This window comes from Pelodiscus sinensis, chromosome 2, assembly GCF_049634645.1.
Source record: "Pelodiscus sinensis isolate JC-2024 chromosome 2, ASM4963464v1, whole genome shotgun sequence".
NCBI classification, from domain to species: Eukaryota; Metazoa; Chordata; order Testudines; family Trionychidae; genus Pelodiscus; species Pelodiscus sinensis.
The window spans coordinates 146515290-146576237 of record NC_134712.1 but is presented as its reverse complement, the minus strand read 5'-3'; the positions used below and the strand labels follow the sequence as shown (position 1 = coordinate 146576237).

General features: G+C 44.8%; 1 protein-coding gene across 1 annotated transcript; it reads left to right on the top strand.

The window, feature by feature from the left end:
* Positions 1-200: 200 nt before the first annotated feature.
* On the top strand, positions 201-56619 carry LOC102462555 (zona pellucida-binding protein 1-like). Its single transcript, XM_075921585.1, has 10 exons — positions 201-331; positions 11851-12030; positions 16552-16677; positions 24272-24415; positions 30482-30700; positions 33671-33747; positions 35805-35970; positions 47602-47763; positions 50555-50627; positions 55468-56619. The coding sequence occupies exons 1-10, from the start codon at positions 250-252 to the stop codon at positions 55880-55882; spliced, it is 1644 nt and encodes a 547-aa protein (XP_075777700.1). The 5' UTR covers positions 201-249; the 3' UTR covers positions 55883-56619.
* The last annotated feature ends 4329 nt before the right edge of the window (positions 56620-60948 follow it).

The window sequence follows — 60948 nt, the reverse complement described above, 5'->3', positions numbered from 1 at the left end:
GCCACCATAAACGGGGATTCGCAGCGGTGCAACTTCCCCCGCTGGAACAAGGGCAGCTTGCGCCCGACCAGGCAACATGTTACCCCTGGCGCTGCGCGGAGGGGGCTGGCACACGCGTAGCCACAGCGCTCGCAGCAGCCCCTGCGCAGGCTCGCTCGCTCTTCTGCCCCCTCGGCGCGCGCGCTCCGAAAGCTCCTCGCGTTCTGTTACCGGGGGGACTTCGGCGCGAGGCGGGGAGCGCGCGGCGCCATGGAGCTAACGGCCCCTCCGCGGCCAGGCTGGGTCTTCCTCTCGCTGGCGGCCGCGGCGCTGCTGCTCCCGGGGGCGGCGGGTGAGTAGCGGCCCGGGGAGGGGGGGGCAGCACCGCCCGCCCCTAGCGACCAGGGAGCGAGGAGGCGCCTCTCCTGAGTGACAGGCGTGCGCGTCCCCGTGGCTTCCGGGCGCGCTTCACTGGCTCGGGCCGGCGCCGCGGCCCCGCTGATGGCCCAACCGGGCGCGCGCGTCGCTCCGCCGCTAGGGGCCGCCCCGCCGCGCGCTGCGCTCCCAGCGGTCCCGGGCGGGGGAGCGGGAGGACCGGCTGAAGGGGAACCGGTCCCTGGGCAGCGGGGCCCGCCCGGCGGCGCCAGCGCCCCTCCCCCGCAGCGCCGAGACGCCGCCTCCTGCGAGTTGCTCGAGGCCGCTTCGCTGTCGGGTGTTTCCCTCACTCGCCCCTCAACGCTCGGCCCAACGGGCCGCTGCCAGACAGGCTCGTCATCCCCGCCGCCTGCGCCGCGCCGTGGCTCCACGGGCGCGGCTTCCCTCCTCTGCCCCGCTCTTACTGCGGGGGCTGGAGTGCAGGAGCTCCCGCTGGCCTGTAGGCGTAATAACAGCCACATGACACGGCTTCCACTTTCAGCACCCCCGCAGCAGTCCCGAAACTTTGTCCTTTTTCTCATTGCTCCTCTCTTCAGCTCTGATCCATTTGTGGTTAGTCCCCTCCTCCCCTCTCCATGGACCAACGGTGAACTTTTCTTTTGCCAGAGTCATTGCTCATGTTCAAAAAAACACATCTGCACTGCTACAGTTCTCAGTTTTATCTAAGTGTTTTTTCCAAGCCTCAAACCATAGGTGACTCTTGGTAGCATTGGGTAGGGAGGGATGTTAGCGACTAATTGACTAGTCAACTGACAGATAAACAGGAGCTTAACGATTAGCACTATCGATTAGTCACATTCCCCCAGCCGCTGCATTGTACAGCTGAGAGAAGCTGGCAGGTGAAGGTGCTGCGCTGGGTCAGCAGTCCCTTCACATGTTTCTTTTTGTTCATCACACACATACACGCGCACGTGCGCAGTATGGCTACACTTGATCATAAGCATAATCTTGCCCACACACCATTCCGCTCACCAGCTGATTCGAACCAGGAAGTGTGGACCAGGCCGCATTAGTTCGAGTCAAACCCCTTGGTTCGAACTAACATTACTCCTCATTTTTTGAAGAGTAACATTAGCTCGAACCAAGGGGTTTGATTTGGACTAACGCGTCCTGGTGCGCACTTCTTGGTTCGAATCAGCTGGCGAGCACAATGGTGCGCGAGGGAGATTATGCTTATGAAGCACGGGATATTTAAATCCCCGCTTCTTTAGCAATTTCGGTCGGCTACATTTGCATCCCTAGTTCGAACTAGGGAGCAAGTGTAGACGTACCCACACACACAGATACTAGCTGCCACTTAGCATTGCACAGTCTAGGGAAGCCACACACAAAGGCACCAAGTCAGTCCCTGCTTCGTGCATTTCTTTTCTTTCAGCCTGGGGGGTGGGTGTGTGTGTGTGTGTGTGTGTGTGTGTGTGTGTGTGTGCGCGCGCGTGCGTGCGCGCTGATGAATGAAAAGAAATGTGTGGAGCTGGGACCAACTCAGCACCTTACGCAGCAGCTTCCCTAGGCTGTGCAATACAGAGCCGCAGTTGAGGAGATTGTGCTGTGAACCGGCACTAGCCAGACTGAGCACTGTCGACTAACTCTGTTGACTAATTGATTAGGAAAATAATGGCATTTTAACATCCCTTCTCGGGGTGCTCCAGGTCCATGTATCCCTACCTAAATTTTAATTGCTAAATGGAGTGACCTCATATGCCCCCTCTCTGCACTTCCTCACCTGGCAGGCTCCAGTATCCCCACCTCAGTTCCTTGAGTTCTTATATGAAACACTCTGCATGTAACTACCCCCCTCCCTGGTAAATTTTTAGCCCACCTGGTCTCAAGAAAAGCTTAAATAAATGTTCCAAATGTACAATAAAGGTTCAAAAACAGATGGCAAATAGGAATAACCCAAAAATATGTATTTTGAATATCTCATTATTTTAAACCATTCATGATTATTAAACAATTGGGATTGGGAAGCAGGTCACTTTGGGAAGCATTTAGATTGGAACCATACCTTCCTTTTTTGTTTTTTGTCCAATGTTTGTGGGATTCTGTCTTTTGACTCAAAACTCTCTTTTGGCAGAAAGCTATTAATTTTCAACCCATTTTATTTTTCATACAATTAAATGTATATATTGTGCTATATAATCTTACAATTTAATAGAAAAATTATATACTTTTGGTACCATATAGGTAACCCATTTGATCGAAACGTTATGGAGTTATGCTTTCTGTTGTAGCATACTCACAGAACTTCATAGTCCTATCTTTGAAAATATCCCTCTTTCTATCAATTAAACAAAATGGATAATCCCTCACAAATTAGGAGTATGGTTAAATTAAATTCAGAAGTGCTTCAGTTATATTCAGTGGGATATAATGTGGGCTTTATATATGATACTCTGGTTTTCATGTCTTTTCAGCCTTGTTTAGTGATCAAAATGTGGGAATCATTTGTCCTTGCTCACAAGTAAACAGACACATGACTGCATGATATATCATTTATATTCTCCATTATCATTAGTGGTTGGTTCAATTGTTTTTCTCTATCCTTGATATTCAGACCTTGAGGTTATCAAACTGGTTAAAGCATAATTTGAATACCCTAGAATTATTCTGTTTTCATTTTAAAATCCCAGAGAAGATTAGCGCTAAAGACTTTGTGAGTGTGTATCCTCAAGCAGGCAGCCAAGGGATGTAATGTAAACCTTGAAACACAGTTGGGATTTGAGAAATTAGCTGCGGGACTAAGGGTGAGTACAAACTGTCCCATAGGGGTTCCCTACTGTCCACCACTGGTGAAAGGTCCCATGATTTCATATCTTGGTGAGATACAAGAGTGGGGAAGTGAAGCATGTGAAGCACAATCATGTTCAGATGGTTCTTTGATGCAATTTGAAAGGATACCGTCTGCAATGTGCTCACCTGGCTTGCGTTATGTGCTCACCTGGCTGGGAAGGATCATGGGGTTAGGGGGCCAATGGAGAGATCCAGTGGGCCAGGGGTGAGAAGTGGGCAGGATGCACAATCTGGTAGAAGTATATCCAAATAACAGTCAGTAAAGCATCCCTCACTTCCTGAAGTACAAGCAGGGAAGTATGAAGGACAGCGATCTCCATGCACTGAGTAACGGGATCCACCCAGTCTCCCCAGTCATAATCCAAGAGGTCTCTGATCCTGTTGACTTCTGCTAGGACCAGCCTCTGATCCTAGAAGAATAAATGTGTTTGCTTAGGAAGAGCTGTGTGGTAACTTAACTGTGTGTAATTACTGTGTATAGCAGGGGTGGCCTCTAACTGATAAGAAGAAAAAGAGACACTGCCACTTGCACATGGAGTTGTAGATTGTGTAGCAGGAGCTCTGCAAGGAGGTCTGCCCCTCTTGGAGCCCATCAAAGACCTGGTCACCCAAAGCAGCTTCCAGGTATGGAGAAGGACCTGGTAGAAGACCGACAGCTTGGAGAGGTCTAGTAGAAGACCTCTTTGATGGAGATAAAGGAACTGCTGGTCATGTTGGAGCCCTTGGAAGCAACAGAGGAAAGTGTGCGCTAACGTGCTCACGCTGGAGTACCTGCATCATAGAGAAGCTCCTGCAGGATCTGGAGGCAGAAGACATGGACCTGTATGTGCAGGCACATCAGGCCCTGCCCTACCTCTTCCAGGGGAAGATGCAGAACTGCAGAGACCCAGTGTGTCAGTCGGATCCAGGGAGAGTACGATAGTGTAGAACTCGCCTGCTCACACAACTTCACCGGATCTGTGATGGAGTGCCATCCTCTTCCAGAAGGCAGATGTGCTTTTTAGCCTCCCTCTTCTTCTACAGGGCCCTGGGGCAACACCCCCTTCTCTCTGGCAGTGGACCTGATTAGAGAACATTACAAAAAGACTACTACCCATTACAGTATATACCAAGAGAAAGTTCTAAAGAAAATCTGATTTTTGACACCTAACCGCCCCCCTCAAAATTGCAAAATATAAACACTGAATACATGAAATGAATAAGCCCCTAAAACCAGAAATCCTGCTTATAACCAAGTACTGCTTTTAACTTTGGTAGAGTTACTGTTACATATATATTGCTGCAAGTGAGATCAGAATCAGTTTTCAAGAGGCATCAGAATTCACCTACAGTGTCTCACCGTAAATGTTCCCATGATTATTATTTTTATTAAAGTAGCAGCTAGGAATCCTAGTTATGAGCCAAGACCCTACAGAAATAGGTCTTGTACCACCACAATTCAGTTACATCTCCATTTAAGGGGCCGAATTGGCTGTGATATTCAGAGAAAGAGGAGATGATACAGCTGTTGAATCAGCATGAAACTTTGAACATTTACAAATCTAGAGAAAGGCAGCTTTTCAGATCTGGATGTTACTGATTTTTGTCTGATAAAAATAAGAAATATGGGGCCTGATTCTCCATACTGTTATGCTGTTTTTACTCTAATTTAAGTTATACTAACTAACTAACCAACCAAAAACAAAACAGAGTAATGGTATTAGAGAGTCAGGGCTTTTGCATTGGTTTGAGCTCTGTCTCTTTTTGGTTGCATTCCTACTTACTGTATTGGAGGTTAGACAAGAATGACTTATTTTGGGTGTACCATGAGGAAAGGGTTGAAATACCTATCATGACTGCATTCACCATTAAATTGACTCTAGTGTCGTTGTTGCTATAAATAAGAGATATTAAATGTTATAACTTCTTATAGTTAAGAGCGGTGACTCAGCAAAGACCTTTGATCCTTCTGTCTTATTCTGATCTGTCTTTAATACATAACTTCCCAGGATTCCTTTATTATTTTGTCTTTTTATAGAATTTTCTTATTAAGCCCTCTTCCTTTTATTTGGAATGTTTGCACCATTTTAGACAGAAAATTTTACATACAACATAAAACCCCATTGTGCTGATGATTAAATTACTATGTTTGTTGAAGCTTGTACAACACTTTGAAGATTAAAACTATGTATCTTAATATATAAATAGTTATGTCTAGCAGTACATGGATTACTCTTCATATAAATTCTCACTGAAATATACAACATTTTTGTAACTAGAATTGCCAGTATGTTTGAAAGTATAAGTTTTCTCTGTTTGTCGTTTAACTTAATTTAACATCTAAAATATTAAGATATAATTTTAACTGTGAATGCACAATGTCCTCTGTCATAAAGAACTGGACTATCAGATTACATAGGAAATTACTCTGTCAGGAATCAATTCTTGTAACCAGAAAGCTATTTTAAAACTACATTTAATTTAGGTCACATATTTAACTTGTTCAGTATTGTGTATAGTTAGTGTGTTTAATTGTATTAGGCTATTGCATTATTAAGTCATCAGTCTCTTATTCCATGCAGAAGGACCCAACATAACTTCAAAGATTCCTCATGCACAAACTAGATGGTGGAGTATTTGATTAGCATGCTGGTTTTGCTAGAATTGAGCTTTTAAGTGTTGAAATATTGACTTGATGAAATCAAGAGGAGCTAAAATGTTGCGTTTTTGTTCTCTTAAGTAACCACCGCATTATGCTGTGGTTGATTTATACAGCATTACTGGCTAATTTTTAGTCAGCCTAGGTGATCTGCTCCTTTTTTCCAGATTTGAAGTGTACTTATATGGAACTAGCACATTTACCCAGTGTTGCTTGGGTCATTAAGGGGTTGGGGCAGAGGGCTGTGGGTAATGGAGGTTAGAGGAGGGGCTCAGGACAGGGGAGAGAGTGTGTGTGGGGGCAGGTGAGTGCAGCGAGCAGGGGGGCTGAGCCCCCCTTCCTAAGATTTGTATCAGGCATGCTTGCTCTTCCTCTTCCTGTCCCTGTCAGGGAGTGAAAGCAAACTGCACAGCTCTTCTGTCCCCTGGATTCCCCAGCCAGAGTGATGAGTGCAGCAGACTGTGCACTTTCCCCTTGCTCCCTGATGAAGGAGAACAGCCAACAATGTCTCCATACAAATCTGTGGGGAGGGAAGCTTCAGCCTTCCCCTCACCCTCTCTTCAGCCCCTTTCACCTGCCACGTGAATCTGTCTCTTTTCTGTATCATTTTATGAGAAGCAATCCCATTCCAGGCACATCCCATTTTCCTGGCACAACCACACCTTGCTTTAAGTTATAAGAGGAAGCAGTATACCAAATTTAGTGATTATAGAGTTTACCATTTAGGAAGAGTTCTTGAAGAGACATACTCTATCAAATATATAGTAGATTGTATTTGCCAAATCATCCCTCTGAAAAGTGACAAATTTACTTTATAACTATATTTTAGACTTATATTAATTCTATACTTAGCATTCTGCACATTTTTTATACTAATATGGATCATGATGACTTTAACTTTCCTACCAGATATTGGCCCAGATATATTGTTTGCAACCTCAGTGCCAGGTGGTCCTGACAGATAAAAGACTATATGGTTTTCAGTGCTATATTCTTTAGTACAGTGGTTTTCAACCTTTTTTTCTCATGATCCAATTGAAGAAAATTGTTGATGCCAGTGACTCAACATAATTTGACTAGAGTGTGGACTCCAAGGCGGGGCAGTGGATGAGAGCTTTGGGAAGCAGGAGGGGGCTCCAGCTTTGAGGGGGATCAGAAGGGGCTTACCTTGAGCAGCCCCTGGTCAGTGATGCAGTGGGGGGTGCTAAGGCAGGCTTCCCACCTCTTCTGGCACCACAGACCATGCTGAGCCCCAGAAGCAGCCAGCAGCAGGTTCCCAGCCAATGGGAGTGCAGAGTTAGTTCTTAGGCCTGTACACTGTCCCCCGCTTCCCACCTAGGAACCAGGTATGCTGCTGGCTGCTTCTGGGAGGCAGCACAATCTGCAGTGTCAGGACAGACAGGTAGCCTGCCTTAGTACCCCACTAGTCACCTGAGCTCCCTCTAGCAAGGAGACCTGGTGCCTGATATTCTACAACCCCGTAGCAGGTCATGACCTGTAGTTTGAAAACCACTACTAGTATGTTGTTCCCACAGTTCAATTATCTGCCTTTTTTTATGCCTGCAACATAATTAGGTCTTGGTAGCTGAAATATTACACATTATCCATCTAATTCTATTTTTCTCTGAAATTTGAATATCTTAAATATGTTTATAGTATTACAGCAAGCTACAGTTAGACAATGAAGATATTCAGAGGGGTAGCCAAGTTAATCTATAACAGGAAAAACATAAAAAACAACAAATAGTGTAGTAGCACCTTAAAGACTAACAAAACATGTAGATGGTATCGTGAGCTTTCGTGGGCACAACCCACTTCTTCAGATGACAGGGGTATTAGATGTCCAGAACCAAGAATAAGTCAATCAAATGAAGATATTGATACTGAAATACATTGGCTAAATAAATAAAAAGAATGAAAAATGGAGGAAAAATGATGAGCAGCTGCTACAGAGCACTTGGTGCAGAAGAGTGCCCAGTTGACAAATTCCTTTACTTCAATGATTTGGTCTCCTTTCAGATCTGATCAGATGAAATAAGAAAACCCAACGGTGTGGAAGAAGGCTGGGCAATTTTCGATACTATTAGACAAATATGAACATAATAATTGTGAAACATTACACAACAAATAAGATGTAGCACTGTGACTTTGAGGATACTCAGATTTGAGGTTAAAAACAAACTTGTATTGTACTTAGAAAAAAAGAAAGATAATTAAATGTGAATATAGAAGCTATAAGAAAGGGACAGAATAAGAGCAGAATAAGTTACTGTTAGCACACCGAGATACAGCAGTTTGAGTATATCTACACTACAGCGTTATTTCGAAATATCTAATTTTGAAATAACGCGTCTACACACAAAAATGCATTTCGAAATAGCATTTTGCTATTTCGAAATAGTGCATCCACACTGAGTGGACGCTGAATCGCATTTAAGGCCGGCCGGAACCAGTTCCGGCAGGGCATCAGGTCAGAAGTTACTTTGTGTGGCTGCTGCCTGAGGCTATCTGAGGCCTGTGCTTAAAGGGACTCCCCCTGGACAGCGGGTTCTCAGCTTTCCCTGCTTGCTTGCCTACCTCGATGAGGGACTGCAAAGCATTTTGTCTCTGTATGCTCTGGTTGCTCTCACTCAGGACACCACAGCACTCTGCAACATGGAGCCAGAGCTGCTCCTGGGCACTCTGGTGCTTCTCGTGGATGCATTGCTGCGAGCCTGGCTGCACCTTCTGCAGGCTGCCATCCGGGAGGTCCATTGGGGTGCTGTCAGTATCCAGGAGTCCCTGTGGGAGAGCTTCCACCCTGAGGAGCACTAAGAGCCTCCCTGGTCTGCCAAATTGAGGGCTTGTGCCTCATTCCTCCCTCACGTCCTTCCACTTACCCCTCCCTAACTTCCCTTCCTGATGTAAAATAAAATACATGTATTTTCATGAACACAAACTCTCTTTATTTAACCAAACTCGGGTGGAGGGAATGAAACTCTGGTGAGACTGGGGAAAGGAGGCGGGAGAGAGGAGAGAGAGAGTGGGAGAGGGGAGAGGAAAATCAGGGACGAGGGAGCTGGAAGGGGGAAGCAAGGGAAAGAAGCGGGAGGAGAAGCTCAGGGCTCAGGGTTGGGGGTCTCGCTGGACTAACTTGATTTTCATGCAAACCTGCTCCTGGGTTTGCATGTGGGCTTTGGTGGTCAGGCTGGCAGCTATCTTGCCATAGATGGCTGTGTTCCTCCGTCTAGTGCGGAGATCATGGACGTTGGGGGCATCCCCCCCCAAACCTGAATAAGGTCCATGATCTCCACCCTGGACCAGGAAGGCGCCCGCCTTCTCCAGGCCCTGGCAGGCTCCTGGAAGCTGGCAGACTACTCCTGGAGAGCGGTGGAGGGCTGGCTGCCAGTGGCTTGCTGGCTCGTGTTTTGGGGCCACTGGGTCAGGAGCAGTGACTGCTGGCTCTGGGCTGGCAGGCTTGGTGTTGGCATAGACACTGTGGCCAGAGTCTACCCCTTAAGAGTTCTGGGGAAGCGGGGAGGGAGAGGAGTGTTCTTGGTTGAGGCTGGAGTGGCCACCAGGGCATCCTGAGAAGACTGGAGGCCCCCTATTTCGATATAAGTGTCTATACAGCACTTATTTTGAAATAGCTATTTCAAATTTGGCATTATTCCTTGTGGAATGATGTTTACCAAATTCAAAATAAGCGCTCTGCTATTTTGAATTAATTTCGAAATAACAGAATAGCTGTGTAGACGCTAGGATAGTTATTTCAAAATAAGGGCTCTTATTTCAAAATAACTTTGCTGTGTAGACAGACCCTTTAAGAATAGCTTTTAAGAATGTATCAGCTGTTCTAAGAACATCCTCTGGCATTATAAGTGTCTGAGTGTGTTAAGAAATCTTATACTCAATATTAATTGAAATCAAGGAGGATATAATCTGTGTTGTAGGGATTTAAAATGTCTGAAAGATTGTAAATGAAGGGTAATGATAAAAACTGAATTGAAAAAAAATCGCTAAAGCTTGATTAAGAACTCAAGTTCACTACTAGGCTTTGTCTACTCTACAGGTTTTTGCGGCAGAGAGTATGCTAATGATGGACTCATTAGCATGAGTCACAATGTCATTAGCATAATTTCTGCCTATGCTTTTTGCTCAAGAGGTTTTTGCGCAAAAAGAAGCAGTGTAGCCGCTTCCATTTTGCGCAAAAACGCCCTTTTGCACAAAATCCTTATGCCTCTGTGCTGGACCAGCATTTCAAAGGGACAGTACAACGCAGAGCTGGGGATCAGCTTGGCACTCCAGATGATCCCTGGCTCCTCAAGCGCTGCCTCTTTGAGGCGCCACGGTGGTACTTCAAAGGGGCAATGCTGCACGGAGCCCGGGGTCAGCTGGAGACTCCAGCTGCCCCCGGGCTCCCATGGTGCTGCCCCTTAGAAGCACCGGGGTAGCTTTTCCAAGGGGCAGCTGCGCTGAGCATGGGGTCAGCTGAGGACTCCAGCTGATCTCAGGCTTCCACAGTGCTGCCCCTTTGAAACATCGCCGCAGCATTTCAAAGAGGCACTGCATGCGATTAATCGCGATTAATTTTTTAAATCGTGCGATTAATCGTGACTATTTTTTAAATCACTTGACAGCCCTAGTTTTTACTGAACCCATATAATGGCTCTGCTCTGGTTAGTAAGAATTAACACCAGCAGGGCCAATCCAACCCTATAGGTGAAGTAGGTGGGCTCCTAGGGTGGCAGACTTTAAGGGGAGCCAAAATCCCCCATTGTAAGCAGTGGGTGAAAAGCCTGCAGTGTATGCTTCCTTGTGCTGCTGTTTCTCCTTCCAGGAGTGGGGGAAGAGGAGAACAGCAGTGCACAGATCATCTTCTTTCACACACCAGGCAGAGTCGGCCATGCAGGGGCTTTAGCACTGGGTCTCTCACTACTTCTCCTAAATTACTGAATTGGGGAAGGGGTACTAAAGTCATAGTTCTCCTAGGGCATCAAAAACCCTTGGATGACCCTGAATAGCAGCTAAATAAAACTATACTGTTCATAGGGAGAGTTTAACTATAGTGTCGCTATAAGGTATAAAACTTAAGGTCATATATTGCATCTCTAGTAAACAATTCAGTTCATATAGCAGCCACTCCATAGTTCAACCTGTGTTCAGATTTGCATTTAATGTAGGATAGCAATCCCAGCATTTCACACACATAAATGATTGGATTTAGTTTTCATATTTTATATTCTAACTCTGTTTGCATTTTCTGTAATATTGCATTTTCTACAATTATTTTTCTAAACAATATAACTTTAGCAGAAAAAACATTTTTAAATGCTCCCTTTTGGAAATTTGGCCCCGAGAGTCCCTTTTTCCCAGTCTCCAGATTTCATTCACATACCCATTCTAAAAGACAGGCAACTTTCCATACACAGTGAAAGCTTTGTTATTTATTGGTCACTCTTGGAGAATGGGTTTTGCTGGTTAATTGAATGTGCCAGATAACAAAGCTTATTGCTCTGTCCTGACCCCTACTGGCAGATCGAGCTTCCAGCAGCTTGAGGCAGACTGAGGGGGAAGGAGGCACCTGCTGATGAAGTCAGCTAGCAGTGCCTGCTGTCAGAAGCCCCACAACAGCTGGCTAGACAGGTGGGAGTCAGGCACACATGTCTGAAGACACAGCAGTATTGTGGCTAGCGTCAATGCCAGTTAACAAAGTGTTATCCAGCATTCTCTTAACAGAAGAAAAGCTTTCATTGTATTTGCAAATAGCCTAATAACATTTACTCCCTAAATTGTCCACTTCCTATTTTATCTCTATAAAGAGTAAGTGACATATCCATTTTCTAATGCTTACCTCTTGGCTTCAAGCTCTAAGATAGACTGAATTTTTGTTTCAGAGTATTATAAACCAATTTGAAATGTAAAAATATGAAACTTAAATGTTATGTAACAAATAGTAGAGTATCCATTTAATTGTTTACATTTCATTTACAGTTTGTAATACTGTTTTTCCCTTTTTATTGATGTAGCTGAAAATCCTTGCTGTCTGGATAAGAGTCGCCTTATCAAGAAAGGAGCTGCACGTTTGAAGCGAGAAAATATAGATAGAATTCATAACTCAGTGGCCTTTTCTGAAACTGATGGAGTCACATCTATTCCAGATGCTCCACAAATTTCTCATCAAATACTTGGAATAGAAGGATCAACTGGTAAACCCATAATACTGTGAGAAACTTGATTATCCGTTTACTCATTGATTGGTAACTGGTTAAAAGATAGGAAACAAAGCGTGGGAATAAATGGTCAGTTTTCATAATAGACAGAGTTGAATGTTGCACTTCCTCAGACCTGCTGAGGAACAAACCTGGACAAAGAGTGGGCTGGACCAGTATTGCTGTTGGGGTTGTTTATTAGTACAGATTCTTAAGAGTAAGATGATACCCACACATACATATCATTCATGCTGGCAGTTTGGAGGCAGGCTGCAAGTGCGGTGTAGATTACTTTTGATTTTGCTGGTGGCTGGAGTGCTGGGCCAGGTGTCAGCTTCTTGGACACTCAGCCATGAGGTTCCTTAGGAGATCCCTTTGGATCTGCAGGAGGCTTTACTTTCTCTGGGCTGGTCCCAGGTTTCTGCTGTGATGTTACATCTTGTCAGAGTGAGAGAGAGATTTTCTGGCCACTTCTCAGTTAATTTGTCTGCTTGCAGGGTCTTTGTTTGCATCAAAAGGTTACAGATCCTAAACCAGTGGTCCCCAACCTTTCGTAGGTGCCGGGCGCCCAGGGGCGCGGCCGCTCAAATGCTGGGTATCTGTGGGCTGGGCCGCTCACGCACCACTCTTCCTGGGTTGGGGCCACGCATGTGCCGTGTGCCCAGGGGTGGGGGCCGCCTATGTGCCCTGAGCCCAGGGCCGGCACCACGCATGTGCCGTGTGCGGGACCAGCCCAGATGTTTCGGTGAGCGCACATAAATGCCCCGGTGGGCGCCATGGCACCCGCGGCACAGCGTTGGGGACCACTGTCCTAAACTACCTTTCCATTAGGTGTTTCTCATTCACACTTCACACACATTCCATAGATCTCATGCATATTCATAAGCAGGGCTCACCGAACCATGGTGAGCCCCACCCACCAGCTGCTCTGTCCGGCGATCTGTGCATGCGCAGATCGTTCCACGCATGTGCAGATTGCCCGAACCCGGCTCTTCCGGGTTGCAATCTACTTGCCACAGGTGAGTAGATTGCATTATTTGTTGGGCCCTGTTCATAAGCAATATGGTATCTAGGCAAAGTTGGGCCTCATGACCTTGAGTAACAAGAAGAAGAAGAGCTTAACACAAATTGTAACTAAGGGTATGTCTATACAGCAAAGTTATTTTGAAATAACAGCTGTTATTTTGAAATAACTTTACTAGCGTATACACAGCCAATCTGCTCTTTTGAAATTAAATTGAAATAGCGGAGCGCTTATTTCAAATTTGGTAAACCTCATTCCACGAGGAATAATGCCAAATTTGAAATAGCTATTTCGAAATAAGTTCTGTGTAGACACTTATATCGAAATAGGGGGCCTCCAGCCTTCTCAGGTGCCCTGGTGGCCACTCCAGCCTCAACCAAGAACACTTCTCTCCCTCCTTCTCTCCCAAGAGCCCTTAAAGGGGTTGATTCTGGCCACAGTGCCTGTGCTAGCTCCAAGCCTGCCAGCCCAGAGCCAGCAGTCACTGCTCCTGACCCAGTGGCCCCAAAACACAAGCCAGCAAGCCACTGGCAGCCAGCCCTCCACCGCTCCCCAGGAGCCTGCCAGGGCGTGGAAAAGGCGAGCGCCTTCCTAGTCCAGGGTGGAGATCATGGACCTTATTCAGGTTGGGGGAGATGCCCCCAACGTCCATGATCTCCGTACTAGATGGAGGAATGCGGCCATCTATGGCAGGATAGCTGCCAGCCTGGCCACCAAAGGCCACATGCAAACCCAGGAGCAGGTTCGCATGAAAATCAAGTTGGTCCAGCGAGACCCCCAACCCTGAGCCCTGAACTTCTCCTCCTGCTTCTTCCCCTTGCTTCCCCCTTCCAACTCCCTCCGCCCAGGTTTCCCTCTCTCCTCTCCCACCCTCTCTCTTCCCCTCTCCTGCCTCCTTCCTCCAGTCTCACCAGAGTTTCATTCCCTCCACCCAAGTTTGGTTAAATAAAGAGAGTTTGTGTTCATGAAAATACATGTATTTTATTTTACATCAGGAAGGGAAGTTAGGGAGGGGTAAGTGGAAGGACGTGAAGGAGGAATGAGGCACAAGCCCTCAATGGGGCAGACCAGGGAGGCTGTTAGTGCTCCTCAGGGTGGAAATTCTGCCGCAGGGCCTCCTGGATACTGACAGCACCCCAGTGGACCTCCCGGATGGCAGCCTGCAGAAGGTGCAGCCAGGCTCGCAGCAACGCATCCACGAGAAGCTCCAGAGTGCCCAGGAGCAGCTCTGGCTCCATGTTGCATTGTGCTGTGGTGTCCCGATTGAGGGCAACCAGAGCATACAGAGACAAAATGCTTTGCAGTCCCTCATCGAGGTAGGCAAGCAAGCAGGGAAAGCTGAGAACTGGTTGTTCAGGGGAGTCCCTTTAAGCACAGGCCTCAGATAGCCTCAGGCAGCAGCCACACAAAGTAACTCCTGACTTGATGCCCTGCTGGACCTGGTTCCAGCCGGCCTTAAATGCGTTTTAGCGTCCACTCTGTGGACGCACTATTTTGAAATATGAAAATGCTACATTTTGTGTGTAGACGCATTATTTCAAAATAAGCTATTTCGAAATAACGCTGTAGTGTAGACATACCCTAAGAGAACTAAGGTCAAGGAAGAAGGGAAAGCAGAGGGGTATGTCCAGCTAGCTAGACACCAGTGGAGATGAGGGAGAGGGGTTGTGTCTGAATAGTTACAGTAACTAGTGGTGTCCCCCACGGGTCCATACTGGGAACTGGGACCATTTTAACATATTCGTAAACCATCTGGAGGAAGGGGTAAGCAGTGAGGAGGTAAGCAGTGAGGAGGCAAACTAGGAAGCCTAGTTCGAACTACCTAGTTCGTGCCGCGTGTAGCCGCGCGGCACGGGGTTCGAATGAGCGGGGATTTAAAAATGGCGGCGCCCCGCTTATGCAAATGAGGCCCGGGAAATTCAAATCCCGGGCTTCATTTGCAATTGCGGTATGCCTACATTACCCCGCTAGTTCGAACTAGCGGGGTAGTGTAGACATACCCTATGTGACTGGCCAAGAAAATGGCAAATGAATTTTAATGTTGATAAATGCAAAGTGATGTATATTGGAAAACATAATCCCAACAATATATATAGAATGATAGGGACTAAATTAGCTGTTACCATTCAAGACAGATCTTAGAATCACTGTGGATAGTTCTCTGGAAAACATCCAGATAATGTGCAGTATCAGTCAAAAAAGCAATCAGAATGTTAATAATCATTAAAAAGGAGATAGAGAAGAAGACATGGAATATCTTATTGCCTCTTTATAAATCCATGGTTTGCCCACATCTTGAATACTGCATGCAGATGTGGTAGCCTCATCTCAAAAATATACTTTGGCATTGGGAAAAGTTCAGAAAATGGCAAGAAAAATTATTAGGGGTATGGAACAGCTGCCATATGAGGAGCAATTAATAAAACTGGGACTTTTCAGCTTGGAAAAGAGACAACCAAGGGGAGATATGACAGAGATCTATAAAATCATAACTGGTGTGAAAAAAGAAGACTTAAAGAAGAGTCATTTACTCCTTCCCATAACACAAAGACTAATGGTAACCAAATGAAATTAATAGGTAGCAGGTTTAAAACAAAAGGAATTATTTCTTCACACGGTGCAGTCAATATGTGTAACACCTTGCCAGAGGGTGTTGTGACAGCCTAGGCTTTTGCAGGGTTCTAAAAAGAAGTAGATAAATTCAGGGACAATAGCTCATCATTGGTTATTAGACAGTATGGGCAGGGATCGTGTCCTTAGCCTCTCCTTGTCAAAAGCTGGGATCAGGAGATGGATCACTTAATGATTACTTTTTCTGTTCCTTCCTTTAGTCTGAGACAGTTTGGCAGTTTTTATGTTCCTATTTGTACTAGTCAGTGTTCCAACACTTCATAGATATTGTTAATCTAGGGTGTTTTTGTTTTTATATCTTCTCATGTTGCTTATTCCTTAAGGCTATGTCTATATAGAACAGCTATTTTGGGATACCAGAGGTATCCCAAAATAGCTACCCTGTGTCTTAACAAGCTACCTGTTATTTTGAAATATTTTTCAAAATAACAGGTGTCTATTTCAGCATCCTTGTAACCCTCATTCCACGAGGGTTAAAGGATGTCTCGAAATAATATGTTTTTTCAAAATTTTGGCGCTGTGTAGACGTGCCAAATTTCAAATTTCAAAATAGAATCGAAATAAGAAACATAATTTGTATAGTGCAAATTGCATATCTTATTTCGAGTTTAGGGTGCTGTGTAGATGCATACTAACTGTGGGTGATAATTGTAGTCCTAGATTCACAGTCTGGACTGACATCATTAGAAACCAAAGCTCTTTTTGTGCCTACTCAAAATAAGAATGGGAATTCTGATTTTCAGTCAGGTCAGTATTTCAAACTCAGAGCTACTATGAAGTGTGATTCCTTGGCTTCTGGGTCTCTCCTTGTCTATATTCATTTTGATTTCAGTCTATCTAATTATATTTTTTTTCTGTTTTAGTTCCAGTATATGTTCTCATTAATTCCAAAGACTTAATTCTTAAATGTTTGACTCAAAAGCTGTTAAATCAGAGAATCATTGATCCAAAATATCAGTGGACCGGTCCCATAGGATTAATAACCAAAGGTAATTATATTTTTAACATTTGCAGCTAATTTACACCTTTTAATATGACTTTTGCACTGAGCTGAACTGAAACAGGATGTTCAAACAAGAGGATTTTGGATAAATGTATTGTATTTGATAGAAAGCGTAAGTGCATTCTGATGAAAAATAACAAATCAGAAGTTATAAGTAGAGAGCAATATAAACAGTTTGAAAGATAGTCGGTAAAATTCTAAGGCTCAAATTATTGGTAAAAAAGAAAAAAAATATTATAAGGAAACATTCCTCTACGGGGCAAATGTCGATCCATATCTATTTAAGATTGTGGAGTTTGAGTTTCTGCCAGCAACAGCGGGCAAATCAGCACTCTAAAGTTGTGTGTGGATAACTGTCTGAAAAGGTAAACTGTTTACAACCATATGATTCTGGTCATCTTTCCTTTGTGATTAGGCGCCATGTGTAGACAACCTGATGGAGAAGGAAGTTGACTGTGATGCTTTCTATATACGAGTTCTGACAGAAACTGACTACAACTGTGTTCTGATTTGAGGGGGGGAAATGAAGAGAATGAGTTTTAAATGTAGGAAAGACATAAAATATGAAAGAAGCTGTGCTAGAAACAACACAAAAAGAGAAAAAGAAAGAATGAAGTAAAAAAATAGAAAGAGGGAAAATTGGAAAAGAAAGGAAAGAAAAGAGCAGACAACTAGGGACCAAAATGTGATGTAAGGAAATTAAAAAGAACCGCCTCCCCAATCTTTTTTGAGGTCCCAAAATCTCTCCCCATTTCATCCTGACTGGGCTCACTTTTTGATCATATTGAATCTTCAAATGTAAGAATACATCAATGTTTGGAACTTCAGGCTTGCTTTTCACTCAGAGCTCAATTAGGGAACAGTAGTAATAAGTTAAAAGTATATGATCGTTTCCAATAAAGCCTAGAGACATCTGTACTGAGGTTAAATCTAGGAGTGTACTGGAATGACAATTTTGAGTTAGAATTTTCTGTATTTCTGCTTTTGGCCATATTTGATGTTCATATGTACAATCTTAAAAAAAATCTAAGGAAGATTATTATTCATGCTCACCGGAAAGGTTATTCTAATTTGTAATTATCAGGGCTCAACAATTAGGGCAATCTACTCGCCTGTGGTGAGTAGAATTTAGCCTGGCACTGCGCCGCAGCACGATCAGTGGATGCGCAGCGTGCCAAACCGCGCGGCTGGCAAGCGGAGTTCACCACCACTTGTCAAGCCCCGGTAATTATGATCTTTAGATTGTGTCTACAAGATCATAGTCTTATAAACATCAATCCCCAGAAACATTTTCATTAATTTCAATGGAAGCGTTTTTTTTGTTCTGTTTTTTTTTTTTGTTAAAAAAAGTTCAATATATTCCCCAGGCATAATAGGGCCTCTGGTCCTTATCACTTCCCCATGGAAAATTTCTGTGTGGAGGAAAAATCTGAAAAAAAAATTTGAAGTGCTTTTTCATTTTTGTAAACCTCTAGGCTACGTCTACACTGCAGGCTTCTTGTGCAAGAATGGCCGTTCTTGCGCAAAAACTTGCGGAGCATCTACACTGCATGCATGTTGTTGCACAAGTAAATTTACAGTAAAGCGTCGAAACAGAGGGCTTCCTGCGCAAGAGTTATTCCTCTCCCCATGAGCAATAAGCCCTCTTGCGCAAGGAGGCAGTGTGGACAGGCAACAGGGGTTTCTTGCACAAAAGCACATGGCAGTGGAGACGCACTCTTGCACAAGACCTTTTGCGTAAGAACTCTTGCACAAAACAGTTCTTGTGCAAAAAGCCTGCAGTGTAGATGTAGCCTAGCTACTGTTTAAACTTCTTAGCTCTGATCGGCACTATGACTTTTGTTCAAAATAACACATATACCCCCCAACATCAAATTTATAAGCAGAATGTCTACGTGACCATGCCTGTTATTTCGAAACGCAGAATTCAAAATCTGTACTTCTGAATTTCATTAGGAGTAATGCTAATTTTGAAATAGTTATTTCAATATAATGGTAGTGGGGACACTCCGGTGCCACTATTTTGAAATAATTGGCCTCTAGAGGCCTCTTGCAGCTGCAACTCTGATCTCTCTGGCCACACCAGGCATCTCTACTGTTCTCCTTCTCCTGCGGAACTGTAAAAGTCCCGGGAGCAGGAGAAGGGCTTGTCCCACATGGCCAGTTTTGCAAGCCCTGTGCAAGAGAGTACCCCAGGGAGTCATGAGTGACCCCAATGTCCTCGGACATCCCAAACACTGCCAGCACTTTTGCTGCTCCCATGGTCTCCACTGCCCAGGGATGCAGAAGAGTTCTGGTCTGGACTGGTGGACCTCATCAAGGTGTTGGGGAGGAGTCCAACCTCTGGAATCTCTGCTCCAAGAAAAGTAACACAGATATCTATGACAGGATAGCCGCCAGCCTGGCCAAGAAAGGGCACACCAGGATCCTCAACCTGTGCCACATGAAAATAAAAGAGCTGTGGCAGTCCTACTTCAAGGCCAGAGAGCAGAGCGGATGCTCTGGGGCAGCACTGCACACCTTACACTACTAAGAACAGCTCAATGCCATCCTGGAAATGGGGAGGCCCATCACCTCCCCTGCCATCTTAATTGAGTGGCCAGAACATGCCCGATGTCAGCCTGCAGGAGGGTGGGGTGGCAGAGGAGGATGAGCAGGAGGAGGAGGCGGCCAGCCAGGGGCTGCTCCTCACTTGTGAGCTGGTCCCTCCCTACTAGGATGTCTCCCAGGCTTCCAACAAACCTGGGGAGGACACTTCAGGTGAGTTTTCTTTCCCTATCCCACAAGCAGGGGCAAGCAATGAGCTGCGAGGGGCTGCATGCTCTTTTCTCAGTCTATGGGTCACGCAACAGCTTGTTCACATGTCAGCACATGGAGCACCAGTTCAGAGCACTCAGCTCCATGATGCTCTGACACAGGAACCCCTAAGTCCTTCTTACAAGGTTTTGGAAAGGCCTGCCTTACTCTGACCTCTGTGGTGGGATACCTTCCCATGACAAGCCACCACTAAGTAGTCTGGGGTCATGGAACCACACATGTGCCACACATGGCCCAGGATCATGTCCACACTCAGGCAGCATCCATTCCTGGTAAAAAACGGTGATGCAGAGAGGCTTGATCTAATTCATGGAAATCTGGGAAGAGGAAGAGAAGGAAAACCCATTAGCTCTCTCTCTGGCAAGCAGTGTCTGCTATTTCCCCGCAACCACCCCTCCAGTGGGCAGGAATAGAAGTTCTCTCTTTGCAGGACACCACTAATACTGGACCCGGTGTGTGCAGGACACAGAAGGAAGCCAAGTTGCCCCATCCTCCCCTCCCATGCCTGCTTGTCCCCAGGCCATGGGTGTTGCAATGCTCCCCTGGGACATCTGTGCACCTGCTGGAAAGTGCCCCCAGTCTAGAAGACATATGGCCTTGCTCAAAGCACATTGTCACCGTCTGAACTGAGACCTTTGGTATTGCTTAGAGATTAGGGTAAGGCTTCATACACAGCATCTCCTGTGATGACTACCCTTGTCACTTTTCTTCATAGCTGGGTCAGCTGTGAGCTTAGTCCATCCCTCACCTTCCACTCCATCTACCAGACTGAGTGGCATCAACAGGTGCAAATGCACCTTGGAGGAGGTCATGAGGGAGTGGATGGCCTACATGTAAGTCCCTTGTCCAGGGACTCGAGGAAGAGTACCAGGAGTGGGCCACCGACTGGGAGGAGCGCCGGGATGACTAGGGGCTGAGAAATTCTACCTGGGACAAGCTGGCATGCCAGCATGACTTTGTGTTCTCCACCCTCATCTAGGTGATCGAGTGCATGGCATTGTCCATGGGGCAGGCCACCAGCCACCTCCCTGCTTGCCCCATGGCTTTCCCTCCAAGGCTCCTTAGGAGCTACTGGGACCCCTGAACATGGGACAGTGAGACCTGTAGAGCAGCCGGGGTCTCCAAACCACCCAAAGGCAGACACTACTTCCAGCCCTATTCCTGAGCCCCTCTCCCCATTCCAGGTTCTTTTCCCATTCCTTCCTCTGTTATATGTCGCTCAAATAAAGAGTCCTGTTTTTTTTCCAAAAAAGATGTCTTTATTGTTTGCTCTGCAGGGGAGGTGGGAAGGGCGGGCAGGGAAAGATAAGGCTGAGGGATGAAAGGCACACAGAGGAAATGCAGGGGGCCCTTGTGGAGAGGCAAGGGGGTAAGTCTCAGAACAGGCCTTCCATGAAACTGTCCTTCAGGGCCTCTCTGATGAGCAAAGCCCCTTGCTGTTCTCTCCTGATGGAATTGATATCCATATGCTTGAACTCCTTGGCCAAATGTTCAGCCTCATCCCCCCTATCCTGGCAGAAAAGTCTCCCCCTTTCTTTCACACAGGTTGTGGAGCACACAACAGGCCATCACCATGAAGGGGATGTTGCACTCACTGAGGTTCAGACAGGTGAGGGGAGTCCCAAACCTTTCTTTTAAATCCCTGAATGCACATTCCACCACCATGCTGCATCTGCTCAGCCTGGTGTTGAACTCCTCCTTGCTGGGGTCCAAGCTGCTTATGTAGGGCTTCATGAGCCAGAGGATCACAGGGTAGGTCGCATCGCCCAGGATCACTATGGCTGTGTCTAGACTGGCCAGTTTTTCCGGAAAATCAGCCGCTTTTCCGGAAAAACTTGCCAGCTGTCTACACTGGCCGCTTGCATTTCCACAAAATCACTGACTTCCTACTGTAAGAAATCAGTGCTTTTTGAGGAAATACTATGCTGCTCCTGTTCGGGCAAAAGTCTTTTTCCAAAAGACTTTTGCGCAAAAGGGCCAGTGTAGACAGCAGAGATTTCGTTTCCGCAAAAAAGCCCCGATCGCGAAAATGGCGCTCGGGGCTTTTTTGCGGAAAAGTGCGTCTAGATTGGCCACAGACGCTTTTCCGCAAAAAGTGCTTTTGCGGAAATGCGTCCTGCCAATCTAGATGCTCTTTTCCGAAAATGCTTTTAACGGAAAACTTTTCCATTAAAAGCATTTCCGGAAAATCATGCCAGTGTAGACGTAGCCTACGAGCATGTGTACTTATCCAACTCTGATGGTGTGGTTGGGGAAAAAAGTGCCAGCATGCAACTTTTGGAAGAAGGTGGAAGATGTGAGTGTCATGCGCCTTACCTGACTATCCAGCACTGATGTTGGTGAAAGGCCCCTTGTGATCCATGAGGGCCTGCATCCCCATGGAGAATTGCCCCTTTCGGTTGATAAACTCTGAGGCCCGGTGGTCAGGGGCCAAGATGGGGATGTGCATGCCATCTACGCTCCCTCTACCCCACAGTTTGGAAAGCCCATGGTGGCAAAGCTGTTGACGATGGTGTCCACATTTCCCAGAGTGATGATCCTCCACAGCAGCATGTGGTTGATGGCTTTGGCTACCTGCAGGAGCATGGCCCTGACTGTGGATTTCCCCACACAGAACTGGTTCCCGATGGAGTTGTAGCTGTCCAGTATGGCGAGCTTCCACAGGGCAAAGGACATGCGCTTCTGCACAGGGATGGTGGGACTCATGCGGATGTCCTGTTGCCTGAGGGTAGGGGTGAGCCACTCACAGAGCTCCAGAAAGGTGGCCTTCTACATGCAGAAGTTCTGCAGCCACTGCTGATGGTCCCATCCATGCAGGACCATACAGTTGCACCAGTCCGAGTTCATCTCCCTCCATCAAAAGCAGCATTCAACAGGGTCCAGGGGATTGAGGGGCATGTGCAGCAGCAGGAGCACCATGACCTGGGTGACCAGGGCCCACAGGCCATGCTGGGGTTTATTTTCCTTGACCACATCCTCGACATCGTCCTGCTGAAGCAACATGTGGGCATTTTGAAAATACCGCACCATGAGGCATAGCACAAGGCCTGTGAGCCTGGCGCTGTTTTGCAGTAGCTCTGGCACCATGGTGTCAGTGCTGTGGCATCTGCACGGGCAACCAGAGCACAAGATGGTGCATGCCCACTGTGTCCCTTTTTTGTCCCGTGATGGGGGATGCAGTGGAGGAGTGCCTTGTGAGACACAGCTGTATCGAAGAGCCCCTGCAAACACGTGTCGCAGCTTGCCTGATCTAGCAGCCACAGGAAGTATCTGCTCTCCTGGTGCCCTCTCCAGATTGCTTCCAGGGGCTCTAAGTCTGAGGTAGGCTCCATTCAGTGTGGATGTGCTATTTCAGATTAATTCAAACTAACTTCAGGGCTTCCCTGTTGTGAGGACACACTAGTTCAAATTTGTTAAATTGGGAGTTAAGTCAAATTTACTAATTTCAAAATAATTTCCTAGTGTAGACATGACTTTAATGTTTTAAACAAACTTTGCAATACTTGAAGCTCTCCTAGACTTAAGAGACTTCAGTTTTCTGTTTATAGCTCATTTACCAGGTGAATTAGTCCCTCTAGATGAACAATGAACTGAAAGTCAGAAGACCTGGGTTATATGCCCTTTTTATCATTGACGTGCTGTGTGACTTTGGACAAATAATGTCTTCTTTATGTGCCTCAGTTTCTATTCATGGTAAAGCAGAAATAATACAGCCTGTGAAAAGTGCTTTGATATTCAGATGAAAAGTTCAATATGGGCCTGATCCAAAACCCACTGAAATCAATGGAAGTCTCCTTAATGATGGTGCAATCACAGGGAGCATTGCAGCTTGAGTATACATACACGTAGGCTACGTCTACATTGGCCCCTTTTCCGGAAGGGGCATGGTAATTTTTGAAATCGCAATAGGGAAATGCGCGGGGGATTTAAATATCCCCCGCGGCATTTAAATAAAAATGTCCGCCGCTTTTTTCCGGCTTTTAGAAAAGCCGGAAAAGAGCGTCTACACTGGCCCCGATCCTCCGGAAAAAAAGCCCTTTTCCGGAGGATCTTATTCCTACTTCGAAGTAGGAATAAGATCCTCCGGAAAAGGGCGCTTTTTCCGGAGGATCGGGGCCAGTGTAGACGCTCTTTTCCGGCTTTTCTAAAAGCCTGAAAAAAGCGGCGGACATTTTTATTTAAATGCCGCGGGGGATATTTAAATCCCCCGCGCATTTCCCTATTGCGATTTCAAAAATTACCATGCCCCTTCCGGAAAAGGGGCCAATGTAGACGTAGCCGTAGAGTTTTACTCTGACTTGTAGTATTCATTTCTGTGAGAGCTGTACAAGTCTGCTTGCCACCTCAGGTAGATACTCACAGGGCTTGTCAGTGTTGTAATGTGCAATGCCATAGCATCACTGCTCAAGTTCACAAGCTAGCTAAACTGAAGCTAGCTTAGGTATGTCTATGTCAAGTGTGAACTCAGCCCCTGATTGCTGTACAGATATACCCTGAGCCTAAGAACTAAGTTTGTGTCTAACATAATAGCCTACTTTCATTTCATTATATTATTGGTTTGTATTCACTAAATAGTGGAATCTATGTTCTCCAAATAAGTTTTTCACATATCCCACCATCTGCTTATCTTTTCATCTGTAGCTATTTATTAATATCATTTGTGTTTTGAGAAGAATGGAATGTAGGGAGCACTGTCACACATAGTTCACATGATGCACTGGAACCCACAGAGCAAGCATAAATGTTTTATTTTTTATTGCTAGAATCACAAAGATTTGTTTTAACTGATGATGGTAGCCTGGAGATTTATAACATTCATGGGAGTGACTCCGGAAGTTACATCTGCAATGTCATATATGTATATAACAATAAAGATGTGACAACAGAAATCCGTTTCATGGTCTATGGTAAGTAAAACCTTAGTTTTGTTTCTGAATTTTTATTCAAATGCTGTTTTACCATAGCATTAATTTCATATTTGTTATTAAAATACATTATTATTTTATTTGTATTCAAATTTGCTTCACTGAAATATCTGAACTCATGATTAAACCATACTTAGAATACATCTACATTGCAACACTATTTTGAAATAACTTATCCTGTGTCTACACAGCAGACAGTTATTTTAAAATAGTGTCAAAATAGTGTCAAGCTGGAGAACTTCTTACTCCGACTCCTGTAACCTTCATTGTATGAGGAGTAAGGGAAGTCAGAGGAAAAGTGTTCTATTTCGAAATAGGTGCTATGTGGATGCTCCTTATTTTGAAATAAGCTATTTCGAAATAAACTACACAATTGACATAGCTCAACTTGAAATAAGCTATGCAAACTAAGCCCTCCAGTGTAGATACACCCTTAGAAAAGGCTTTTAAACTGTAACAAGTGGACTAGATTTCTCCCTCCTTACAAGTGGTTTCTAGAATTGTTTAAGAGGATGTGGGTTTCTATTCCTCCTTTTTATCTTTTCGTAGCTATTGTTATAAGAAATGTTAGGCTAAAGAAGTGTGTGTGTGGAGGGGAAAGTGGGAGGTTGCTTTTTTTTGAAGGATAGGGAGGTCTGTGATCATTTCTCACTTCTTCTGGACGGATATTCCATAGTCTCAGATCAGCTTCTGTAAAATCTCAGGTTTTAGCCTTTCCCCTCCAAATGTGATCCTTTGTGTTGACTCTATTGTAACTACTATGGAACATTTCTGTCAAGACAGGGAATGAATTAATGGGTCTTCTAGTTTGAAATCTGAAAAGTTTCACATCCAGGATGACAAAACGGCAAGTGAGGTATGTAATATGGATTGATATTTTGAGTAATATGCCAGCATATTAAATTCCTACATCTTAAATTATGCTGATAGTAGGTGTTTTCTGGTGTGCATCTGCAGAATGAAAAAAATGTAATATAAAATTTCTTTACTTCAAAATCCTAAGCAGCTCAAGTAATTACTATGCTGCATTGCCACCTGGTGGCCATATGAAGGGAACAGTACCATGCATATTATCTTGATCCATACCTCACTTGTACATTTGGATTCCATTTTTATTTCAGAATGATTTGATCACAAACTTACCAGACTGAACCTTTTTCCAAGCAGCCCCTGTATATGTTTGTATTTAATTTCAGGAAAACTTGCACTACCTTCAAACGCAAATTTAATATAACAGCTCTTGTGGAAAACAAGCATATGGTCTGAGCTGAACACCTTGTGTGAGGTGCTGAGTGTCTCAAGTCCCATTGCAGTCAGTGAGAGCTGAAGATTCTAAGCATCTTTTAAGACTCACTCAGTACTTCACAACAAGACAGTTAAAATACCTGGAATCAAGATAACTGTGGCATAGTAGCAGCAGTTTAGATCCTATAGAATTGTTTCTCTCAAACTTTTTGGCCTATGGCTCACTCAATGCAGATCTTCCATGGACCACAAATCAAGCACCCATGATGACAAAATGGATGCATGAGTGAGCTAGGGGTCAGGTGGTCTGGGTGGGAGGTAGGGTGGAGGACTGGTTGGAGAGGAAAGGTCTGGGAGTGAGGTAGGGTGCAGGGACAAGGTGGAGGGAAGGGAGGGTGCAGAAGTGGGGTAGGGGTCTTGGTGGGAGGGTGGAGCATGAAAGGATGTGGTGAGGCTTCTGGACAGGAGGGAGTTGGAGGATGTTTACCTAGCTCCATGCCTCCCACCAATCTCAGGCACTGCGTCTCTCTCCCATTGGATGTGATTCCAGCCAGTGGGAGCAGCAGGGAAAGCTACCAGGCAGTGCGTGAAGCTGCATCTGACTAGTGAGGTTCTTCCCCCACCCCCTCAGTGGATGCTCCAACCTCGGGAGGGGGGGAAGTTGGTCTGGAGTACCAGTGCAGGCTCCCCATTGCAGGGGGGCAGAGCCCTGAGCTCTCAACCTATCTGCAAAGACAGTCATAGATCACTACTAGTCTGGGGACCACATTTTGAGAACAATTGCTGTAGAAATTATTCAAAATATATTTGGATGGGGGGGATATTAATATTCCTTGAGATTAGCATCATGATGTCACAAATAAGATCCAAGATTTTAAAAATGGATGCCAAAGTGAAGCTCCTAAATCCTAATTTAGGATTAGTTAGGGCACTGACATAAGAGTCAGCAGATCTGGATTGTGTTTTTGAGTCTTCCACTGAGCTGTTGTGTGATTTTGGGACAAGTGAGTTCATTTCTCCATGCTTCAATGCCTTCACCAGGAAAATGGGAATAACTTCCTTTTGTAAAATACTTTTAAGATCTATGGATTAAAAGTGTTAGATTGTAGGTTATTATTGTTTATTAAGTGGTTTGATTTTCAGAAGTGCTGAGCACTTAGCAATTCTCATTCACGTTTACATAAAGTGCTTAACATTTTGCTAAAAGATAACAAAATAAGAATCTGATTCTATCAACTTTAAACCTTATTCCTGAAATAGCTTCAGTATTTTGCAATCTGTCAGTAAATTGAAAGCTGGAGCCTGCATGCAACTGTTGAACAGATACAGTATGCCCAAGTACAAAGTGAAAAAAATCCATTAATTAAAAATACATATGTTCTATGGGACCTTACAATGCATTTGTTGATCTGAGACATCAGAAATGCTTATACATAACAAACATGGACTACGAGAAGATCTTTTAGGTGAATAAGTTTACAGTATAGCAAATAAAAATATGAAAAGAATGAATGCTTTATAGTATGGATATCAGGTCTTGTTTAATTTATTACTAGCAAAATAAAGGTGGAGATAAGTATCTAGAGTAATGACTAAGTATTGTCTTTGGAGAAACTAGGATAACACTCCTCCCCTCCCCTCAAAAAAAAAGTCAAAGAAAAAAATACTAATATAACTATTTGGGTATGTCTAGACTACATGGCTCCGTTGACGGAGCCATGTAGATGAGTTTACTAGACATAGGAAAATGAAGCGGCAATTTAAATAATCGCCGATTCATTTACATCAAAATGGCCACAGTGCTGTGCCGTTCAGCTGTTTGGCGGCACAGCGGGGCAGTTTGGATACGCTGCGGTCAACAAGGGAAGCCTTTATCAACCGCTCCGTTATGCCTCGTGAAATGAGGTTCTGATTTAGACTGATTCACTGTTCATACATTACATTTTAACTACAAGTTGAATTTCTCTAGTCTGGCACTCTCTGGTCTGGCAACATCCGTGCTCTGGGATGATTTTAGTTAGCTAGATGTTCAGTTTTCGTGGGTGTGACCAAGTTTTCCACAGTCCCATAAAGTTTGCACTCAGTACTGATTCTCAGTGTTCTGAGCTATTGTTTAGCTTTAATTTACCCCAAATGTCTTCGAAGAGCCCAGTAAGCAGTGGAAGTGTTGGTAATGCTGCTAGACAATATTGACCTCCCGTGGTTCAGCAAATTCTCTGGTTTGGCATCAGTCAGGTCCCAAGAGTGCTGGACTAGAGAGATTCAATTTGCACTTCATAAAATTAAACAATAGAATATCTTAAATACCCAGTTACTGCCTACATGCTGTTGTTACCTTGCTCCATCTCATCTGGGAGAGTGTATGTCTGCAGACAGCAATATTATAGGAAGTTAACCAAGCCATTTGCTTACCAGTTGGAGTGAACACTGAGCATTAATGCTGTCAGAGTAAGTACTCAAAAATTAGGACATTTCAAAAGTTAAGGTTGCTCAGGCAATGTTAATACAGTTATGTTACTCATATGTTTATTTTATTTTCTAGTTTCACTTTCTGAATGTAAAACTTCAATGTATTACTTTCTTCTTCTTAGACCATAACATAGATACAGTGTGATTGTACTTACATTAGCCAATCAACCTTAGTCTCTAAGATTTCCTGATTTTTTTTAGTATTTGTTTTTTGCAGCAGTAACACTTTATTGCATTCATTTCAGAGTGTTCCCCCCCCCCACTCCATTTACTACTTTTTGAGGATAAAATAAACTATTAGGAATTATACATAACAAGAGAATATATATCAAAGTTTAGCTACTATGATGGCAATAAAGCACTATATATATTACTAGTAACTGAAAGCCCATGTTGTTACATGGGTGTGGCATTTGAGCCAAGCAATTCACCATCTCTGCAGTCTCTTTCATACAACAATGGAAATTGTTGCATCTACATTAGTTGTAGAGAAAGATGGTGATTTTTTTTAGTTATCTATGATATCACAATGATCTAGGACAGGGGTTCCCAAATATTTGACACGGGGACCAGTAAATCCATTCACGAACTTTTGGAGGACCGATAACATTCATTTGCATATTTGCATATTCATTAATCAAATGATGAATATTCACATAAGTTGTTTCTGGTCCTCCCAAAGCCCCCAGTGCCAGCTTTAGCAAAGCTTTTGATAAGGTCACCCACAATATTCTTGCCAGCAAATTAAAGAATATGGATTGGATAAATGGAATGTAAGACAGACAGAAAGCTGGTTAGACCAGGGTTTCCCAAACTTTTTACTTTAGTTGGAACCCTTGTTTTTCAGTATAGTTTTTTGCAGCCCAAAAATATAAACACATACAAAACAAACTGAGAAAATACCAGACATATAACATGTCTGGTATTTTCTCATTAGGTAAGTTGTATTATTACTAGATGTATCAGTTTGTAGTTTCGAAGTGCCTGGCTGGTAAATGTACTCAGGCTGCATGAGTGTGTCTACCAGACAGACAGTTCGCAACAACTCGAGGGACCGGGGGGGGGGAGGGGGGGCAATAGAATCACCAGGCCGGACTCGTGCTTTGCGGGGGAGGGGGAGGGGAAATCTCCCTTGGCCTGCCCTGCGGCCCGCTTCCAGCACTGCTTCCAGCAGCTGCTTCTCCCCGCCCCCCCATCTTCCCCAGCCAGCTCCCTGCCCCCGATCTCACGCCCCCCGGCAGCCCTGCTTCCACTGGCCCCCAATCTCTTCTGGCCAGCCCAGATGCCCCAGGCAAGCCCTGCTTCTGGCAGCTGCTTCTCCCCTACTCCTCCTCCCGATCTCCCCTCGCCAGGCCTCTCCCCCCCAGCCAGCTCTGCTTCTGCTGCCTGCCTCCCCCCCAATCTCCCCAGCCCGCCCCGATTCCTCTGTCCAGTGCTGCTTCCGGTGGCTGGCTCTCCCCTCCTACTCTTCCCTTCCCCCCCCGATCTCTCCTAGCTACGCCTTTGCCGGGAGCCGGAACATCCGGCTGCAGACTTCGCCCACACAGAGCTTGGGGGACCCAGCACCACACAGGCACTCCAGGAGCCCGGAACACCCCAGCAACACGCTGAGGTCCGGTATTTTTTTCCTGCGGCCCGGTACTGGGCCATGGTCCATAGTTTGGGAAACGCTGATCTAGGACTTTTGTCAAGGCAGAGATATCTGCTTTGCTGTCACAGGGATATATTTCATAAAGTCAGTCTGGCTGAGAATTTAACAGTTGGGTAGTAACAGAGCACAAATCCTCAAATAATTGAACCTTGTGATATTTTGAATAAAAAGAGCTCTCACCCATATTTGTAGCTGTTTCTGTCATTTGACAGTGACAACAGATATTCTGGGCTTCAGAGTGGTACACAGAGGGTACGTCTACACAGTATCTCATATCTCAAAGTAAGCTACCCAATTTGAGCTACGCAAATTGAGTAGCTTATTTCAAAATAGCTTATTCTGAAATTTGGTGCTGTCTACACAGAACTAATTTTGAAATAAATCGCTATTCCAGTGTCTTTCTTAATCCTTGTGCAACAAGGTTTATAGAAAGTTGGAATAAGAACCCCATTATTTCAAATATACTTTGAAATAATAGGTGTGCTCTTGAGACATGTAGAACCCTATTTGAGGATAATTAATGTTATCCCGAAATAGTGCCCCTGTGTAGACGTACCTAGAATGACAATACTGGAATCTTAATGCATGGGTACAAGTTAATTAGATGGAGAAATATAGATCAGATAAAACAGGAAGTGTATATAATTGAGAGATCATTTTAATTTTTATTTTCATTTTTGTAGTCTATCATAAGCCAGGGAAAAGTATACATCTGTCATCTGAATTCAAAACAGAAACCTGTGAAACCAATGCAGTTGCTTCATTTGAAAAACAACTATTAGAAAATATGGAGAACTTAATCCGTGATCTTCAGTGTGAGATCCGGCAGTGGAATACACAATGCCATGCAGCTACAGATACAATGGCGATGCTAACACACAAACTTACATTTCAGTTTGTGGGTAAGGTATATATTTTTCTAACAACTAAATATTCTGTTACTTTCAAATGACATGAGAATATGTTGCATGGTTTATATGTAGCCAAGAAAATGAACAATATAATTATATTTGTAATAAAATTAGCTTTTGTAGCTGTGGGCATTTCTACACTTGCACCCTCTTTTGAGAGAGGAATGGAAATGAAGACATTCGAAATTGCAGATAAAGCCAGGATTTAAATATCCTGTGCTTCATTTGCATATTCGCATTATGGCGCTATTTCGAAATAACAGACGCTGTTAAGACACGGTTATTTTGAGAGAAAACCCTTCTCTCAAAATAACCCTTATTCCTCATACAATGAGGTTTACCAGTTATTTCAAGAGAAGGGTTTTCTCTCAAAATAACCGTGTCTTAACAGCGTCATTTATTTCAAAATAGCGCCATAATGCGAATATGCAAATGAAGCACGGGATATTTAAATCCCGGCTTCATTTGCAATTTCGAATGTCTTCATTTATATCCCTATCTCAAAAGAGGGTGCAAGTGTAGACATACTCTGTGTTCCCAAGTCAAAACTATAGACCATATTCTATGAGAAGTATCTTGTTTGCCTTGGTTTTAAACATTTTCACAACTTAACTGCTAGTTCTTTTTATTCTGATTCTGCTCCCATTGAAACGAATGGCAAGATTCTTCTGTGATTTCAGAAAACACTAATATTAAAAGGCCATAAATATTTTTAACTTCAGTCTCTGTCTAGAGACTAGTTTGAGTTTTAGCTGAATGCAATGGCAATAGGTTCTCCAGAAATATCTGAGATTAATTTTAGGTTTAGACAATTAATTCCAGTTTATAAGGATCAAGCTTTTACACCCGTGAACTAAGATCATAGGACAGTGTTTCTTAAACTTTTTAAGACAGAGGAACACCAATCAATAATTTTTTTTATGAGGAACACGAAGGATTTTTTTGTTGGGGGGGGGGGAAGAAACCAGGGGAAAGTTATTGAGCCAAAAAAAAAAAAAAAAAGATCACCTGCTCTTTTAAGGGTGGCCATTTTGAACTCTGTTTTTCTCTGTGGCACACCTCCAACTGCCTCGTGGCATACCGGTGTGTCATGGAATAGTTTAAGAAACAATGTCATAGAAGCTTAATGTTCAGTAATTTTGTGTACAAAAAATATAAAAAATGTTAAGCATAAAAAGAAGTCACCCAAACTCACAGATGCTGGATATCCAAAATAAGTTGGATCCAGAAAACTCTTTAATATTGAATTAATATTAATTCCAGGGAAATATATATCAACATTTAAAAACCTCTACTTGAATTACTCACCTACAATAATTGTATTTATTTTATAATGGAGTAAAAAAACAGAAGACCTCTGTTTTCCCTTTCCCCTATAATCTCAAGCATCAACATCAGAGACAAATAAGTTCATTTTCGTTTCTGGGCTGCAACCAATCAATCAACATATGGATGGTTCATTTTTAAAAATGTGTTCATTTTGTGTGTATGTGAGATTGCTCGTGAATATTCAAATACCAGTTTCAAATGAAATAGAGATTTTGAGTGATTCTTTGTTAAATACAGGTTGGACCTCCCTGGTCTGGTACCCTCAGGACCTGACTGGTCCCGGATGAGGGATTTTTCCGAACCAAGGGAGATCATTTCAGGCCCCCTGCTCTCACCCCCCGGCCTGCTGCTCCCGCCATTGGGTTTCTTGTCCTCCCTCCCCACAGTCCAGCTGAGCCATACACTGGCTCCCTAACCCTCCCCTCTCCATGCAGCCCAGACGAGCAGTGCTCCAGCTCCCTGTCCAACCTCACAGTCCAACTGGACCGCGTGCCAGGACACAGTGATCCTGGAACATATGTGGTCAGGCCGAATCACAGGCATTGCTGGACCAGAGAATCCCAGATTTTAGATGTGCAACTTGAGGGGTTAAAGTGCTTGAGAAGATTTATTAATGGACAAATCCAAAAAGCCCATATCTGCAATTTCAAATAGATTATATGATTGTCTATGTACACCTAGGTGCTCTACAGTTGTGATGGCAGTAGAGATAAGGAATTCAGATTTGCTGTCACTTTCTTTGCTTTCTGTAAGTTAAGTGAGGGATTCTAAAATGATAGGTTTAAATTGCTTCAAGAATTTCCATACCTGGCAGTCTGGTATCCTGCATTGGGGAATAATAGTGCAAAAAAAAAGTGAAAACATTTTTGCTTGCAGTTATTTATGCAAAGCTTCATCATGCAGGTAGGGGGGAGATGGGAAGGAGGAATTCTTTCTTCAGGCCTGCAGTCAGTTAATTTTAGATCAAAATCATAACAGTTTCCCTGGCAAACTATTTTTTTTCATCCTAAATCATTTTAAAACACAAACTACCATCTCAGAATAACTGCCTATGTTAACATCTGTACAGAGAGTCTCCCTAGACCACATCTCCACTTGCCAGAGGATCAGTGCTCTGGTGATCAATCTTCTGGGGTTCGATTTAGCAGAAAGATCTGCTAAATCAAATGCTAAGGGTGCCCCCCCTTGGTTCTGGTACTCCTCAGTGTTGCAAGGAGTAAGGAAAGCTGATTAAAGCATTTCTCCTGTCGACCTCCATCTGCGGGGCCACTGCAGAATATTGATTCAAGGTACGTTGACTCCAGCCATGCAATTCATGAAGCTGGAGTTGTGTATTTTGCATCAATTTTCTCCACCAGTATAGACCTGGCCTGATTGCTTTATGTGTTAAAACTAATCATGGCATCTGTTCTTGGATTCCAAACTTGCTGACCATTATCAAGCAACTAGAGGGAGGGTAAAAATGACAAAACACAGTTTTTTTTTAAATTACACCTCTCTCCACTCCCACTTTCTACCAACCCTATAATCTTTCAGAATTTGCAAAGAGACCAAACTTTTTAGACCCCCCATATTGACATAAAACATTCAAATTAAAATATTAAATAGCACTATTTCTCTGTTAATTTGCAGTTTTCCCTTTTGCACTGGCATTTGCAGAGCCCTGTAAAAGCTCAGAATGTGAAAACTCCACCAGTTACATCAAAAAGGTATAAGCATTTTATTAAGAAAGTAATGAAAATACAATATTTTGAAGCCTTGATCACATTTTTCTCATGCTGTAGCTATATTAAATGTCATGATAGTGAGAAAAGAACTGTTACTGCATTACAGGTGCATTTAATAAGGAATCTGGGGTATTTCCATGAGAGTTTGAAACAATGGCATTGTATAGTTTAGTGTTCTTTTATACACGGACTCATTCTAAGGTTATATCCAACCATCCCCCCCACCAAATAAAAAACACTTTGCTAGGTGTTGCATTTTTTGAGAAATACAAAGCCCATATGCAGGGAAATCAGTCTCACTCTTTTGTTGGCAAACCAAAATAATAGGTGGCAGCCATAATCACAATTGGCATTAATTGGCACTCCTGTTGTTTAAACCACCAGGAAAACCAAGAATCAGCTGGACATAGAGATGAAACTACCGTCTCATCCTAGAACTGGCTCCTCAGAAACAAGCTTGAAGCTTTGCTGGTGCCCATTTTTTGGATAACCAGAGGCCTTCTCTAGGGCTGTCATTTTGGCACCTTTCCCAAGTATTACATTATTTTTTAAAAAAAATATACCTTTACAATATAAACTGATTCACTACTGCTTTACCTGAATAACTGTGTTTTGCCATCTCTTGCCTCTACATATCTCTGAGTGTTATAATTTGTTTTTCTCTGGAGCTCTGGAATCACCACTATATTTTTCACATTTACTTGCATGTAGAACATTCTCATGTTCCTACATGCAAGTAAATGTGAAACCAAGTCACCCATTATTAATTTCTTGTATTTAATGGCCATGCTCACTTCTCTCCTGGGCAAGAAAATAGACACACTATTTTTGAAATAAAACTCCAAAAACTGGCCCACTGAATATATGACAGGGGCTGGGTGATATTCATATACATCTGTGTGTTGAATTCTTGAAATAGTGAATTTCTGTTAAAACCAGTGCACAGCTATGTCAAGAATGCAAGAATGCTGACTAATCAAAGTTAGCATCAGTCTGATCTGGTTCACTGTAATCAACATTATGTGTGTACCTCTTAATATTTTTCTTCTAGAAACTGGCATACAATTACATTCATGAAGTGTGTACTCAGAGTATATGATCAAACATTCATCTTTTTTCTCTCTCAGCTAATTGGAAAAGATTTTCAAAACTGTATGTGTGGTATGATGTGTTGTGCAGTCTGCTGCTGCTACTAATAATGATCCCTCTGCCCTCCCAGTTTCCCCTTAAGCTGATTCAGTGGGTGCTTACACAGAGTCAGGAGTCTGACAGCAGGTCCACATAACTGTTGGAGTTAATGTATGCACAACTAATAGGAATATTAGAGAATAAATGCCAGGAAAATGGTCTGGAAAGAATGGAATCAATGCCTTGCATCAAAGACAGAACATACCCCAAGAAACTTTTTTTTTATTCATTCCAAAAGTCTTTTTTTTTGGAGGGCGGTATAGCGGTGCCAGTAAGATACTCCCATACTTTTTAAAAGATCCTACAAACCTTTATGTTTGTGCCATGTGATAATGTTGGGCTCAGTTATGGCTTTGCTGTGAGCCCAGAATAAGAGATAATGTGTTGTTGTGCTGATCCGAAGTAGCTTCCCTCCTTGTTCCTTTTCTGCTCCAAGGCAGGATAAAATTTTTCCATGTTATAAAACTGTTCCAGTCCTGCCATGAGGGCAGGGGACTGGACTCTATGACCTCTCGAGGTCCCTTCCAGTCCTAGTATTCTATGCTTTATTCTTGGTACAGCATATGTTCCCTATTGAGCAGCTGGAGATATGTTGGAGAGTGTATTGTGGGTGGAGGTCGAGCCATGGTGCTACCCAATCCCTGTGCCATTCTGCTCCCTCCAATCCATCTATGCAAAGAGGGAAGGACTGAGCAGTTCTGCAGAGTCTGCTTCTCCTCCCACTCCATTATTCATGATGCTGGTATCTAATGTAGGTGTAAGAAGCATTTTGCTCTCTTTTTTTGTTCCTGTGTTGCCATGCTAGATGTCTCAATTTGAATCTGAATAAACTTTTTTTTTTAAACTTCTAGGCATACACAAAGATTAAACAATTCTTTGAAGTCCAAAATACTGACTCAGATAACATTCACCAGATACATTATATTTCTGGATCCCTTACTGGTATGAAGGTAGATCACTGCAAACCGGGATTTGGTAAAAATATAAATAACAGTACGATGTGTCCAGGATGTTGTGGTGAGTCTCCAAGGCTTGTTTGGGAAAAAAAATCTAATTATTTGCCCCAAGAAAATGATGGTAGTGCTGTTCCCATCTTGCAAATGGAAGACATTCTAATAATTATCAGTATGTTTACATGTACCAGGATTCAAGGCTGTAGTATGAACAGTGATTGTCAGTCTCTGGGCTTTGTCCACCCTAGGATACACACTATTTTTGCAGCTGCATTAACTATCATATTTTAACATGCTTTAAGAACCTAGACTGGGAAAATTAGTTGAGCTCTCTAGTGACCTCTGTAAAATGCCTAGGCTTACAACAGAATCAGCGAACATGTTAAAACACAGATTGCTGGCTCTAGTGTAATGTGTTTTTAAAATTACACTTTTTATCCTCATGTGGACAAGCCCTGGTACTTTGATGGTGCACCAAACTCACTTAAAAAAAGAGAGAGAGGATTTGAGTTTGATTCTGAAGCAGGCTGTCTTCATATGCCCAAAACCAGAAATAAACCTGTAATGGGGCATACACTGAAGAAACTTTAAGGGTATGTCTTCACTTCTGAGTTAATTCAGGCTATGTCTACACTACAGCTGGATGATTGCTGTGGTGGGCGATGCACTGGGGATCAATTTAGTAGGTTTAGTGAAGACCCACCAAATTGACTGCAGATTGCTTGCCAGTTGATTCCGGGATTCCAGAGATGACTAAGGTAAGTCAACAGGAGAATGTAATTCATTGACCCAGTTCAGTGTAGACACTGCAATAAAAGCTACATTATTCACATAGTTGGAGTTGTACAACTTAGGTTGACTTACTGTGGTAGTCTAGACATAGCCTCAGTGACTGGCACCCACACATGACCTCCTGTGTTCTTCTAGTTTGGGTGTGGGGTAGGGATGTCAACATGTAGTTGACTATACAATTAAGCGATAAGCCTAGGCTTATCAGTTAATCTTGTCAACTATATGCACTTCCTTTATATCAGAGGCAGCAAGGGGTGGGAGCAGGAGCTGGTATTGGTGAGAACAGTTTTAAAAGCTGGTTCCCCACATGACCGGTTCTGTGGTGCCACCTGCCTTCCCACTGCACTGCTGCCTCTTATCAGAAGCAGCAGCGGGGGAGGAGAGAGGAGAAGGAGGATGACATGAGAGGCTGCCATGAAGCAGCCTCTCTCTGCGGCGGACTCAGGCACCCCCGTGGACAGAGGCTGCTCCACAGGATGCAGAACAGCTTCTGTCCACAGCAAACCTGGGCCCACTGCGGGCAGAGGCTGCTTCGCAGCACCAACCTGTCTGCAGGGGGTCCAAGCTGTCAGCAGACAGAGGCTGCTCTGCATCCAGTGGGGCAGCCTCCGTCCGTGTGGAGCTCAGAGACAGAGGCTGCTGCCACCCTGCTGCCACCTTGTATCAGAGGCAGTAGCGCAGTGCGTCAGGCAGCTGGTCTGTGTTGGAAGCTGTTTTTGAACTGGCTCCCCCTGCCACCCTGCGCTGCTGCTTCCAACACAGAGGCTGCAATGCGGAGTGGCAGGGGGCTCCCTGGAAGTGGGGCCAGGAGTGCACTGGCTGCTGACCCTGCTCCTGGGGATACTGAAAAATTGTGTAACCGGTAAAATTTCATGTGGTTACATGACTATTCAGTTACCTGATATCTAACATCCCTAGTATGGGGTGGCCATGCTGCAAAGTCATACTTAAGAGCAGCCATTACTGGTGCTGTGCTCATATTTTGAAGTGCTAAGATTTCTGGAAGCATATTCCATGGTTCTTAGCATTGCAGTAAGCTGGGTCACTCTGATTCTTCCCCAGCAAATTGTGGGAGAACTTGTCTGTCCTTCTGGGCACCCAGGGAATTGTGCAAAGTCACTGAAAGACTGTAAGCACTCAAGTGTTTATTTTGGATCCACACTGCAAAGTGATCAGGTACCAGCTCATAAGTAAGCAGTACTCGGTCTAGGCCAGCTTGCTCAGATGTAAGGTGAGTGAGGGTTTTTCTGTGTGAATAGGAACCAGATAAGGGGCAACGCCCCAGTTAAAAGACCAAGTTAACACTGGAAAGAAGACAAGCCCTAATTGGTCTTGAGACAGAAAGGAGGAGACTGCATAAAGTGGAACACAATTTCTCCATTTTGGGGAGCAGAGAATGCTAACAAGATATTAATATGGACTTCAGTATGCAGTGTTAACAACTGCACCTGCACAGGAAAACTACAGAACCTTCTGTGGTTGAAAGATGCATATGTAGATAGTACAACATCTTCTTTGAGTGCATGCTCATGTCCATTCCATGGTAAGTGTATGTGCTGAAACCTTTCCTTGCTTCTGCAAGTGTTCTCTATTCAGTGTTTTCCCCTATTTCCCATCATGTAAATTGTTTTTAGATAAGTAGTTCTTATTGTTATCTTAATAGTTAGCTTAATAGTACTGTAGTTACATCTGATAATCCCCTAAGGGACTTAGTTGAGAGATGGGGCATGCCCCAGTCCCTGGGCTTCAAGCATTGCGATCACTGCAAAAAGCCTGTGCTGGTCAGTGATCCACATTAGAGCTGTTTAAAATGTTTGGGGGAGACCCACGTTAGCAACTAGTATTGCATCCACACAAGCTTCAAGTCCAAAATTAAAAAGGAGCAGCCCTTTCACCAACCTCCGAGATGCTAAGATCTGATTTTTCACCCAACCACCACAGCATCAATGCCTAAGAAGCAGAAGAAGCACATTGGAAGAGGGTGCTCCCAACACCCCTTATGACAAGGGGCAATCTGGAGAGGAGCATAGGCCCATCCAGGGCAGCACATCTCCAGAGCTGTATGATTGGTTAGGCTATCCAGCCTTCCCTAAGGCCCCACCAGCTGCCCTGTATAGTAGTAGGGAAGCCCAGCACCTGGAGATTCCATCTACACTGGAGGCCTTCTAGGCTGCTAAAGACATTATGTGTTACCAGTTCCACTGATGTCCTGTCAAGATGTCATTGTCTCCAAAGGGAAGCCAGCACTGGGGCCCATGCAACGATCCCCATCTGTGTGGCATTGCTCCTCAGCACCATGGAGGTTGGCATCTAAGCAGTGATCCCTGGGGATGCACTTCTGACTAGTCTATACTGACTATTGGATCTCATTGCCCAACTTACCAGGCACCTAATCAACATGCCTCAGGCTGCTGGGACATATGGCAGCATACACTTCCATAGTTCAACATATACAACTATTTCACAGACCCCACTGGATGTGGCTGATGTTGGTTTCCACCCCAGCCAGGCACCACCCGGACAAGGCTTTCACATTTCTTCCATAAGTAGTCACCACTCTCGAATGGCGGTTTAGCCTGGTAACTATGTTCAAAGGAATACCCTTTGCAATGCCCAAACCTAAAATAATGGTAGTTGGAGGCATCTGATCTGCGCTGGGGAGCCCACCTTGGGCACGCAAGGCCAGGGGTTGTAGACCCAGGAAGAAAGCGAAGTTACTCACCTTGGTGTAGTAACTGTCGTTCTTCAAGATGGTCCCTGTGGGTGTGCCACTGTAGGTGCTGGGCTTGCCCCGGCGCCGCAGAACGGAGACTTCTGAGTAGCAGTACTCGGCCAGACTGCGTCCTGCGGCGTTTCCACTCTTTTCTGTGCTCGCACAGTCTGGCCCCCTCCAGTTCCTCGAAACCACCTCGGAATCTGTGAACAGGTGAAAAAGAAGGAGACAGACTCCAAAGCGGGGAGGAGGGCGGGTAGTGGAGCACCTACGGGGACCATCTCAAAGAATTTCAGTTACTGCACCAAGGTGAGTAACTTTGCTTTCTTCTTCGAGTGGAGTCCCCATGGGTGCTCCACTGTAGATGACTGAGCAGCAGTACCCTAATGAGCTGGAAGGTGGGATACGGAATCCCTGTTCGTCTGCTTTTGAGAGCACCGCTGATGCCACCGCAGCATCTGAGCGCCACTTTTGTCAGACAGCGTAGTGTTTAAAAAACGTGTCATGAGACGACCACGTGGCTGCTCTGCAAATGTCTTTCAGAGAAATGCCTTTGAGAAAGGCTGTTGACGCTGCCATTGCTCTTGTGGAATGTGCTTTGGGTTGTGTTGGGAGTGGTAACCCCTTAGAGGTGCAAGACTGTGTTATACATGTGGCTATAAGTTTAGAAATATGCTGGGATGATAACAGTTGTCCCTTAGTTTTGTCAGCTAGAGAAACTATTAGTCAGTCAGTTTTCCTAAAACATCTTGTGCAATCTGTATAAAAGGCGAGGGTTCTATGAATGTCCAGTGTATGGAGAGACATTTCACGTGGTGAGGAATGAGGCTTAGGGTAAAAAGATGGCAGGACAATAGGTTCATTGATATGGAAGGTCAAATAAACTTTTGGTATAAATGCTGGATGAGGCCTTAAGACTACCTCATCTTTGTTAAAGATAGTGTAGGGTGGTGATGCCATTAGTGCTGATAGCTCACTGACTCTGCGTGCTGATGTAATTGTGAAGAGGAAAGCTAGTTCCACGGTTAAGGTGTGCAAAGGTATGGTAGCTAATAGTTCAAATGGCGATATGGTTAGGGCACTGAAAACAATGTCCAAGTTCCATACTGGGGGAACAGGTTAATGAGGAGGACTTATATTCGATAGACATTTCACGAATCTTTTGGTAGTTGGGTGGACGAAAAGGGAGGTTTCCTCGATAGACTGTCTAAAGGCCGAGATCGCCGCCAGATGAACTCTGAGAGAAGCTAATGCTAGGCCTGTGGTTTTTTAGATGTAGCAAGTAATCGAGGACACGATGAAGTGGAGTGGAATACAGGAGCAGTTGATGCAAGGTACACCAGAAAGTGAATCAGCGCCATTTTGAGAGGTAAGTATTTCTCGTTGTCAGGGGTGGCACTGTGGCTATTGGCAGACTTGGCCACAGTCTAGGGTGCCGCCACCTGGGGTGCCCGATGGTGACATCACGGGGCTGTCTGGGGAGCCCACCGATGATGTCAGTCCATTGACGGCCCTGCAGGCAGGGGCGCCGATCGCGTGTTCCACCTAGGGCACCAGCTGCCGCAGCCGGCCTCAGGCCGCTCCTGCTCATTGTGTGCTGTCTACTGTGAATGAATATGTTTTGAACCTGAGTAGAGCAGAGGGATTTGGCAGGATTCAACCAACTAGGAGCCATGCCGTAAGTCGTAAGATATGTCTTTCTGGATGTCGTAGCGTCCCTTGATTCTGAGTGAGAAGGTTCGGCAACTGGTATGGTCTGCATGGTGACATGCATCGAAGAAATGGGAACCAGTGCTGACGAGCCCATGCTGGTGCTATTAATATGACTGTGGTGCCATCTGTTCTTATCTTCTGCTGAACTTTGGGGATGAGAACTGTAAGTGGGACTGCATAGAGGAGGGGTCCGCTCCAGTTGAGGAGAAATGTGTCTTTGAGAGAGCCTGGACCGAGTCCGGCCCTGGAACAGTACTTCTGACACTTAGTATTTTGGCACGTGGCCAAAAAGTCTACTAGGGGAGTGCCCCACCATTGGAAGAGAATATGGAGCACTCTGTCGTGCAGTTCCCACTCGTGCTCTGGTGCAAAATGTCTGCTGAGGAAGTCTGTCCTAATGTTCGTGACGCCAGGTAAGTAAGAGGCTACTGGTGTTATGCTGTTGCGAATGCACCAGTTCCAAAAGCGGATCGCTTCCGTGCAGAGGGAGCGGGAGCAAGCTCCACCTTGGCGGTTCACATAATTCATCAAAGTGACATTGTCCCTGAGGATCCTCACTGTGGTATAGCGGATATGACTGAGGAAAGCTCTGCAAGCATTGAAGATTGCCCGAAGCTCCAGGAGATTTATATGGAGTTGTGTCTCGGAACGTGACCAGTGACCTTGTATTGAAATGTCCATTTGTGCTCCCCAGCCTAGAAGGGAGGCATCCATGGTTACGTGACCAGATAGTTTTTGTGCATGAAAAGGCATGCCTGCCAGGAGATTCGTGTGGTTCGTCCACCACTGGAGCAATTGGGTAACAGATGGTGGAGTGGTAACTGACCTGTGGAGGTCATGTTTCATGTGGTTGCATACGGTTGCTAACCAATACTGAAGGCTGCAAAGATGAAGTCCGGAGTAACGGATGACATAAGTTGTAGCTGCCATGTGGCCCATGAGCTTTAGACAGGTAAGTATCTGGACGGATGGACTGACTCGAACAACTGCTATGAGGTTTTGGATAGTCTGGAATCTCTGAACTGGTAAGTTTACTCTTGCTATGATCACGTCTATATGGGCACCAAAGAATTCCAACTCCTGAGTTGGTTGAAAAATGGACTTTTGGTTGTTTATGAGTAGCCCAAGGGCATGGAAAGTTCTCATGGTGGTCTTGAGCATACCGAGAACATTGGTGCGAGAGTGGCCTTTCAGTAGGCAATCGTCCAAATAAGGGAATATGATAACTTCTTCTCGACGGAGGTGTGCTTCTACTACCTCCAGGATTTTTGAGACTACCCTGGGGGCAGTGGAAAGGCCAAAGGGGAGGGCCCTGTATTAGAAATGACTTGTTCCGACTATGAATCGTAAGAATTGTCTGTGCACCGGGTGGATTGTGACGTGAAAATATGCGTCATGAAGGTCGAGGCTCAAACCAGTCGTGTTGATCTAACACAGGTATTATCGAAGCGAGGGTCACCGTTTTGAAACGTTGTTTCCATAAGAACTTGTTCAAGTTCTGGAGATCTAATATTGGTCACCATCCGCCCTATTTCTTCTGGGTGAGGAACTAATAGGAATAGAATCCCCTGCCTCTGAATTGTGCTGGAACTGGTTCTACTGCACCAATGTAGAGAAGATGGTCGACTTCGGTGCATAGCAGGGATTCGTGAGATGGGTCCCTGAAGAGGGACAGGGTGGGGGGGGGGAAGTGGAGAGAATGGTGATGAAGGGTATGGAGTATCCTGATTGGATTATCTCTAACACCCATCTGTCTGTGGTAATTGAGGCCTATTGATGGTAGAAGGGCCTCAGGCAGCGACAGTATTGGTGACCTTGGTGACTTTTGCTGGTATTTGCGTTTGTCTGCGTACCCTCGACCGAGGTGTCAAACCTACTGGTTGGTGTTCATTGGCGTCTGGGTGCGATGCATCTGTGGTCTTTGTCTGTTCCGTTGGTGATCAATGGCCCTCTGCTGGTTCTGCCATTGTTGTCGGACGTAAGGGTAGTCATAGCATTTATGATATGGGGGATAACATCGACACCAATACAGAAGGGTGTACATGCCCAGCGTCCGCAGTGTTGTTCAAGAGTCCTTGGAGGAGTGTAGCACACTGTCGGTTTTCTCAGAAAATAGTTTGTCCCTGTCGAAGGGCAAATCCTCGACTTTAGTCTGGAGGTCTTTGGGGACTGCGGCCAATTGAAGGTAAGATGCTCGTTGCATCATTACCACTGTGGCGGTGGATCTTGCTGCTGTGTCTGCTATATCCATGGCTATTTGTAGGGCAGTTCTGGCTGATGTGTAGCCCTCCTGGACCACCGATTTGAGTATGGGCCGCTTTGCTTCCGGCAGATGATCTAGCAGGGGTGTGAGTTTCATGAAATTGTCAAATATGTGGTTAGAAAGGTGTGCTGTGTAGTCCGCTATCCGGAGCATGAGTGTCACGGATATGTACACCTTCCTACCAAGTAAGTCCAATCACTTTACATCCTTGTTGGAGGTATTTCTGTATTGAGGGGCTTTCGATCTTTGCTATGCTGCATCCACCACTAAAGAGTTCGGTTGGGGATGGGTAAAAAAGAACTCCATTCCCTTGTTCCCTTACTTAGAAGACCTGCCTTTGATTAGGCAGTCATCAACCGAGACATCTACAATGGTCACTGTGGTCAGACACACCTTCTGCGAATTGGGTTTCTTATCAACGACCAAAAGTCCACTTTTCTTCTGACCCAGGACTTAGAATTCATTGGTACCTGTCTCGACGCCACCTCAGCGAGGGCTTATCTACCCTTTCAAAGGTTCGACGCTGTTCAGGAGCTCATAGGAATTGTCCAACACAGTCTTACCGTCCAGATTATCACATGCCTCCATCTCATGGGTCATATTGCTGAGACCACTTACGTGGTACGTCACGCCAGGCTCCACTTTTGCAGCCTTCAACACTGGCTTGCCCAAGTGTACAATCATACCAAGCACGAATTACACAGAACAGTGATTCCTCCACAATCTCTTCTCACGTTGCTCGCTTGGTGGACCAATGCCAGAAACCTCCTCACTGGCGTACCTTTTCAACAACAGCAACCGACGTACCACATAACTACGGACGCTTCTCTTATAGGATGGGGTGCACACATGGGCACAATGTCAGTACAAGCTCAATGGTCACTTTCAGAGGCACATCTCCATATAAATCTCCTCAAGTTGCGAGCAATATACAATGCCTGCAAATACTTGCAACCTCAGATCTGCGGATCCACGGTGAGGATTCTCACAGACAACGTAGCCGCTATGTAATATGTGAACCGTCGGGGGTGTGAGTGTCTCGATCCCATTCCCTATGTAGGGAGGCAGTCCAGTTCTGGAACTGGTGCATTCACCATGCAATAACACCTGTGGCATCTTACTTACCTGGCGCTACAAACGTGACAGCAGATTTCCTCAGCAGGCACTTAGCCCAGGAACATGAGTGGGAACTGCACAATGGAGTTCTCAGCCTTCTCTTTCACCGCTGGGGTACTCCCATAATAGATTTGTTCGCAACTCACCTCAACAAGAAATGCAGAAAGTATTGTTCCAGAGCGGGCATAGGTCCGGCCTCCCTCGGCGATGTCTTCTTGATCAGCTAGACCGGCCCTCTCCTGTATGAATTTCCACCAACCCCTCTGATTCCCAGAGTCATCCGGAAGGTGAAATCGGACAAGGCCCAAATCATCTTCAGAGCTCCAGCGTGGGCGCACCAACATTGGTTCCCCTTTCTTTGACACGTCGCCTCTGCCACCTTTTCCGCTCCCAGCCTCCCCAAACCTTCTCCATACACTGAACCTGACCGCACAGCTCCTCGCTAGCTAAACCCCATGGAAGACCTCTGCTCCTCACAAGTTAAAGATATCCTCATCCACAGTAGACAACAGATGACTAGAAACACTTACCTGTCAAAATGGCATCGTTTCGTGTCGTGGTGCACAGCTCACAATGAATGTCCGGAATCGACCCCACTTTCTGTCACTCTCAACTACTTACTTCACCTAAAGCAAATAAGATTGGCCCTATCATCACTTAAGTTCCACCCAGCAGCCATTTCAGCCTTCAGGCAACCTTTTGGGGACACCTCTCTGTTTGCGCACCCGATTATGAAAAGATTTTTCAAGGGCCTGATCAACCTACGGGCCCTTGAAGGGCCTCCTCAGGAGCCCACTCTCCCCCCAGAACTTGGATGTTGTGCTCGAAGCACTGACCAATCCGTCATTTAAACCACTGGCTATGGTGCCTCTCTGCTTATTAACCATGAAAGTACTTTTTCTCCTTGCGATTACTTTGGCACATAGAGTGAGCAAATTATCGGCTCTCATGGCGATCCTGCCATATACGATATTTAGTGAGGACAGCGAAATACTGCGTCTCCATCCTAAGTTCATACCCAAAGTGTCATCGAGTTTCCACATAAACGAACCGATCGTCCTCCCTTCCTTCTACTAGAAACCACGTACTTCTCCAAGGGAGGCAGCCCTCCATACTCTCGATGTTAGGAGAGCCCTAGCGTTCTACATAGACCGTACCAAGGACTTTAGGAGGACAATTAGATAGTTTCCCTGGCTCATAAATCAAAAGGGCAACAATTATCCTCCCAGCGTATGTCCAAGCTCATTATCAGTTGCATCACCGAGGCATATGCCTTGAGACATATTCCTCTCCTGATACAGCCCCGGGCCCATTCTACAATGGTGATGGCAGCCTCTATGGCATTCCTCAAGGGTGTCTCTTTTAAGGACATATGTAGAGCAGTGACTTGGTCCTCCCATGTCACTTTCGTTAAACATTATGCCATACATCAAGGCAGGCTCTCAGCGGCCATGGTGGCATCAGCGGTGCTCTCTTCAGCAGATAAATAGGACTCCGATAAGAATTTTTCCTTCCTTCCTGCTGTTGGGGCACTGCTGCACAGTCACCTTTGGTGGAGCACCCACGGGACTCCTCGAAGAAGAAAGCGAAGTTACTCACCTCCGGTGCAATAACTGTTGTTCTTCGAGATGGTCCCCATGGGTGCTCCACTACCCGCCCTCCTCCCCACTTCGGAGTCCGTTCTTGTTTATTATATCTTCTAGATTCTGAGGTGGACTCGAGGAACTGGTGGGAGCCAGACTGCGCGCGCGCTCAGAGTGGCGCGAATGCTGCGAGATGCCACTGCGCATGCACAGTCCGGTGGGGTACTGTTACACTAAAAGATCTCTGTTTCTGTGGTGCCGGGGCAAGCCCAGCACCTTCGGTGGAGCACCCACGGGGACCATCTCAACAAACGACAGTTACTGCACCGGAGGTGAGTAACTTCGCTTTCCAAACAATTTAATGTAATCACAAAATAGCTTTTGTATTTTGCTTAAGTAAGTCTCAGGTGCATGTCTGAAATATGTTTTCCATTAACTCTTGTACAAATAGAACTTCGCTCATGAAAATCAGAAAGGAATGGATATGAACATGACAAAAAGAAATGTGGCTTAATGTTTGCAGATATTTCCCTCAGCCTTTACCCAGCACATTCTCCAAGCGTTTTGTATCTTTCTCACTAATTTCTTCTTCACTTGAGGGATCTGAAAGGATTTTGTCATTTGGACTTGTCAATGGGTTTCAGTAGTTTTGAGGATGACATTGACAAGTACTTTAGGTTAAGATTGTCAAAACATATATTTGGGAATGCTCATCCTTGAAAGGTGACATGAAAAGGTGTGTGTGTGCATGTGCACATGTGTGGGGGGTATGTTTGTGAGGTTTTGCTACTTTATATTGTATACAGAAGTCTAGAAGTAAGTTTTGTCTTTTTTTTTTAAAAAGAGGAAATAGTCTTGCCTTCCATTTTCTCAAGAGCACGCTATTAATAACCAGTGATCTAGTATTATGATGACATTGTAATCTAACTGGGAGGGGAATGGATTTATATTCAGATCATTTAAAAATCAGTGGGTTTGTTTTTTGAAAATCCTATTAAACTTAACTCAAATAACTAAAAAAGTTTAAAGAAAAAGTGTTAACGATTTCACAGTCCTATGTCTTCAATTAAAGACAGAGTCATGTCCAATCTTCTCTCTTTCCCTCCTCACTCTCCCAGTTATTAAAAAAGAAAAATCCCTTTAAGTCTTGTTTCTACATCAAACTATGTGAAAAATTACCCTCTGAAGCTTTCAAACATGTTTTCTTTTGTTTGTTTGCTTTTACCTCTTTGGAAGTCTCCTTTAAGGTGAAAACCTTCCACGTCTGGCTTCAATCTGAGTAATTTCTTTCATCGTTCTAAATAAGTTAAATTTGAGCTTTAGGTGACTTATTTTACAGTTGCTGAAAATAAGCTTTAAATTTGCTTTAAAACCCCATGTCCACCAGGCCACTAGTCAGCAAAAGACAAAGTTTTTGTCTCCTTATGCAAGCCAAGACTTAAAATTCTTCAAATAAAACAACTGAATGTACGTTTATTAAAATCAAATTTTACTCCATTGTATTTTTTTAAATAGTAACATGCCCACCTGGTAGATTCAGTGCAAGATATGATACCACATGTATTCTCTGTGCATCTGGGTCCTATAATAAAAAGTATGGGCAGACTGCCTGCAAAAACTGTCCAAAAGAACAAACTACTGAGAGAAGAGGAGCCACAACTGAAAGAGAGTGTCATGGTAAGTCATTTTCTGTAAAGCACACTGGATTGACAATGATAAATGTGGCATCTAATTGCTAGTTCTTCTTCAAGTGATTGTTCATATTCGTTCCATGTAGGTGTGTGTGTGCTGCATGCACGCATCATCAGAAATATTTCCCTTACCACCATTGGGTCAGCAGGGGAACCCCCAGGAGTGGTATTTCTATATCTGCAAATATATACCCTTGCTGGCCCTCCACCCCCTCGTTCCTTCTTACTGCTCCTGGGGGTTGTTGGAAGGTAATCTACTCTTGCTTTGCAAGCACCTCTTAGCACTTCTCACCTGTTGTTCTGCAGTTTAGTTAGTGTTTTTCTGGTTAATTGTTCTTTTCTTCCGTAAATAGTTTGCTAAGTGTTAGTACAGGTTGCATCTCTCTAAACCCGGATTCTTTCATCCTGATGTTGCTGAACAAGAGAGCCTCAGGGGAGGAGAGCCAGCTGCTGAGAGCCCCACGCACAGCAAGACTGGTGATAGCGGGATGAGGGCCTCAGCAGCCCAGCAGTGATAGCGGAGCTGTGGTAGTGGGACAGAGGCAGCCCAGCAACCTGGCCTATGCATACCGGTCCAGCCATAGGACTGTGTTGTGGTAGCCTGAGAGGGGCTCTGTGCTGGACCAGCAGTGGGGACAGAGCCCAGCAGCCTCACTGGCTACAAGGCCAGGCAGAAGCATCCCAGCAGGGGAAGCCTGTCTGCTGCCACGGCAGTGGAGCCAGGGCCATGGCAACTCAGCTAGGGCCTCAGCAGGTTGGCAGCCTGATTGGGGCTGTGCGCCAGCCAGCAGCAGGGCCAGGGCTGCATGCTGCCATGCGGGCAGTGGGGCTGGAGTAGCAGCTGTGGCAGTGGGGTCAAGGCAGCTGTGTTGCCCAGCTGGCAGCGGGACCTAGGGAGCCAGCAGAGGGGAGGGGTGGCAGGTGCCAGACGAGTGAAGTTCAACATGTAAACTGATTTTGGCGCAGGGGCTCCCTTTGCATCCCCAGCATGTGTGGCGGGGCATGGCAGGGCCCCAGGGCTTCAAACGCTGTGTGAAGTGCCAAAAGCCCATGAAGCTTGTCTCAAGTGCCTCAGGGAAACCCATCAGTCCAAGTACTGCAAGATCTGCAGGTCTTTTCAAAACATGTACTAAGTGGGAAAGGAAGTTCTGGCTTGAAGATCCTCCTATTGGAGGTGGCACTTCACCTGGCACTAGCATTGGGCAGGCACCAGCAACACAGAACGCTGTGGTAACCTCAACACTGGTCACAATCCCCGGTGCCTCAAGGGGCATGTCTCTGTTGAGGCACGTGCCAGCAGTGTGCCCTCAGGCGAGGCATGTGGCACTGGTGGGTTTGGCACCCGGACCTTCGAGGTCAGGTCAGCACCAGTCCAGCCCACAGCAGGATCCTAGTCCTGTGGAGGACTTTCTGGAGCCCTCAATGCCAGATACCTTCAAGGCTGTGAGAGACCTTATTGCTTTGTCTCCGGCCTTGGCATCAGGATTGGTGAAGAAGCACAACTCTAGGTGGCACCGTGCCACAGTCATGGTACTGGGCACCTCAGCACTGGCTTCGAGGCACCACTGCATGATTTTATTTGAACAGGACCAAGCCCTTTCGTAAGTCTCCACAGTTGTTCGTGGCAATCGCTGAGAGGCTAAACGGTCAATCAGCTCGTCTCCACTAAGAGGATTTCCTCTTGGATAACATCCTGCATCAAGGAGTGCTATGGTCTCACCAAGGTACCAGCCCCTCCTCTAATGGCCCATTCCACTAGGGTACAGGCCTCCTTTGTGGCTCAGGTCCCCATCCTGTAAGTCTGCCATATAGTTTTTGGTCCACACCTTTGCCAGCTATTATGTGTTGGCTCATCAGGCTAGGGAGGACACATGGAATAGACATGAGCAATCAGTCGGCGAAGAAAAGACAGTTACTTACCTTTCAGAACTGTTGTTCTTTGAGATGTGTTGCTCATGTTCATTCCAAATCCCACCCATCTCCCCTTTTTCAGAGTAGTCCAGTAAAAAGGAGCTGAGGGGGTGGAGGGCCAGCAGGGGTATATATTAATCGATACAGTGGCACAACTGCAGGGGGGCTCCCCTGCTGGACCAATGGGTACTGCTAAGGGAAGAACTTCGGATGACTCATGCTCTCAGTGCACGCACACCTACATGGAATGGACACGAGCAACATATCTTGAAGGACAACAGTTACGAAAGGTAATCTTTTTCTTTATTATTCTTATCAAATTTATGTTTTCTGTCATGAGCTAACCAGCTACTTAGAAGTCTCCCCTACCATACTTAATTCAATGGCCTCATCTATTATCATGCAGAAGACTTGAGACCACCCATATACCAACCCGTCCACCCAAATCTTCTCTTGCCCTGTGCCTTGTCTGATCATTTACACTAAGGCAAGTGAGTGCAGAGAGGGCGTAACATTTTCCAGAATCGGAATGGTAACAATTTACCCAAGGGTCCAGGACAATGCAAGAGAGAAAGTTAAGACCCATGTTTTTTCATTACCTGGCCAATGTATTTTCATTAGCAGGCAGAAAAGTACTACATAAGATTGAAACTCTATGGCTAGTTGCTGAAATGCTTCCAAATTAACCTGTATGATGATTTCTTTTGGGCTCCTTGAATTTCGGTCTTATCCTTCTGGCTCTCCTTTCAAACTGAATGGTGTAACTTATATCCATCCATATGCTACAGTTAAACAAGAGGAAGCAAGATAAATATGTGACATGCTCTTTTTTTTATTGGTTTTGTTTTTGTATTCATCTTTTTCAGGAACTCTGCAAATCTGGATTGTTTTCTTAATTTCCTGCTTAGGAACAAGTCTTATCCTAGTTACATCTTGGGTGTAAGAATCTTTTTTGCATTGGATCTATTTCTATAATGCTTTAAGATTGTTTGTCAGACATGACCCCCGTACAGCCCTTCACTTATTGGAACAGAAGGGCAGATATGATAGTAGAGCTGAGCTTGGGGTACAAATAAGGAGAATTGTGGACACTGTGATAGTGGGGCCCACGTGCACAGCTTACTAGGAGCCAGAGGTCCCTATCATATCATGATGCACATTTCCAAACATTTTATATAAAACATAGAGATCCATATTTAATTAGTACCAGTATTTTCTTTGATGTATTAGTCTTGATGCTGGTTACTGGCTTCAGTGGGTGTTAGATCAGACCCATAATGATTAAACGTCACCAAAAATCTTGCTTATGCTGAGGGAGGCTGCATTTAGCCCTCAGGCTGCACTGGATGTCCCTAGTTAGATATTAACTTGTTTCTAATATTTATTTCATTATATGAAATAAGTTCTCTGCTGCCACAGTGCAGGGCAGTAACCTGCTTCATGCACAATGAAGAATTTCTTGATCATTTTCAGTTACTAGTTGCTTTCATTCACTACAAAAGGACAATGAATCTTTCCTGTGCAATTCAGTGGCTCACCAAATTGTCATTGCTGGAAGTACCAGGCCTAAGTCCCACCCTTCTACTTAGGCTGCCAGAAGAGTTTGTCCATTGTTGTAGCAACCCATTGGCAGCCACTATTAGCATTACGACAATAACAATTGTTACAAACTGTAGGCCAGTTATTTTAATTTATCAGACTAACAGGCAGGGTAGGTTGAATGAGGAGAGAAGCTACTAAGAGGAAAAAAATTATCAGGTGATTTTCTCATTCTGTTGCTATTTCTCTCCTCATTCATTACTAATGGGAAGTAATGAGCAGAGCTTCACAAAAGTGGAGTGTGTCAGGTGGGAAGGCCAAAGCAGAATTTTAACAGAAGGTTAATAGGTAAGATTTTACAGAAGGATAATAGGTAGAAATAGATTTTCCCCTGTATAAAGCAAAAGCTTTGTAATGCAAGGAATTAATTCAGACTCAGCTCCATGGCACCTCTTCTCAGATGAATACCATCCCAATGTGCAAATCTTCCTCAGCTGTGGCTCAGACACTCTGTTCCCACAATGCCAGTAGGGACTTTTCCTTTCCTGAATGATGTCCTGGACACCAGATGGTATAGAATTTTAACATGTTGCCTGCTGCAACTCACAGGCATTGGAATTTTTGAATAGGATACAACTGTCATGTGCTTGATGTATATTGATAGAGCTGTAGGAATGCCCATTTATGCCCCACCTTCTAAAGCACTTTGAAGATTGGAACAAAATTATCAGAGAACTATTTCTCATAAATTATGAAAAGAAAGAGTCTTGGGCAGCAAGGTTTCTGGCATCATATCCCTTTCTTCACAACAGCACAGTATGGCTTTTGTTTAGATAGAGGAACTAATTTCAATACCTGCTTTAGAGAGGTAATGGTAACTGGAAAGACAGGCCACAAGCTTGTCTACTATTTGATTAATTTTGACACCTAGAAATATTTACATAGGGACTCCATATGCCTGCTTAGAAAACATTTCTAGGACTGATACCTACTTTTTTTTTTCATGCTTAGCAGTAGGACTTTGACAACCATCAAGCAGCTAAGAGCTCCAGAATGTTGTGATGCTATCAGTATCATCATTATTACTATTATTCCATAACTGCCCAATGCTAAGTTGTTTCCAGCTTACCACTAACCTGATCTGATATAGCTATTCTTGTATTTTGTTCTCTCACACACACTAGCAGTTGAAATGAACTAAAAGGAGGTGTGTGCTGAGATTTTGGAAAATTGTACAGCACAAGGTGTGAGCTGAATGCTCTGCTTTTCTGTGAGGGATCATAACCCACGTTGTTTGGTCTTCCAGATTGTCTGCCCACTCTGTAAGGCATGCTTCAGTAGTTTGCATATAAATGAAAATTGAATTGGATTTATGTATATAGATGTCCACAAATGGAAATTCAAACATGATCTGGGAATGCTTGATTTTGCATTGCAGCTGTTCTGCAAGACATTTTGTGAAATCCCATTCTGAGGATGAAAGAAAGCTATGTGTAGCACCAGCACATCCAATTGCTGGAGACAATTGACTGTGGCTGACCACTACCAAAAAATCATGTGTGCAATGAAAATTTGGATCTTTGTAAATCTTTACCATGGTGGTAAAACTGTGGTCAGATGTGGGCCCATTTTAAACTCTACGGAACAATTTTTTCTGCTGGGCTCAAGCTAGTTTTGATTTAAACAACTGTTGGGTTAAAATACCAGCAGCAAGTTCTGAGTAGCTCTGTTTCTCTAGACAGGACACTGATTGGGTAGAGATGTGGAACTGATAATTACTGTGACTACTACCAGCCATTTCTTAGGAGGGTAGGTGCTGAGAGTAGCTCAAAGTCTTGTATAGGTATTGTAAGAGCTAAAAACAAAATGAGCATTTTTGTATGGTCATGTTGAGGATTTTATCAGTTTAGAAAAAAATAAAATAAGATTCCCTGAGAGCTTTTGTTTCACATTTTTCTCTCTCATAGGAGAGGAGTCCTTTCTTCAGCACCTCTTGTACTGGTTGTGACCAAAGGAGTATTTCTGTGCTTGCTCTTATAGTGAGGACTCAGGCTTCTCTGCATACTCAACCACTGATTTCTCTGTTTCCCAATTCTCACAGCTGTGAATTTGGATGTACAGGGTCTGTTTGGGGAGACTCATATGTGTAAAGGGCTCTGCCCTTCTTGTGGTCTCTCTGCCCAGCTGTCTGCGGGAGAGGAAGTGTCCAGTATGTGGCCTGGACCCAGGCTCCTTATCCCGTTGTGGCTGCTGGGGGCTCAGGGAGGGGGAAACCCAGGCCTGCCCACTCCTCTGGGTCCCAGCCCAGGTACCCTGTAAGTAGCAGTTACCTGCTGAGTCTCAGAGGTCGGTTGTTATCATGTTCCCTGGGCCACTTCCCTGGGAAGCTGCTCTGTCCAGCCATTTCTCTTGGGCCTTGTGGTCAAGTCCTTCTTCTCCAGGGTTCTGCAAACTGTTGCTGTTGGCTTAATGGCTAGTCTTTAGCCGCTGGACCTGGTTCTGACCAGGCGTGAAGTCCAGCTCCCACTCGGAGCTGTCCCGAGTGTTACTGTTCTCCCAGTCAGCCTTTAGGTCTGCCTGGGTCGAGCTCCAGCAAGGAACTGGCAGGCTCCGTGTTTAGGCATTTTATTTTGAACCAAAAGCCCCTATTCTCATTGTACGATGTTCTTACAAAGGAGGGTATAGGAAATCTTTGTCTCATTATTGCTTGAAGGGAAGGTATTTACTATTAATAATGAGCTCTGTGTGAGCCACTGGCTTTCCATCTGGGAGGAACCATGTGAATTTTTTCTGTTGTGATGGTAGGTATATAACTGTGCTTCCTTTGATTGTTTACAGGAAGGCATAGCACACTATTCATCCTGGTCTTGGAATGACCCAACCAAGGACAATAGTCCCTTAGATCAGAGGTTCTCAAACAGAGGTCCCAAGCCCACTATGGGGGGCGGGGGGGGGGGGAGTAAGCAGGTTTCAGGAAGTGTGTCAAGCAGGATCACTGTTAGATTTGGGGCTGAAGGCAGAAAATTGAAGCCCCACTGCATGGAGCTGACACCTAAGGCCTTGAACCCTACCATCCAGAAATGAAGCCAAAGCTTGGGCAAAACAGCTTTGCAAAGGCCTTGTGACAGAGCCTCAGGCAACATGTCCTGCTTGCTACCCACTAATGCCGGCCTTGGAAAAGGTGGACAGTGGAGTTTTTTTCAAGCATATTGGAGTGACCTCAGAAAGACAGATTGAGATCCCCTGCTCAGATGGCCCTGATAACCTGACATCAAGCTACTGCAGCCTGGCTGGTGCCCAAGGAACTTCTCTAGGAGTGACCTAGTACCACTCAGAGCTTTACTTAGTAACTCAAGGGACTCGAACATGAGAAGGGATTTTTCACTTGTGCCTCTATAGTTCGACTATGGTGCTGCTGCTGCATGAGAATAATCCTCAGGTGACTCAGCTTCTTATCCTTTCATATGATGTCAGCCTCTGGAGAGGAGGAAGGATAGAGAGAGATCCCTTCCTTCTCCCTCTTTCATCTCTTAGCACCTATCTCTGGAAGGGCCACCAGGTTGCCCAGGAGGAACAGGCTTCTCCCATACCCAGACTTTCTGCATTGTGAGAGCTTCTGGGAGGAGAAAAGCCCCAGCAAATAACAAAAATGGGTTTCACCCTGATTTTTACCCTCTGTGCTCTAAGCAGGCTGTGCAGGGTTCTCCCCTGCCTGGGAATCCTCATGTTCAATCCTTCCTATGGTGGAATTGCAGGTTTGTGCAGGAGATTTGGTAGAGTCCGAGCACACTAGTCTGGCTCAAAGCACGTACTGTATCAAAGTGTAGGTGGGGAGCTTGCAGCAATATAGTAGAGGAAGCCTACAAGACAGGTGCTGTGCCCAGAGCCTTAATATTCCAATGATTCCTCACCTCAGAAGAGGGAGAGCGGAGCTACAAGTTAAAATTAAGTCACTTCTGCGCAAAAATGAATACAAATTAGTTATAAGACAAACTGGTCAGTAGAAACTGAACCAACTACCAATCTGTTCCACTGCCAGAGGCATAATTTCTGGTGATCGGAGCTGAAGGGCAGGGTTTACTCCTGGTGCCTCCAGCAACACCACTGAATCACCTCCAGATTCTACAGGTGAAAGATTACCCAGTTGTTATGAATAAACAGGCTGTGCAGCAGCAATTTGTCTTGCTATTTACACTGTGGACATTACTGCCTGACTAAACATTTTTTTTTAAATCTCCAGAATAATACATAAATGCTGTAGAAGAACATTAGCAGCCCGGTATATAGAGGAAGCAGAATCTGAACTTAAAACCAGACTGAAAACCTTTGCCAATATTGCAAGTGATGCTGAGATTGAAAAGCAAAGAAGTAAACTAAAAAACCCAGACAGATATCAGAGAAAGAATCTACCAAAATATAAAGTTGGGTTTATAGAGGAAGAGTCTGTGGGATTATTAAGCAATGATGGCATAACAGAGGCATCAACACCTGTTGGCTCAAATCCATCTCCTGACCGTACATGGCCTAGTGAAGTGGAAACAAGCTTTGAGGAAGACAAATCACAGGATACTTTGGGAGAAGAAATCCACTGTGTTTCAAAAGGACTGGCTTCTAATCAGCAGAAGTTTAACACAATGAATCTCAAACTGCCTTAACTTCTCCATGCGATATATGGTGAATTATAAAGCATAGTTCTGATCATCTGTTGCAAAATGTGAGGTTAAGGATCCTTCCTTATAAAAAAATGTTCATATCCATAGGGCTATTGCATTACCCTAAAAAGATTTCATGTTTTTTTTTAAATCTACAATAAGGTATATACTTTATAGTGGTGTGTTCTGGCACCTGAAAACTTTATTTGAAAAGCAAAAGCTCTTTAAAAAAACAGCATCCTCCTTCAGGCAGACAATTATCCTTAAAAATGTGTATTACTTACCAATTTTAGATGCACTGTTCTGCTGAAGCATACTGTACCTTCTCTTCTTTTTGGAAACATTAAATACTTTCTGTAGATGTAGAATAAAATATTTTGTTTGGTCATCTGCAAACTATTCAGCAGTTTGATAATGGGTTCCAAGCTAATTAATGTATTACTTTCTAAGAACTCTACAGAGCCAAAATAGAAGCTAAATATTAATTAATTTGATATTATGCTACAATACTGTCGTTACATTTTTCATAAGCTAAATACAAACTACATAAAACTAAGTGTATAGCATTTTAATATGTTACATACTTTGCAATGTGTATTATGCTCAGAAGAAATTTAGAGAAACTTAAAACTCATGTTATGCTTGTTCAAAACTAAAGTTCATGTGATCAAAAATGGTATTGGGACTTTAGCTAGTAACAAATCCACTGGGAGGTCTCAGTATTATGAACGTGGGAAATGTTTTACTCTGTTAAATGATATAATAAAAACAAGAATTTTAACACTAAATTATGGACATCCTATCAGATAATTCTTAGTACTCATTTAATTTGTTCCACAGTTAAAATCAGTTTTTAATCCATGGAAAAGCAAAGTTACTCACCTTAGTGCAGTAACTGTCGTTCTTCAAGATGGTGTCCCCATGGGTGCTCCACTATGGGTGCTGGGCTTGCCCCAGCGCCGCAGAACAGAGATTTGTTAGAAGCACTATTCGGCTGAACCGCGCATGCGCTGCTGTGCTTGCGGCATTTGCACTCTTTTCCTGTGCGTCGTCCAGCTACCTGCCAGTTCCTCGAGATCGCCTCGGAGTCTGTAAGACACAAGAAAAAAAAGCGGACTCTGAAGCGGGGAGGAGGGCGGGTAGTGGAGCACCTGCAGGGACACCATCTCGAAGAACGACAGTTACTGCACCAAGGTGAGTAACTTCACTTTCTTCTTCAAGGATGTCCCCGCGGGTGCTCCACTGTGGGTGACTGCATAGCAGTAGTTGCCAGAACGGAAGGAGGGAAGTACGGAATCCCTATCTATTTGCTGTGGAGAGCACCGCAGTTGCTACCACCCCATCCAAATGGATGCCCAAAGATAAAGAATAATGTCTAGCACAAGTCTCGTGAGAGGACCAAGTGGCCGTCCTGCAAATGTCTTAAAGGGAAACCCCTTTAAGGAAGGCCGTCGATGCAGCCATGGCTCTGGTGGAATGGGCACGAGGGTGGAATGGGAGAAGTATACATTTAGCTGCATAGGCTTCTGTTATGCAGAAGGTTATTAGGTTAGAGATCATTTGGGAGGATATTGGTTGCCCTTTTGACCTACGTGCCAAGGAGATGAACAAACGGTCAGTGAGTCTGAAGGGTCTGGTCTGGTCGATATAGCAGGCCAGGGCCCTCCGCGCATCTAGGGAATGGAGGGCTACTTCCTGTGGTGAGGAATGGGGTTTTGGGTAGAACACTGAAAGAACTATTGGCTCATTGACGTGGAAATGGGATGCAATCTTTGGAACGAATTTCGGGTGTAGTCTTAGTATTGTGTACAGTGGTGTGGCCATCATGGCCGAAAGCTCTCCTACTCTGCATGCTTATGTTACGGCAAGTAGGAAAAGCGTTTTTACCATTAGAAGGTGTAATGATGCGGTGGCCAATGGCTCAAACGGTGGCCCCATTAGGGCCTCAAGAACCACGTCAAGTTCCATATTGGTGAGACTGGATCTCATGGGGGACTCATTAGTGAGGCCCTTGAGGAATCTCTTTGTGGTGGGTTGAGTGAAGATGGAAGCTTGGTCCACCAGTGATGTAAAGGCTGAAATCGCCACCAGGTGCACCCAGAGAGATGCTAACGCAAGACCAGTCTCTTTTAGGTGCATTAGACAGTCCAGCACAGAGGGAGAGGAGCCACTCCAGGGCGATGATGTTTAATAGCACACCAGGAAGTGAACCTGCGCCACTTGTGAAGTATTCCTCGTAGTTTGCCATCTACTACGTATAAGAACGTGTTTAACTGGTGCCGAACACTGAGATTCAGATGGGTTCAGCCAGTTAGGAACCATGCTGTGACGCTCAAAGTGTGAATCTGGGGATGCCTCAGCTGTTCCCGGTTCTGAGTGAGGAGGTTCGGGAGGAGTGGGAGGTGGATGGGTAGACGTGAGGACAGGCGAGCCAATGAAGAAAGGGGAGCCAATGTTGGCGTGGCCAATCTGGCTCTAAGAGGATGCGTCGTGCCCCATGTGTCCTCACTTTCTGAAGGAGTCTCAGAATCAGAGGAATGGGGGGAAGGCATAGAGGAGGGGTCCATGCCAACTGATGAGAAAGGCATCTCCTAGGGAGGCCGGGCCAAGACCTGCTCTGGAGCAGTACTTGTGACACTTCGCGTTGCTGAAGCTTGCGAAGAGATCTATCCAAGGGGTACCCCCGCGTCAGAAAAGCATGTGCAGGACTCCATCATGCAGTTCCCACTCATGCTTCATGTCGAAGTGCCTGCTGAGGAAGTCTGCAGTCACGTTGGTGGTGCCAGGTAAGTAAGATGCCGTAGGTGTTATTCCGTGGTGAATGCACCAATTCCAGAAGCGGATAGCTTCCGTGCACAGGGAACGGGAGTGAGCTCCGCCCTGGCGGTTCACGTAATACTTGGCCGTAATGTTGTCTGTGAATATTCTCACCATGGTGTTCTGAATGTGTTTGCGAAAACATTTGTAGGCATTGAAAATTGCACGTAGTGCTAAGAGGTTTATGTGTAGATGCGCCTCCAGTGGCAACCATTGGTCCTGTGTTGAAAGGGGCCCCATGTAGGCTCCCCATCCTAGTAAGGAAGCCTCTGTTGTAATGTGTTGACGGGGCTGCTATTGATGAAAAGGAACCCCAGATAACAGATTTTCACGGTTGGTCCATCATAGGAGCAATCGTGTAATGGAAAGTGGAGGCGCTATTGGTCTGTGGAGGTCACGTCTGGTGTGGTTGTAAACCAGTGTTAGCTAGTATTGAAGGGTGCAGAAGTGCAGAGCCTGGAATATCGGACCACGTATGTTGTAGCGGCCAGAGGGCCGACTTATCCATTAGGCACCGTAGGCACAGTGCCTAGGGCCCACAATACTTTTAGGGGCCCATGAAAATGTTTTAATTTCTTTTAAAATGAGAAGAAAAAAATGAACTTTTAGGGTCGAAGAAAATGTTTTAATTTTTTTCCTCACATCAGAAAAAAATGTAACTTTTAGGGACCAAGAAAATCTATTAAATTTTGCCTAAAACAGAAAAAAAATGTTGATGTATTTAAAGTTATATCAAAAATAATTTTTTTTTAATGGAGGAAGGGGCCCATGAAGGCAAAAATGCCACGAAAGTCATAATGCAGCCCTGGGCGGCCGTATGGCCCATCAATCTCAGACAAGCTAAGAGTGAAACGGTGGGACTGCCGGTAATGGTTTGAATGAGATCTTGAATGGACTGAAATCTGTGCAGAGATAGGAAGGCCCTGCCTGCAACTGAATCCAAGTGAGCCCCTATAAACTCCAGATCCTGAGTTGGGTGTAAAACAGACTTTTGTTTGTTGAGGAGGAGTCCGAGGGCGTGGAAGGTTCGCCTGGTGAGATGGATCATGTGAAGAACTTCGGAGGCAGAAGGACCCTTGAGTAGGCAATCATCCAAGTACAGAAAGATGATTACTTCTTGACGTCGAAGGAAGGCCACGACTACCGCCAGGATTGTTGAGAATACCCTGGGGGTAGAGGACAGCCCGAAGGGCAGGACTTTGTATTGGTAGTGATTTGTGTCGACGACCAAACGTAAGAATCTTCTGTGGACTGGATGGATAGCAACGTGGAAATAGGCATCCTGGAGATCAAGGGTGGCAAACCAGTCGTGATGATCCAGTGCAGGAATGGATGGCAGACGTGATCATTTTGAATCTGTTTGTGCAGGAATCTGTTCAAATAGTGGAGGTCTAGTATGGGTCACCAACCTCCGGATCTTTTCTGGGTGAGGAAATAGTGGGAATAGAAGCCCCTGTTCTTGAATTCATTAGGGACTGTCTCTATAGCCCCCAGAAAGAGTAGGCGGTCGACTTCTGTTAGCAGGAGGGCCTCGTGAGAGGGGTCCCTGAAAAGGGACAGGACGGGGGAGATGGTGGGGGGAATGGAAGTGAAAGGAATGGTGTAACCTGTTTGAACAATTTCCAGTACCCATCTGTCTGTGGTGATTGCTGCCCATTGGTGGAAGAAGGGCTTCAGTCAATGATGGGAGACTTGGGTAGACTGATCTGTGATGTTGCCTGTGATTGTCTGCGCACCCCCGACCAAGGCATCAAACTTGCTGCTTGTTACAGGGGCCCATTTGGACACGGCCATTTCCACTGCATCATTGTTGGGGTCTCTGGTGTGAGCATTGATTATCAAAGCCTCTCTGTTGTTGCTGCCATTGATGTCTGCTGTACGAATAGTCGTACCTGTGCTGGTATGGTGTATATCAGCGTCTCCTTAAGGGAGGTGTCTACATCCCCAAAGTTCTCAACGTTGTTTGGGAGTCCTTTGAGGAGTGTAGGACGGTGTCGGTATTTTCAGCAAAAAGCTTGTCCTTGTCAAAGGGTAAGTCCTCAACCTTGCTCTGTAAGGGTATGTCTACACAGCGAAGTTAATTCGAAATAACAGCAGTTACTTCAAATTAACTTCAATAGCATCTATACATGCAAACCGCTATTTCAAATGTAATTCAAAATAGTGGAGTGCTTAATTCGAATTTGGTAAACCTCATTCTGCGAGGAGTAATGCCAAATTTGGAATAGCTAATTCGAAATAAGTGCGGTGTA

What these genes read in the sequence shown, in the direction of transcription:
- LOC102462555 (XM_075921585.1), top strand. Translation starts at nt 250, where the DNA reads ATGGAGCTAACGGCCCCTCCGCGGCCAGGCTGGGTCTTCCTCTCGCTG. An exon ending in CCACCAGTTACATCAAAAAG is followed by an intron (nt 33,748 to 35,804) that starts GTATAAGCATTT and finishes TTAAACTTCTAG; the next exon opens with GCATACACAAAGATTAAACA. An exon ending in GATGTGTCCAGGATGTTGTG is followed by an intron (nt 35,971 to 47,601) that starts GTGAGTCTCCAA and finishes TTTTTTAAATAG; the next exon opens with TAACATGCCCACCTGGTAGA.